Below are 72,089 nucleotides of genomic sequence, written 5' to 3'. Positions count from 1 at the left end.
TATGTACAAACACACACACACTCACTCACTCTACCACCACAGATTATTCCTACTCACGCTGAGTATGTGCGGGTGCGTTTGGTGGGCAGAGGGCTGGGCAGCTCGCCTGGCATCAGGGGGGGTTTCCTTTCCCTCTCCCACACCCGACTTCCCTCCCTGAGGAAGGGGAAGGACAGGGAGAGAGGGGTGCGTGGGGAGCTCAGCGGCCGTGGGGGATCGGAAGGGGACGAGGGGTCTGAATCAGCCATCTCTGTGGGGCTCCCCCTGGGGGTGTGGAGCTCTGTGGGAGAAGCTGCCTCAGCCTCGGGTGGGTCACAGCTGGGGAGACAGACCTAGACTGCCTGCATGATAAGGGTGATGGGTGGTGTGTCTGTGGTGGTGGTGGTTCAGGATGCGTCTGGAAGGCGGGATAATGGCGGAGCTTGGTGGTTTCCTGGAGAGAGCGAGAGAAGAAAGTAAGAAAGAAATAAACTCAGCAAAACAATAAAGTCCCTTTTTCAAGACCCTGTCTTTCAAAGATAATTTGTAAAAATGTCCCATGCTTGTTCAATGAACCATAAACAATTAATGAACATGCACCTGTGGAACGATCGTTAAGACACTAACAGCTTACAGACGGTAGGCAATTAAGGTCACAGTTATGAAAACTTAGGACACTAAAGAGGCCTTTCTACTGACTCTGAAAAACACCAAAAGAAAGATGCCCAGGGTCCCTGCTCATCTGCGTGAACGTGCCTTAGGCATGCTGCAAGGAGGCATGAGGACTGCAGATGTGGCCAGGGCAATAAATTGTTGTTGCCATCCTGTACCTGTCCGTACTGTGAGACGCCTAAGACAGCGCTACAGGGAGACAGGACGGACAGCTGATCGTCCTCGCAGTGGCAGACCACGTGTAACAACACCTGCACAGGATCGGTACATCCGAACATCACACCTGCGGGACAGGTACAGGATGGCAACAACAACTGCCCGAGTTACACCAGGAACGCACAATCCCTCCATCAGTGCTCAGACTGTCCGCAATAGACTGAGAGAGGCTGGACTGAGGGCTTGTAGGCCTGTTGTAAGGCAGGTCCTCACCAGACATCACCGGCAACAACGTTGCCTATGGGCACAAACCCACCGTCGCTGGACCAGACAGGACTGGCAAAAAGTGCTCTTCACCTGACGAGTCGCGGTTTTGTCTCACCAGGGGTGATGGTCGGATTCGCGTTTATCGTTGAAGGAATGAGCGTTACACCGAGGCCTGTACTCTGGAGCGGGATCGATTTGGAGGTGGAGGGTCCGTTATGGTCTGGGGCGGTGTGTCACAGCATCATTGGACTGAGCTTGTTGTCATTGCAGGCAATCTCAACGCTGTGCGTTACAGTGAAGACATCCTCCTCCCTCATGTGGTACCCTTCCTGCAGGCTCATCCTGACATGACCCTCCAGCATGACAATGCCACCAGCCATACTGCTCATTCTGTGTGTGATTTCCTGCAAGACAGGAATGTCAGTGTTCTGCCATGGCCAGCGAAGAGCCCGGATCCCAATCCCATTGAGCACGTCTGGGACCTGTTGGATCGGAGGGTGAAGGCTAGGGCCATTCCCCCCAGAAATTTCTGGGAACTTGCAGGTGCCTTGGTGAAAGAGTGGGGTAACATCTCACAGCAAGAACTTGCAAAACTGGTGCAGTCCACGAGGAGGAGATGCACTGCAGTACTTAATGCAGCTGGTGGCTACAGCAGATACTGACTGTTACTTTTGATTTTGACCCCCCCTTTGTTCAGGGACACATTATTCAATTTCTGTTAGTCACATGTCTGTGGAACTTGTTCAGTTTATGTCTCAGTTGTTGAATCCTGTTATGTTCATACAAATATTTACACATTAAGTTTGCTGAAAATAAACGCAGTTGACAGTGAGAGGACGTTTCTTTTTTTTCTCAGTTTAGAGAGAGAAATATATGAATAAATCCGAAAGACTGCAAAACAATAACAAGTGGGACAACAACACAATAAGACGCTCAGTGAAATAACAATAAGAAAGTCAGTGTTGGGGAGTAGTGAACTAGGCCACATGTAGTTCAACTAGTAATATAACTACATTTTGCAGAAGCTTGGTGGGAGTTGAAATACATTAAATCTTGGTATTGTTTTCAATAGTTAATTACTTTTCTGCCATGTACCGGTGTAGCTAACTACCACAGGAGGTTGGTGGCACCTTAATTGGGGAGGACGGGCTCATGGTAATGGCTGGAGCGGAATTAGTGGAATGGTATCAAATACATCAAAACACATGGTTTCCATGTGTTTGATGCCATTCCATTTACTCCGTTCCAACCATTATTATGAGCCGTCCTCCCCTCAGCAGCCTCCACTGTAATAGTAACTACTGGAACCAGTGGTGGAAAAAGTAGTCTATTGTCGTGCTTGAGTAAAAGTAAAGCTACCTTAATAGAAAATGACTCAAGTAAAAGTGAAAGTCACCCAGTAAAATACTTATTGAGTAAAGTCTATCTGGTTTTAAATATACTTAAGTACAGTGGTGGAAAAAGTACTCATACTTGACTAAAAGTAAAAAGTTTCATACTTGAGTAAAAAGTAAAAGCTATACATCAAATTCCTTATATTAAGCAAACCAGATGGCACAATTTTCTTTTTTCTTTACGGATAGACAGGGGCACACTCCAACACTCAGACATAATTTACAAAAACGCAGTATTTGTGTTTAGTGAGTCCGCCAGATCAGAGGCAGTAGGGATGACAACGCATTATATTGATATACAGTGCATTCAGAAAGTATTCAGACCCCTTCACTTTTTCCCAAAACATTTTACGTTACAGCCTTATTCTAAAATGGATAAAATTCATTTTTTTCCAATCAATCTACACACAATACCCCATAATTACAAAGCAAAAATAGTTTTTTTTGCCAATGTATTAAAAATAAAAAAACGAAATACCTTATTTACATATGTATTAAGACCCTTTGCTATGAGACTCGAAATTGAGCTCAGGTGCATCCTGTTTCCATTGATCATCCTTGAGATGTTTCTACAACTTGATTGGAGTCCACCTGTGGTAAATTCAATTGATTGGACATGATTTGGAAAGGCACACACCTGTCTATATAAGGTCCCACAGTTGACAGTTCATGTCAGAGGAATTGTCCGTAGAGCTCAGAGACAGGATTGTGTCAAGGCACAGATCTGGGGAAGGGTACCAAAACATTTCTGCAGCATTGAAGGTCCCCAAGAACACAGTGGCCTCCATCATTCTTAAATGGAAGAATATTGGAATCACTAAGACTCTTCCTAGAGCTGGCCGCCCGGCCAAACTGAGCAATCAGGGGAGAAGGGCCTTGGTCAGGGAGGTGACCAAGAACCCGATGGTCACGCTGACAGAGCTCCAGAGTTCCTCTGTGGAGATGGGAGAAACTTCCAGAAGGACAACCATCTCTGCAGCACTCCACCAGTCAGGCCTTTATGGTAGAGTGGCCAGACGGAAGCCACTCCTCAGTAAAAGGCACATGACAGCCCGCTTGGAGTTTGCCAAAAGGCACCTAAAGGAATCTCAGACCATGACAAACAAGATTCTCTGATTTGATGAAACGAAGATTGAACTCTTTGGCCTGAATGCCAAGCGTCACATCTGGAGGAAACCAGGCACTGCTCATTACATGGCCAATACCATCCCTGTGGGGATGTTTTTCAGCGGCAGGGACTGAGACTATTCAGGATCGAGGGAAAGATGAACGGAGCAAAGTACAAAGATCCTTGATGAAAACCTGCCCCAGAGCGCTCAGGACCTCAGACTGGGGCGAAGGTTCACCTTCCAACAGGACAACGACCCTGAGCATACAGCCAAGACATCGCAGGAGTGGCTTCGGGACAAGTCTCTGAATTTCCTTGAGTGGCCCAGCCAGAGCCCGGACTTGAACCCAATTTAACATCTCTGGAGAGACCTGAAAATAGCCGTACAGCGACGCTCCCCATCCAACCTGACAGAGCTTGAGAGGATCTGCAGAGAAGAATGGGAGAAACTCCACAAATACAGGTGTGCCAAGCTTGTAGTGTCATACCAAAGAAGACTCAAGGCTGTAATCGCTGCCAACGGTGCTTCAACGAAGTACTGAGTAAAGGGTCTGAATACTTATGTAAATGTGAATCCGTTTTTTTATTTCTTTTTTATACATTTTCAAAACAAATTCTAAACCTGTTTTTGCTTTGTCATTATGGGATATTGTGTGTAGATTGATGAGGGAAACAATGTAATCAATTTTAGAATAAGGCTGTAACTTAACAAAATTTGGAAAAAGTGAAGGGGTCTGAATACTTTATGAATGCACTGTATGCATGAATTGGACCATATTGCTGTCCTGCCTGAGCATATGAAACGTAACGAGCACTTTTGGGTGTCGGAAAAATGTATCAGAGTAAAAAGTACATAAAAGGTACATAAAAGACATACCCCAAGAGTGGAGTAAAAGTAAAAGTTGTCAAAAATGTAATAGTAAAGTACAGATACCCAAAAAAACTACTTACAGTGCCTTCAGAAAGTCAAGCCTAAATAAGTTCAGGAGTAGAAATGTGCTTAACAAGTCACATAATGAGTTGCATGGACTGTGTGCAATAATAGCATTTAACATGATTTTTTTTATGACTACCTCATCTCTCTACCCCACATACAGATAATTGTAAGGTCCCTCAGTCGAGGGATTCAACCACAAAGACCAGGGAGGTTTTCCAATGCCTGGCAAAGAAGGGAACATATTGGTAAATGGGTCAAAATAAAAAAGCAGACATTAAATATCCCTTTGAGCATGGTGAAGTTATTAATTACACCCAGTCACTACAAAGACACAGGCGTCCATCCTAACTCATTTGCAGGGAGGAAGGAAACCGCTCAGGGATTTCACCATGAGGCTAATCGTGACTTTAAAACAGTTAGAGTTTAATGGCTGTGATAGGAGAAAACTAAGGATGGATCAACAACATTGTAGTTACTCCACAATACTAACCTAATTGACAGAGTGAAAAGAAGGAAGCCTGTACAAAATAAAAAATATTCCAAAACATGCATCCTATTTGCAACAAGGCACTAAAGTAATACTGCAAAAAATGTGGCAAAGCAATTCACTTTTTGTCCTGAATACAAAGTGTTTGATGTTTGGGGCAAATCCAATAAAACAAATTACTCTCCATATTTTCAAACATAGTGGTGGCTGCATCATGTTATCATTAAGGACTGGGGAGTTTTTCAAGATAAAAAAAGAAAGTGAATGGAGGCTGGAGGTAAACACAGACAAAACCCTAGAGGAATACCTGGTCAGTCTGCTTTCCACCAGACACTGGGAGATGAATTCACCTTTCAGCAGGACAATAACCTAAAACAAGGCCAAATCTACATCGGAGTAGCTTACCAAGAAGACAGTGAATGTTCCTGAGTGGCCGAGTTACAGTTTTGACTTAAATCTACTTGAAAATCTGTGGCAAGACCTGAAAATGGTTGTCTTGCAATGATTAACAACCAATTTGACCGAGCTTGAAGAATTTTGAAAAGAACAATGGGCAAATGTTGCACAATCCAGGTGTGGAAAGCTCTTAGAGACTTACCCAGAAAGACTAACAGCTGTAATCGCTGCCAAAGGTGCTTCTACAAAGTATTGACTCAGGGGTGTGAATACTTATGTAAATTAAATAGTTCTGTATTTAATTTTCAATAAATGTGCTACAATTTCTAAAAACAAGTTTTCACTTTGTCATTATGGGGTATTGTGTGTAGATGGGCGAGGGAAAAAACTAAGACATTTTGGATTCAGGATGTAACAAAACAAAATGTTGAATAAGTCAAGAGTTATGAATACTTTCTGAAGGCACTGTAAGTAATAATTTCAAGTATGTTTTACTTAAGTACTTTACACCACTGACTGGAACTACACACAACTGTTTTTGCAAAAATAAAATAAAATATGGGTGAAATAGGCAAGAATTTCCTTTCTTTTTCTGCCTCAGACCTGCCTAATTTTCACTTGAATTATAGTTCTTTTTTAATAGACTAAATTACACATTCTGTCAACATCTGACTCCAGAGTGATATGTTCTTGCAATTTGTAGTCTTTGACATTTCAAATTTAGATATGATAATTTTGTACAAAGTAGTTTGGATGTAGTGAACTGTTTTTTTCAAAGTAACTTTAGTTAAGTAAACAATATTTTTCTTAAGTGTACCTTAACTTCTTCCAGTTTTGAAGTAATTGGTAGCTTGGTAAACTATATTTTCAGAGTAGCTTCCCCAACACTGAAGAAAGTGATTTGGTTTAAAGCACCAGCACTGATGTCACTGGCTTTGAAAACATCCCAAGACTGTCTATATAATCCAGCAATGCCGAGCAGAGCCTTAGCTCAGATATTTAATACATTATTATCATATTACACCCCCCCCACCCAAACTGAGGCAGTGCAACCAGCAGATAACTTTGACTGAAAAAGCCCTAGACAATATTCAATTATTTTGCCATTGAGAGAATCATTGTCATTTTGAGACCTATTACAATAGCCCTCCCCTCTTAGAGACTGCATACTGATGTATTTCTATGCAGTGTTGGGGAGTAGTGAACTACATGTGGTTCAACTAGTAATTAAACTACATTTTGCAGTAGCTTGGTGGTAGTTCAACTAAATTCAAATCTTGGTAGTGTTTTCAGTAGTTAATTATTTTTTTTGCCATGTAGCAGTAACTTAATACTGGAACTACCCCGTGTAGCTCAGTTGGTAGAGCATGGTGTTTGCAACGCCAGGGTTGTGGGTTTGATTCCCACGGGAGGCCAGTATGAAAAAATTTATGCACTCACTAACTGTAAGCCGCTCTGGATAAGAGCGTCTGCTAAATGACTCAAATGTAAAAAAAAAAACTACAGAATAAAATATGGTGAAGTAGGCAAGAATTTTCTTTTTTGGTATCAGACCTTAATTCTCATTTGAAACATATACAGTGCCTTGCAAAAGTATTAATCCCCCTTGGCGTTTTTCCTATTTTGTTGCATTACAACCTGGATTTCATGTAATGGACATACACAAAATAGTCCAAATTGGTGAAATGAAAAAGTGAAATGAAAAAAATAAACTTGTTTAAAAAAATTATACAAAATAAATAACGGAAAAGTGGTACGTGCATATGTATTCACCCCCTTTGCTACGAAGCCCCTAAATAAGATCTGGTGCAACCAATTACCTTCAGAAGTCACATAATTAGTTAAATAAAGTCCACCTGTGTGCAATCTAAGTGTCACATGATCTCAGTATATATACACCTGTTCTGAAAGGCCCCAGTCTGCAACACCACTAAGCAAGGGGCACCACCAAGCAAGCGGCACCACGAAGACCAAGGAGCTCTCCAAACAGGTCAGGGACAAAGTTGTGGAGAAGTACAGATCAGGGTTGGGTTATAAAAAAATATCTGAAAATTTGAACATCCCACGGAGCACCATTAAATCCATTATTAAAAAATGGAAAGAATATGGCACCACAACAAACCTGCCAAGAGAGGGCTGCCCACCAAAACTCGCGGACCAGGCAAGGAGGGCATTAATCAGAGAGGCAACAAAGAGAACAAAGATAACTCTGAAGGAGCTGCAAAGCTCCACAGCGGAGATTGGAGTATCTGTCCATAGGACCACTTTAAGCCAGACACTCCACAGAGCTTTACGGAAGAGTGAACAGAAAAAAGCCATTGCTTAAAGAAAAAAATAAGCAAACACATTCGGTGTTTGCAAAAAGGCGGGAGACTCCCCAAACATATGGAAGAAGGTACTCTGGTCAGATGAGACTAAAATTGATATTTCTGGCCATCAAGGAAAACGCTATGTCTGGCGCAAACCCAACACCTCTCATCACCCCGAGAACACCATCTGTTTTTCAATCGGTAAGGACTGGGAAACTGGTCAGAATTGAAGGAATGATGGATGGCGCTAAATACAGGTAAATTCTTGAGGGAAACCTGTTTCAGTCTTCCAGAGATTTGAGGTTCACCTTCCAGCAGAACAATGACCCTAAGCATACTGCTAAAGCAACACTTGTGTGGTTTAAGGGGAACATTTAAATGTCTTGGAATGGCCTAGTCAAAGCCAAGACCTCAATCCAATTGAGAATCTGTGGTATGACTTAAAGATTGCTCTACACCAGCGGAACCCATCCAACTTGAAGGAGCTGGAGCAGTTTTGCCTTGAAGAATGGGCAAAAATCCCAGTGGCTAGATGTGCCAAGCTTATAGAGACATACCCCAAGAGACTTGCAGCTGTAATTGCTGCAAAAGGTGGCTCTACAAAGTATTGACTTTGGGGGGGGAATAGTTATGCACGCTCAAGTTCAGTTTTTTTGTCTTATTTGTTGTTTGTTTCACACAAGGAAATATTTTGCATCTTCAAAGTGGTAGGCATGTTGTGTAAATCAAATGATACAAACCCCCAAAAAGTCCATTTTAATTCCAGGTTGTAAGGCAACAAAATAGGAAAAATGCCAAGGGGGTGAATACTTTCGCAAGCCACTGTATTTTTTGTGTTTTAATAGGCTTAATTGCACATTCTGTGAACATCTGACTCCAGAGTGATCTGTTCTTGCTAGTGCTGAGCGATTAACCGAAATTGTGTTAATTTTTTCCGACATCGGTTCAATTACTTGAATTCCATTTAGTTTGTTTTTTTGTGAGCCCAAAGCACTGTTTCTCTAGAAAAATTAAATAAATCACGAGAGAAATCAAGTCAAGAACTATGTGGGACGCTGGGCTGAAGGGAGTTGTAGTTTTCATTAAGCAAATATTCAACCTAGTTCAGCACAGAAACGTGGCAATTATCTACAATGCCCATAATCCGTTGTGCTGGTTCTTTCCGGCTCCGACAGAGATGGAAACACTTTTATGCTTGCTATGTTAGGTTAGATACACACCGACTGCATGAGAGAGGAATGTACACAACACAAGGAGGTGAGGGATAGAGACAGTTCGTGAAAGTAGGCCTATGCCTTATCTACTTTGAAGAACTAGTAAAATGACTGTCAGACAGCTCTGCAGCATACTTAGGCAGACTAGCCTAGCTAAATAGGATGATGTCTACCCAATGTGGACTTGACAGAGACAATGGAATATTTACAACATTTTGGCAATTGAATGTTCACTATTTTAGGCTTTGGAATTTATTTAAAAAGCATATTTTTTTACTTTTTCAAAGTAGCTTTGGTTAAGTAAACTATATTTTTATTAAGGGTAGCTTAACTTCTTTCAGTGTGAAATAATTGGTAGTTTGGTAAACTATGATATCAGAGTAGCTTCACCAACACTGTTTCTATGTAAAAGATAAATGAGTGAAATGTGTGGGACTGCATCCCTAGGGCTGCTCTCTCTCTATGTGACAATTGGCACCATCTAAATATAGCTGCCTGCATGGTGGAGTAGAGCAGAGTCTGCCCTTTATTGACTGGAGGGTCAGGGTGGAGACAGGGTGGCGACCAGGGTTTAGGGAGGAGGGTTCAGGGCGGTAGGGAACCGTAATGATCCAATAAAGAGGAATAGGCACTCTTTATTCTTTATTGGTAAGAGGCAGTGTAATCTCTTATCCCAAAACTAATTTAAGAGAAAGGGATTAATAAAATGTCCCCCATCCATGTGTCAAAGAAAGGTGGCAGGTTTTATCCTGATGACAACATCACAGAGGCTGGTGGAATGTTGACTTGATGGTGAGTACACCACAGGAGGTTGGTGGCACCTTAATTGGGGAGAACGGGCTCGAGCTCATGGCTGGAGCGGCATCAGTGGAATGGTATCAACTACATCAAACACATGGTTTCTATGTGTTTGATGCCATTCCATTCGCTCGGTTCCAGCCATTATTATGAGCCGTCCTCCCCTCAGCAGCCCCCACTGGTTTACACACATCTGTTGTCACAGAAAAAAATATGGTTTGAAAACTAGTATGAACTATTGGCTATTACATACATTGACAACAAGTCCTTTAATCTAACAATACAGTTAATCCATCTTATGTGTCTCATTTGATATATACCGCTTGTAAAAGTAGTGAGTGACTGTAAACCTATTAAAGAGATAATGGGATTATTATAGGCTGTAAAATTATATTTGCCTAGTTTTGGAGCAGTGTAAACACCAGGGCGGCCGGGCTCCTTCAACTAGACAAAGGCTGTCTCAACTCGCCCTGCACTTCCCAAAATCTGCAGGGCACTGTGGCTGCTTGTCCTCAGCATTATCAGCATGTGAGACACGTAAATATTCAGTAGGCTACACACAGACAGTCACACTCACGACGCTGCTCTTTTTTGGCGGCCTTTGTCTAATCCCTTTTAACTTTAAATACCCTTAGTTGTCTAATTGCGATTTAACATGTGGTGTCTTGACTCTCACTCACTCCCCAAATCAAACCTACTGGCATCTTGATTCCAGAACATTCTTATGTGAACCAGCTGAGACAACAGGAGAATACATCGATCGCTCAAAATAAGGTAGAAACTGCACGAGACTAAACAGTTTAAAGGCTAGGCTACTCATCACACAATACATATTTATCCAAATAAGTTTACATAGAATATAAAAATGTCACCTGGATGGTGGTAGCTAAGTTGTTCAAAAATAGCTCCTATAAGAAAATATTTATAGCCTAAAGCGCACTATCAAAATGTAGGCTAGCCGCTATTGATAAATCGAGCTCTTACCTTAAAATGTTAAGCTGTTTTCGGTCAAATGTGTTGATGTCTTGACTATTAACTGTTATATAACGATAATTATATAATGAAATATCAATAAAAATACACAGATGTGGAGAGAATACCTATCGGCTGTTATGTGGATTCGCTGCACAAGCTGGTCTATCTGGGGAAAGGGAAAAGAACAGAGAGAAGGGCGGGGGTACTAGTGATGCGAACGATTCGTTCTTTTTGAACGACTCTTTTTACTGACTCGAGAGTCATGATTCGTTTTTCCGTGGGACTCGTTCAGTTTAGTAGTTCGTTTGGAATGGTGGCAGCAATGTTTTCTATAGCAAGATTAATTCGCGCTCCTCCGGCTCAGCCAATTGTACACCGCAATTCGGGGCGTTTCTTGATATGGGCTTCCTTGATTATCAGGTAACGCCCCTTGATGCCCGCCATTTGTCAGTCCATTAATATCAAGAAACGCCCATTGGTGCCTGCCATTGGTCGGTCGATTGATACCTGCCATTGGTCAGTTCAATCTGTTTGTATCAAGGAGCCTTCCGTAAATCTTATGTGTCATGTGCTGAAAACAACTGGTGTAGACTTTACCTTGAAATGCTTGCTTATGAGCCCTTACATTTTAGTCATTTAGCAGAGGCTCTTATCCAGAGCGACTTACAGTTAGTGAGTGCATACCATCTTTTTTTGTTGTCATAATGGCCCCCCGTGGGAATCGAACCCACAACCCTGGCGTTGCAAACGCCATGCTCTACCAACTGAGCTACAGAGTTTAAAAATGATACAAATAAAATAGTAACACGAGAAATAAAATACAGAAGAATGGAGCTACAGTACATACAGGGAGTACCAGTACCAGATCACTGTGCAGAGGTATGAGGTATTTGAGGTAGATATGTACATGAAGGCAGGGTAAAGGGACTAGGCATCGGGATATATAATAACAAGGTGAACCTTTGCCCCAGTCTGAGGTGCTGTGCGCTCATCAAGGATCTCTCTGTACTTTGCTCTGTTCATATTTGCCTCGATCCTGACTACATTTACATTTACATCATTTAGCAGGCGCTCTTAACCAGAGTGACTTACAAATTGGTGCATTCAACTTATTATTTTTTGTGGGGGGGGGGGGGGGGGGTAGAATGATTACTTTATACTATTACAGGTATTCCTTAAAGAGGTAGAGTTTCAAGTGTCTCCGGAAGGTGGTCAGTGACTCCGCTGTCCTGGTGTCATGGGGGAGCTTGTTCCACCATTGGGGTGCCAGAGCAGCAAATAGCTTTGACTGGGCTGAGCGGGAACTGTGCTTTCGTAGAGATAGGGGAGCTAGCAGGCCAGAGGTGGATGAACGTAGTGCCCTCGTTTGGGTGTAGGGTCTGATCAGAGCCTGAATGTAAGGAGGTGCCGTTCCCCTCACAGCTCCGTAGGCAAGCACCATGGTCTTGTAGTAGATGCGAGCCTCAACTGGAAGCCAGTGGAGTGTGCGGAGGAGCGGGGTGACATGAGAGAACTTGGGAAGGTCGAACAACAGACGGGCTGCAGCGTTCTGGATAAATTGTAGGGGTTTAATGGCACAGGCAGGGAGCCCAGCCAACAGCGAGTTGCAGTAATCCAGACGGGAGATGACAAGTGCCTGGATTAGGACCTGTGCCGCTTTCTGTGTAAGGTACGGTCGTACTCTGCGAATGTTGTAGAGCATGAACCTGCAGGATCGGGTCACCGCTTTGATGTTAGCGGAGAACGACAGGGTGTTGTCCAGGGTCACGCCATGGTTCTTTGCACTCTGGGAGGAGGACACACTAGTCTCCCAGTCCCTGCCGCTGACCCACAGCATGATGCTACCACCACCATGCTTCACCGTAGGGATGGTGCCAGGTTTCCTCCAGACGTGACGCTTGGCATTCAGGCCGAAGAGTTCAATCTGGGTTTCATCAGACCAGAGAATCTTGTTTCTCGTGGTCTGAGAGTCTTTAGGTGTCTTTTGGCAAACTCCAAGCGGGCTGTCATGTGCCTTTTACTGAGGAGAGGCTTCCAACTGGCCACTCTACCATAAAGGCCTTATTGGTGGAGTGCTGCAGAGATGGTTGTCCTTCTGGAAGGTTCTCCCATCTCCACAGAGGAACTCTCAAGCTCCATCACGTTCTTGGTCACCTACCTGACCAAGGCCCTTCTCCCCCGATTGCTCAGTTTGGCAGGGCGTCCAACTCTAGGAAGAGTCTTAGTGATTCCAAACTTCTTCCATTTAAGAATGATGGAGGCCACTGTATTCTTGGGGACCATCAATGCTGCAGAAATGTTTTGGTACCCTTCCCCAGATATTCTTTAAATTTTTAAATAATGGATTTAATGGTGCTCCGTGGGATGTTCAAAGTTTCAGATATTTTTGTATAACCCAACCCTGATCTGTACTTCTCCACAACTTTGTCCCTGACCTGTTTGGAGAGCTCCTTGGTCTTCATGGTGCCACTTGCTTGGTGGTGCCCCTTGCTTAGTGGTGTTGCAGACTCTGGGGCCTTTCAGAACAGGTGTGTATATATACTGAGATCATGTGACAGATCATGTTACACTTAGATTGCACACAGGTGGACTTTATTTAAGTAATTATGTGACTTCTGAAGGTAATTGGTTGCACCAGATCTTATTTAGGGGCTTCATAGCAAAGGGGGTGAATACATATGCATGCACCACTTTTCCGTTATTTATTTTCTAGAATCTTTTGAAACAAGTTATTTTTTTCATTTCACTTCACCAATTTGGACTATTTTGTGTATGTCCATTACATGAAATCCAAATAAAAATCAATTTAAATTACAGGTTGTAATGCAACAAAATAGGAAAAACGCCAAAGGGGGATGAATACTTTTGCAAGGCACTGTAACTCTTCAGCTATCCCTAGCTACAAACCTCACAATCTTAAAACATGATCTCTACCAGTGATGTAGTGGTAAACTCTGATCGCCGTCCTGTGTGAATTAAGTAACTGTCCCTATACTTTTAATGCATATTGCCACAAAAGGTGGATAAACCCTCAAACAAACTGCGTTTACCCTCCACTACACCACTGATCTCTACTGTATAGAAATATAAATATACATATATAAAACACTACTTAAAAGCACTAGTTCTGAGATTCGTGGTGAAGCAGGAGCAGGAAAATGCACTCACCTACCTGGCATTAAATCAAATCAAATTTATTGGTCACATACACATGGTTATTGCGAGTGTAGCGAAATGCTTGTGCTACTAGTTCCGACAGTGCAGCAATATCTAGCAAGTAATATCTAACAGTTCCACAACAAAAACCAAATACTCACAAATCTAAGTAAAGGAATGGAATAAGAATATATAAATATATACAGTCGTGGTCAAATGTTTTGAGAATGACACAAATACTAATTTTCACAAAGTCTGCTGCCTCAGTTTTGATTATGGCAATTTGCATATACTCCAGAATGTCATGAAGAGTGATCAGATGAATTGCAATTAATTGCAAAGTCCCTCTTTGCCATGAAAATGAACTTAATCCCCAAAAAACATTTCCACTGCATTTCAGCCCTGCCACAAAAGGACCAACTGACATCATGTCAGTGATTCTCTCGTTAACACAGGTGAGAGTGTTGACGAGGACAAGGCTGGAGATCACTCTGTCATGCTGATTGAGTTAGAATAACAGACTGGAAGGTTTAAAAGGAGGGTGTTGCTTGAAATCATTGTTCTTCCTCTGTTAACCATGGTTACCTGCAAGGAAACACTTGCGTCATAATTTCTTTGCACAAAAAGGGCTTCACAGGCAAGGATATTGCTGCTAGTAAGATTGCACCTAAATCATCCATTTTTTGGATATACAAGAACTTCAAGGAGAGAGGTTCAATTGTTGTGAGGAAGGCGACAGGGCGCCCAAGAAAGTCCAGCAAGCACTAGGACCGTCTCCTAAAGTTGATTCAGCTGCGGGATTGGGGCACCACCAGTGCAGAGCTTGCTCAGGAATGGCAGCAGGCAAGCGTGAGTGCATCTGCACGCACAGTGAGGCGAATAATTTTGGAGGATGGCCTGGTGTCAAGAAGGGCAGCAAAGAAGCCACTTATCTCCAGGAAAAACATCAGGGACAGACTGATATTCTGCAAAAGGTACAGGGATTGGACTGCTGAGGACTGGGGTATAGTCATTTTCTCTGATGAATCCGCTTTCCGATTGTTTGGGGCATCCGGAAAACACCTTGTCCGGAGAAGACAAGGTGAGCGCTACCATCAGTCCTGTGTCATGCCAACAGTAAAGCATCCTGAGACCATTCATGTGTGGGGTTGCTTCTCAGCCAAGGGAGTTGCCTCACTCACAATTTTGCCTAAGAACAGAGCCATGAATAAAGAATGGTACCAACACATCCTCCGAGAGCAACTTCTCCCAACCATCCAAGAACAGTTTGGTGACGACCAATACCGTTTCCAGCATGATGGAGCACCTTGCCATAAGGCAAAAGTGATAACTAAGTGGCTCTGGGAACAAAACATTGAAATGTTGGGTCCATGGCCAGGAAACTCCCCAGACCTTAATCCCATTGAGAACTTGTGGTCGATCCTCAAGAGGCAGGTGGACAAACAAAAACCCACAAAATCTGACAAACTCCAAGCATTGATTATGCAAGAATGGGCTGCCATCAGTCAGGATGTGGCCCAGAAGTTAATTGACAGCATGCCAGGGCGGATTGCAGAAGTCTTGAAATAGAATGGTCAACACTGCAAATATTGACTCTTTGCATAAACTTAATGTAATTGTCAATAAAAGCCTTTGACACGTATGGAATGCTTGTAATGATACTTCAGTATACCATAGTAACATCTGACAAAAATATCTCATAACACTGAAGCAGCGAACTTTGTGAAGACCAATACTTTTGACCACGACTGTAGATGAGCAACGTCATTATCAAAGTGACATAGGCTAAGATGCAATAGATAGTATAGAATACAGTATATACAGTGAGGGAAAAAAAGTATTTGATCCCCAGCTGATTTTGTACGTTTGCCCACTGACAAAGAAATGATCAGTCTATAATTTTAATGGTAGGTTTATTTGAACAGTGAGAGACAGAATAACAACAACAAAATCCAGAAAAACGCATTTTAAAAATGTTATAAATTGATTTGCATTTTAATGAGGGAAATAAGTATTTGACCCCCTCTTAATCAGAAAGATTTCTGGCTCCCAGGTATCTTTTATACAGGTAACGAGCTGAGATTAGGAGCACACTCTTAAAGGGAGTGCTCCTAATCTCAGTTTGTTACCTGTATAAAAGACACCTGTCCACAGAAGCAATCAATCAATCACATTCCAAACTCTCCACCATGGCCAAGACCAAAAAGCTCTCCAAGGATGTCAGGGACAAGATTGTAGACCTACACAAGGCTGGAATGGGCTACAAGACCATCGCTAAGCAGCTTGGTGAGAAGGTGACAACAGTTGGTGCGATTATTCGCAAATGGAAAAACAAAAGAACTGTCAATTTCCCGTGGCCTGGGGCTCCATGCAAGATCTCACCTCGTGGAGTTGCAATGATCATGAGAACGGTGAGGAATCAGCCCAGAACTACACGGGAGGATCTTGTCAATGATCTCAAGGCAGCTGGGACCATAGTCACCAAGAAAACAATTGGTAACGCACTACGCCGTGAAGGACTGAAATCCTGCAGCGCCCGCAAGGTCCCCCTGCTCAAGAAAGCACATATACAGGCCCGTCTGAAGTTTGCCAATGAACATCTGAATTATTCAGAGGAGAACTTGGTGAAAGTGTTGTGGTCAGATGAGACCAAAATCGAGCTCTTTGGCATCAACTTAACTCGCCGTGTTTGGAGGAGGAGGAATGCTGCCTATGACCCCAAGAACACCATCCCCACCGTCAAACATGGAGGTGGAAACATTATGCTTTGGGGGTGTTTTTCTGCTAAGGGGACAGGACAACTTCACCGCATCAAAGGGACGATGGACGGGGCCATGTACCGTCAAATCTTGGGTGAGAACCTCCTTCCCTCAGCCAGGGCATTGAAAATGGGTCGTGGATGGGTATTCCAGCATAACAATGACCCAAAACACACGGCCAAGGCAACAAAGGAGTGGCTCAAGAAGAGGCACATTATGGTCCTGAAGTGGCCTAGCCAGTCTCCAGACCTTAATCCCATAGAAAATCTGTGGAGGGAGCTGAAGGTTCGAGTTGCCAAACGTCAGCCTCGAAACCTTAATGACTTGGAGAAGATCTGCAAAGAGGAGTGGGACAAAATCCATCCTGAGATGTGTGCAAACCTGGTGGCCAACTACAAGAAACGTCTGACCTCTGTGATTGCCCAAAGTGGGCAAGCCTATTCCCCCTCAGGAGACTGAAAAGATTTGGCATGGGTCCTCAGATCCTCAAATGTCAAATGTTTATTTAAATTAACCTGGAAAATTACTCAATATCACCCTCTTGTGGCGAAGAAATATAATACACCTATGATGTACCACATATTTTCCTATACTAACAAAACCAGGCTAATATGCTGGCTGGTGCTCATGAGTTTATCAAACATATACTTTATACATTTGTCATAAATTACCTGCAATGATGGGACACACACAGTATGGATGAATGATCAGTAGTCGACGGGATATAAATTGCACTCCTAAAAGAAGATGCATTTTCGAGTTAGCTACCAACTTGAAAGATGGAACTTTAGCTAGCATAAAACCCACATGGAAAACTGAGATTCGGCAAATAACATAGTGGCTTATCTGAAGCCAAACCAACAACAGTAGTTACTAATAACATAAATTGCTAATGTACGATGTAAAAGGTGGATTTTATGATGTCATGTCAAGTTTATACATTCATATTATTTTATTATTATTTATATTAATATCCCGGGACCATTCCATTTTCTACTCAACCACAGCAATTCTCCATAAATCTGCTGTGGATATTTATTCTTCTTTGATGAGGTTTAATGGCAGTTGGCATCCAATAAATGTTGCATTACCGCCACCTACTAGACTAGAGCATAACTCCCTTATACTTTGCTTTAAAAATAATAATAATAAAACATTCAGTAAAAAAATATATTATAATAACACTAAACTCACAAAACATTTTTTTTTTTTTAATAATACCATACTCCACTTTTTTAATCTATTTAGTCCTACTTCAGGCCAACAGCCTGAAAGGATGGGACACCGCAACTGAACACACCTTGTAACTCTTCTGATGTCAAGTCTCACACACCCAAATACCTCTGTGCAGCTGCCGCCACAACCTCAATTTTCTGCGACTTATGTTCCATCCCTGCAGTACAGTTGATAATCATTGCTATAAATGCCAAAAATCCAATCTTACTGAAACATATATTACTTGTTCTACTACTCACACCACTCCTCTCAGGATCACTCCCCCTTGACCCATCTTCCTCTATTTTCTTCACTGCCTCAGCATATGACAACTTCTGCACTACTCTAACCCTGGAAACCTCAACCTGCCTCTCTCGCATGGGACATTTCTGATCCCCAGCCCCATGGGAACCCCTACAATTAACACATACCACTACTTTTCCCAATGCTACACATTTCTTTGTCTCATGCCCTTCTGCACACTTCTCACACCTAGGAACCTCCCTCCTACACACTGCTGCCACATGCCCATAAGCTTGACACCTGTAACAACGTAATGTATTTGGCACAAAAGCTCATACAGGATAACTTATATATCCTAACATCACTTTGTCGGGCAAAGACTCAACATCAAAACTCAAAAGAACAGACAATGACTTTTCTGTTTCTCCACTCACACCACCCTGTCTGCGTCGCACGAAACAACGAGCATCACAAACACTGAGAATCTTCCCCTTCAGTTGGTCAGCTTTCACATTTACTGCTACCCCAGTAATCACTCCTTTCAATGGCGCCCTTTTCTTGAGAGCAAAACAATTAACATCTCTTTCCCCCATTCGTTTAACACGGAGCGCCTGCTCCATCTGACCAGCAGAAACACAAACAATTATCACACGACCACTTCTGGTTACCCTCACCGATTCCACAGCAGCCAACTCTGTTTTCACCCACCCTGAAACCACAAATGGATCAGCCAAAAGGCAAGGGTCCACTTTTTCCAAAAACTTCACTCCTACTGTCACAGACTCCTCTTTATCCTGACCCTCGGTACAAGCCCCGGGCTCCGAGAACTTCACCACACCTACCACCTTCGATACTTTGCCCTCATTCACTTCCATTTCTCCTCCTGTCTTCAGCTCACTCTGCTTACACTTTCTATCATTCTTCTTTAACAAACCATCTCCCTTTCCCCCACCATTTTTAACCGACTCAAGCTCACCCTCTTCCTCCCTCTCTCTCTTAGACCTCCTCTGCCTCTCTTTTTCCCTCCATTCCTCCTCCGTATTCCAAGTATAACTCTCCTTATTGTGAGAGATTTATTATTTGTATAATTGATGGGATGACTAACTTAGGAAGAATGCATTCTTGACTGGGCTAATGTAGGTTGTGACACCTGGCAAGCTGTGATTGATGTGAAGAGCTGTTTTAGGGGGTAAAGTGAGATAGGGATTTTGTCTCCAGATACTGGAATATACTGGTTCTTTGTGATCTGTGAACCTTCCTTGGACGTAGGAATGGTGTCTAAGGGAGCTGGCTCTTCTCACTATGACAGGTTGTTATGATATGGACATATGCCTGGCAACAGAGGTGCATCAACGGATTGGCTGAGTAAGTTTAAACCACGCTCAAGTCTTTACTCTAATTGGCCAGCAGAGAGGTGGGAAACTCTCTCTGTCAGAGTATTTGAGCAAGATCCTAGAACAATGGATTAGTTCTCTGGGGTGCCCTGCGAGGTATTTCAGAGAGCCCGTATATACGAAACATCATATTTACAATTGAAGGTTTTTGCATTAATTAAAATAACTAGTATATCTTAGAAGTCGTGTTGACCTCTTTTGTTCCTAATGCCAGATTTGAATTGACGCAACTTTGACATTATGATAATACTGCACTTATCCTGACATACATCTTGTTCTTGCCTTGTCAAGGGATGCCATTTAATCGGCTGTCACAATCTCCGTACAATCAGCACGAATCCCTCGGGATGTAGCGCTCAACAGCGCATCCCACTTGTAAATCAGCTGCTTCGTCTTGATGTTCTTCTTTATCAATATCTACCGCGACGCTTTTTCATTTCAAACAAGCGTGTTCTCTTTCTCCTGTATCTCTGAACAATATTGCTGCTGGACTGCAGCAATCAGCTACGGAGAATGACAGTTCCAGTCCCAATGAATGACAGTAAGAACAGTCGATGTTTAAGAATGCAAATGTCAATCGATTTGATGTTGCGTTTTCTTGTGTCTCATTTATTATATACAACCTTAATTAGTTGAGTCTTTGATCAAATTCCATTGATAAAGTGTATTAGACAATGTAACCACACTAATCTACCAAGAGGTGGCATAATACCCATTTTGTACAGGAATTTAACTTAATTACACCGTTATACAAACAACAAATGCCTTAGTATTCTATAAGTTTAACTTGTAGCAAATACAAAATACAGTCAGCACAAAACGCTTATAACAGTGTACAACTTAATCTAATTAGCTACAGTTGAAACCAGTTTAAAAGGTCTACCGTAGATCAACTGAGTGACTGGAGCTGGCTAGCAACTTCTACAGCCTAGTGGCATTTGTTATGCTAACTTGAAAGCTTGTGACTTGTACTCTTCGGGAACGTTAATTTCAATATCAAGTAGCTAGCTACAGCTTCCCAGTTATCTGTAGCTATCCGATTATGTCGCCTTCAAATAAAGAATGAATTGGTTAGGCAAAGTATCTAATTGAACACTTTGAGAAGTAACAAAGATATGGGTTGCTATGTGGAAGTATGTACCGACATTGTCGAAATCTAATGACTGCAGCGTTCTTCATCAGCGGAGCATCAATAGGTATAACTTGATACCAAGAAACGCCCATACCAGAAAACGCCCCGAATTGCGGTCTGCAATTACACCCTTCTCGGCTCAGCGGCCAAGTGTGACCAACTGTCTATCATGTGCATGCAGTAAAATAGATCATGCTGCAGGCAGCATAGAGAAGGAAAATACAACTGATAAATAATCGCATGGTGCAAAAATGAGTGCAATCAATTGATTGAATGTTATCGATAGACACAGCTTTGTAGAACCAAAACATACACAGCCTGCCTTTGCTCAACACTCGAACTGGAGAACGAATCGATTGGGTGGCTGCTGCAGTTTGCGAAAGATAGCCTATTAGGCAAATCTAGTCCGGTTGCGGTCGCAACTAGACCTCGTTTCAAAGGCATCAATAAATAATCTTATTTGTATACCTAGCAATCACAATTTACATTGTTTGAAGCACAGTTTAATACATTTCAGTCACAGATGACAGCTCAAATAAGGCCCCTATCGGGTGAACGAGAGGCTTGTAGAATAATGATTATTTTGAGTTCTATATCGTGGAGCTCTGCCCCATAGGGGAGCGCTGCTCCTAGTGGTTTACCCTCTGCCCTAAGGCAGCAACAGCCTGAGACAAAATTATGCACACACCTACAGCCAATAGGAGTACAGGTGTCCCTATAAGAGGGGATGCCTCCCCTCAATCAGCCTCCCTTTTTCTTCAGCGACTGGATGACTAGACTGAAGAGCCAAGAAGAGACGAAGCACAAGACTCAGGACGAAAACGCCGTTGATATTCCAGTCATCAACGTCGTCTAAATGAGCACACCGGGAGATTTTCCACCCCCAAAAGCTATTTTCAGAGCTCAGTGCAGATGCACTTCCATGGCGGCCGGTGACCACCACGACCTATGTTTCGTGTGTTTGGGATCCCAGCATGCCAAGGAAGGCGTCTGCAGTCCCCCGAATTGCGCCTCCTGCGCCCTCCTTTCTTTAAAGGAGAGGAAGCAGCGTTGGGCGTTTTTCAGGGAGGACATCCCCCTTGAGGATGTGCTGTCGATACTAGCCTCTGCTTCAGAGGCGTCGTCCGACAGCGCAGACTCGGGGGAAGATAGGGACTTTGAGGAGGGGTCTGGCATTCCAATGGAACAGTCGGACCCCATCCCTCATACCTTCAAGCCCCCCTTTCCTTTGGAGAGCGAGAGGGCTTGTAGTCCCTATAGCGAAGGGGATACGAGCTCTGAGAGATCAGAAGCTCTCTCTTTCGCTGCAGCCTCTCTGAGATCGGATTTTCCGGGTCTCATTGAGAGAGCTGCTCAACGGCTGGTAATAAGGCTGCCCCCTCTTCCCTCCGCACCGGAGGTTGATATGATGGAGGGCGGTCCTTATTCCAGGCCAAGGAAGGCGGCAGAGCCAGTGGCTCCTGCCATGCCTTCTTTGGCTAGGTACGTTGAGGGCTCGTGGGAGGCACCTTTAGCGGCGCGTTCGCCTGTAAAAGCGTATCTCCCATTCACGAGAGTGGAAGGAAGGTTTCAGGGTCAGGGAATCCCCAGGTTAGAGAGCGCCATGGCGGCGTATCTCGTACTGGGTTCGAGCCCTTGGCCCTCTTCCAAGAAGGCCACGTTGCCATCCCAGAAGGACCGACTCACAGCGTCGCTGTTAGAGAAGTCCTTTGGGTTGGGAGTCCAAGCTGTAGCAGCAGCTAACAACATTGCCCTCTTGGCGGCCTCTCTGTCCCGTTTAACCACGGGCAAGACAGAGCTGGCACCGGAGGAGGTGGAGGAGGCGTCCAGAATTTCTGGCGCCATACTCCACCTGACACAGGCGTCCGCAGTCTGCGCGGGGAGGTCCATGGCCACTTCGGTGGTCGGGGAACGACACCTCTGGTTGTCCTTGACATCCATGAAAGAGGCAGACAGGACGTCTCTCTTGAACGTCCCCCTCTCTGACGACGGCCTCTTTGGGGTCGCAGTCAAAGAGGCGACGGAGCGTTTCTCCAAGATACAGGAGGAGAAGAAGCAGCTGGCCAAGCACCTGCCGTTGGCAGGACGACTCGGCCCCCCTCCATCCCAAAGGCCATCTACCTCCGCCCCTCTAAGTAGACCGGGGTCTACGGCGAGGCGGCGTAATCGGCGTCATCCGGCGGTCACGAGCAGCAAGGGAACGGGCCCTGCCCTTCCAGCAGCTACGGTAGCCCCACTACAGCCAGCGAGGGAGGTGACGAGGACGCCGATCTGGCCCCCCAAGGGAGGCAAGAGGAGGCGTACGTGACGGGACGCGGGGGAGAGGATGGAGGACGCATCGATGGTGTCGAACGTGCCCACTGTTCCCCCCCACCCTTCGGTTGAAGGGATGGGTGTTGATGTAAATGCCTTTGTTGATGTATTTAATAAAGAGTTGGCTCCACCTGACTTTGTCAAAAAAGAGCCTCTTTTCCATAATACGTCCGAGAGCGTTCAAATCTCACCCTCTCTTCCTTACCATTCTAAGAGCCGTTCAGCCCACCGAGGGTGCGTTGCTGAACAGGCACTTAGAGTAGGTATCCGTAAGACCTCAATCAGGTCATCACATCACACTTCACGTATAAGAAGTGCTTTAAATAGAAGGCAGCAGTCCCGGTCAGATTCTGACATGAGGACCCAGCCGCTATTTGGGGATGGCGCACTAGCACAGACTAAGGTCTCCGCTAGTACGAGCCAGACCCATGCTGCGTTCACGGAGGGCCCGATTACCGCGGTCACGAAGGTGTCCAGAGTATCGGCGCCCCCAGGCATTGTAACACAGCAGCAATCTGGGGACGGCGCATTATCGCAGACCAAGGTCTCGGTTAATGCGATTCAGACCCATGCTACGTTCACGGAGGGCAGGATTACTAGGGTTATGGGTATAACCAAAGTATCAGCTCCCCTGACAGAACGAGCCAGTACTCACCACACTGAGCGTGAATCAACCCACCAGGGGTGCAGAGTTGAACACACACAGAAGGTGAAGATTAAGAAGGTATCAAGGCGCCGCCTTGTTTTACCTCATAGAGACCTCATACTACAGACTTCTAGGAGTACTGTAGTGAAGGGCTCTGATAGCGAATTGCAGTCACCTAAGATGACGCAATGGCTTGCTGGGGATGGTGCCCTGCCGCAGGCTATGACCTCGGTCAGCGCAATTCAGACCCGCGATGCGTTCAAGGAGGGCAGGAATACGACGGTTACGGGTTTAACCGACGTCCCTGCGCCTCTTTCTTTCTCAGAACGCATTGATGGTTCCTCTCCCTTTCACGGGAGGACCACCTTGGGCTGTTCCACCACTTCAATGTTGGGGAACAGTGGCGGTAAGGGCCATAGAGGAATACAGGTCCTTCCTACTGGATGCACCACAGCTTCGTGCTCAACCACTTTCTCTGCATTGCTGGCAGTGGCGAAGAAGCTGCACCCTCTCACGCTGGCTAGAACAGACGTTGCAGAAGGGTTATGCTCTCCAATTCCACCGGACCCCACCCCCGTTCAGGGGAGTGGTGGAGACGGTGATGAAAACGCCAGACAAAGTGGCCGCTCTGATGTCAGAGATTACGGAACTTTTGGCAAAGGAGGCGGTGACAGTAGTTCCCCGGGAGCAAAGGAACAAAGGGCTATATTCACCTTATTTTCTAGTGCCCAAAAAGACGGGGGGAGTGAGGCCGATTTTGGACTTACGCATTCTCAACGAGAGCATAACCAAACGGCCCTTCCGAATGCTAACGACAAAACGTCTGCTGGAATGTGTCCAGAGAGGGGACTTTTGTACGAGCATAGACCTAAAGGACGCGTACTTTCATGTGCCGGTTCAGCCGCGTCACAGGAAGTTTCTGCGGTTCGCCTTTCAAGGGGTGGCGTACGAATACACGAGGATACCATTTGGGTACGCCCTGGCACCTCGCACATTTTCCAAGTGTGTGGAGGCGGCATTGGAACCGTTGCGTCGTCAGGGAATACGGCTACTAGCCTACCTGGACGACCTACTGGTTCTCGCCCCGTCAGCAGAGCTGGCGATCACTCACACAACACAGACAGTGATGCATCTCACAAGTCTGGGGTTTGCTGTGAATTGGAAAAAGAGCGCGCCCTGGCCCACTCATCAGATTGTCTACCTGGGGATACAGCTAGACACTGTGAGGATGAGGGCTCGAATTTCGGACCCCCGAAGGGTAGCCTTGTTGCTAGCCCTGAGGAAGTGTCGTCCGAATCACACGGTGACGGCGCTGTCGATCATGTCACTTTTGGGTCTCATGTCGTCAGCCCACTCTGTGGTTCCGCTGGGACTCCTGCATATGCGCAGGATGCAGCGATGGTTCGCCCAACTAAGACTAGACCCATTGCGTCAACGTCATCGGTTGGTGGTGGTTCCACTCTCGCTCAGGGCAGATCTGAACTATTGGAGAAACCCGCGCGTTCTCACGCACGGAGTCCCGATAGGAAAGGTGTCCTCTCACATCCCAGTATTCACGGATGCGTCCCTGACGGGATGGGGAGGGACATGTCAGACCCAAGCGATAGGAGGTGTGTGGCCTCAATCAGGTCGTCATATCAACCTCTTGGAGTTGGAAACGGTTCGACTGGTTCTGACCCACTTCGCGTCTACCCTTCGGGGTCGCGATGTGCTGGTCTGGTCAGACAACCGGACCACAGTAGCTCACATAAATCGCCAGGGAGGAGTCAGGTCTCCTGCTCTCCATCGGGCGGCAGAGGAATTGTGGCTGTGGGCTCACGAGCACCTTCGCTCATTGAGAGCAGCACACATTCCGGGCTACTTGAACGTAGGAGCAGACCTCATGTCAAGAGGGGGTCCTCGAGACGACGAGTGGTGTCTGCATCCGGACATTGTTCTCCAGATTTGGGAACAATTCGGGAGAGCCGAGGTGGACCTATTCGCGTCACGTGTGAACGCGCAATGTCCTCTGTGGTTCTCTCTGAGGGAACAGGACAGACCGCCACTGGGAAGGGACGCCTTTGCGCACCAACCGTGGCCGAGAGTTCTCCTGTATGCATTCCCTCCGCTGTCCTGCATTCTCCCACTGCTAGCCAGGGTGAGGTCAGGGGGGCTGTCAGTGATACTGATAGCGCCCGATCGCCCAGGGGGCTCCTTGGTTTGCGGAGATGAGTCAGATGTTGATTGCGCCACCTTGGCCAATTCCACATCGACGGGGCGCGTTGTCTCAGGCGGGAGGCACGATAGGGAAATTGCCCATAATCGGCCAACCACTGAAGGCCTGGCTGCTGAGAGGGACAGGCTAGAGCGCCGTGGGTTATCTGATGCAGTGATCAGGACCATACAGGGTTCACGTGCCAGTTCCACTTCTAAGATGTATGCCAGTAGATGGAACGTGTTTTCACGATGGTGTGTCACACAAGGTGTAGACCCCATGAGCTGTCAGGTGAAGAGTATTCTCTCTTTTCTACAGCTCATGTTTGATAAGCAAAAATCGCGTGCCACTATTAAGGTGTTTGCAGCAGCGATTTCAGCTTGTCATGAGGGGTTTGGCAGAGACAATGTCTTTAGCCACCCTCTAGTGAAACGCTTCCTATTAGGAACGCGGCGACTTAGGCCAATACCTAGAGTCACGCTTCCTCAGTGGGATTTGGCTTTGGTACTCGAAGCGCTATGTAAGTCGCCGTTCGAGCCATTGAATCAAATACCCCTCAAGATGCTGTCTATTAAGAACAGCTAAGCGGGTTAGTGATTTGTGTGCTCTTTCGACGAGACCTGACTGCCTGGCCATCAATGGTGACCTGAGCAGAGCAGTGTTACGTCCTAACCCGGCATTTGTGCCGAAGGTTATTAAGAGTTCATATAGGTCACAGACCGTGGAGCTGTGGGCTTTTTCTCCTCCTCCTCATAGAGAGAGGAGTGAGGAAAAGCTCCATCGCCTGTGCCCGGTACGCGCTTTGGCGTATTACGTTGAGCGCACAGCAGCGATCAGGTCATCGCCTCAGTTGTTTGTGTGTCACGGTGCGGCTGCACTAGGTAGACCACTTTCAAAACAGCGGTTGTCTCACTGGCTTTGTGAAGGCATTGAGACAGCTTATGAGGCAGCAGGGCGGCAATTGCCTCAGGGTATCAGAGCTCACTCCACTCGTGGAGTAGCGGCTTCTACTTCCCTTTTCAGAGGAACAGGGGTAGAGGATATCTGTAGAGCAGCATCCTGGTCGACGCCGTCTCCATTTATCCGTTTCTATCTCTTAGATATGTCTTCTAACTCTCTGGCTCGATCTGTACTCAGCGTGGCTGAAGGGAGATCTAGAGCAAGATAGAGATGAGAAGCAGGACTGTGGACACAGGTTTCCATCAGGTCCGCTTTGGTTAGGAAGACGTGTTTTTTGATAGATGTGTTTTCTAACTCTTTGGCTCGGTCTGTACTCAGCATAGCTGAAGGGAGATCTTGAGCTAGGAAGAGAGGGAAAAGCAGGACTATGGACAAGGTTTCCATCAGGTCCGCTTTGGATAAGAAAACCTATTTTGTGGCATGAATCCTGACTGACAGGTTCAGTACAGTAGAGGCATGCGTTGATTGACAGAATGTGAGGTCATCTATCTGCTTGTTCAGTTTAGTATGACTCATGTTTTGTTCCTGCCCACTAATCTCTGGGATTCCATTGAGTGAGTGAGGCGGTCTACCGCGTTTACAATGTAGAGTGACACTTGGTGTCATTCCATTAGTGGTTGGTAGTGTTTTCACAGGATATTGAGGCACATCTATCTGCTAGTACAGATTAGTATGGCTTCTATTCTGGTGATCTGCCCACTAGTCATTGGCATTGCCATTGGACTAGGTGGGGCGGGTCTTTAACCGATGACGCGGTATATTGTGACGCCCGTAGGGGTTTTTAGTTGCAGTACTGCGGGACTCGGTTGCAGCCATTGCTAGGCCTGACCTTCTCGTTTCGATGGGAAGTGTTAGGCTCGGCAGGGAGTACATTTTGGAGCGCTACGCTCCGCCTTAAACCACTAGGAGCAGAGCTCCCCTATGGGGCGGAGCTCCACGATATAGAACGATTAGTTACCGGAGTGTAACTCCAGTTCTATGAGCGGAGCGGAGCCCCATAGGACTTAAGGCCCTGCCGACCCTTTCTAGTCTCGCTGAAGAAAAATATCTCGGGAGGCATCCCCTCTTATAGGGACACCTGTACTCCTATTGGCTGTAGGTGTGTGCATAATTTTGTCTCAGGCTGTTGCTGCCTTAGGGCAGAGGGTAAACCACTAGGAGCAGAGCTCCCCTATGGGGCTCCGCTCCACTCATAGAACTGGAGTTACACTCCGGTAACTAATCGTTTTTAGTTGATCGTTCGCCAATAGGGGTTCCTGCTTGCTCTGGGCATAACTTACTCAAATGAACGAAATGAGTCGAACGATTTGTTCATTTGACTAAACATGTGTTGTTTTGTGTTGTAATAGGCAGCTCTACATTCCTAGTAGTCCTAATCATAGAATAAGTAACCCAATGGGCACAGGCGTGAATTCAACGTCTATTCTACGTTGGTTCAACGTCATTTCATTGAAATTACGTGGAAACAATGTTGATTCAACCAGTGTGTGCCCAGTGGGAACATATCATATGTGCTGTGGTTCACTGAATGTGAACATCCATGAGCTCTGATCAGAAATATTGTTGAAAAACAACATATAAACTGAATGAGAGCGGTAAGATAAGATGCTGATCTATTCACTGCGAGTGAAAACATTTAAGAGAGCAGGGTTTCCCAAACTCTGTCCTGGGGCCGCCCCTGGGTGCACCTTTTGATTTTTGCCCTAGCACTACTCAGCTGATTCAAATAAGTTTGGGAAACCCTGTCCTAGAGGGTTGTCTCTCTCCCTCCCTGTCTCACACACACACACAGAGAGAAAAAATGCAAAATTCCAGCCATACAACTACCTTAACCAACAGAGGCAATTGTCTATATTCATTGAAATGTCTGTTTATTTTACAACCTATTTTGACTGAATAGCACTCATTTCTGCAATACAGAAGAAGAAAAAACACCATACATTTCCATACTGTAGACCGGAGGAGGGTAGTGATGATAGTATATTATATGAGTTATTGAGATTGTTTGGCTTGTGTGTGTGTATTCTGTCTACGGGGTTCATGGCTAGAAAGGATTCAGCTTTTGTCAAATTAACATCAAAAGTAGATTTCCCCCCCCTTAATTTTAACTAACCCTAACCCTTTTCCTAACCTTAACCTAATTCTCCTAACCTGCTGCATAAATTGTAACTTGCAACGAAAAGTCCAATCTGACAAAAGCTGGATCCCATCTAGCCCTGACCTGTCTGGGGGGGGGAGTATTATATCTAACAGACATGGGAGCGGGCTTTATATCTAACAGACATGGGAGTCCATGGCATAATGTCTCCCATTGCAAAGCAGAAAACACCACAACAGACTCAGAAAGCTGCTGCACTTTATCACTCAACTTTAATGCAGTTGGATTCGATGTTTCAATGTGGTCTATAAAAACAATTTAATTACAGAAAAATTCATAAAATGTGTAATTCCCTGCTCAAATGTTTCTAGGCAGAGTTAGCTAGTATGTTTGAGAGAGTTCCCATACACTGCTAAGCAATGGGTTTTAAGTGTCTATCTTTGACACATGGGTTCACTTCTGTGGTAAAGACACAATGAAAAACACAAGGGCTAGGATTTTAACATGTAAGATTACAAGAAAGGGCGCAAAAAAATACACAGGACAGTGCGAAAGAGTCTGGTAGTATAATCAACACTGTTCTCTATGAGGAGGCTGCAAAAAACATATTTTAATGCACATCCAAGCTTTCCGAGAGGAAAAATACAATCACTCAAATATTTTAAGCTTTGACCTGTGTAGTATTATTATTACTCGGTGGTGGTGGGATGTTGTTACAAAGAGGTACAGCACACACATATATATATATATATATATATAGACAAGTCAATTTGCCTTGTATTAACCAGCAAGTGTATTCTATTCTTTGTGTTTTTGAGAATCTACAACAAAATTAACAAAACATATGGTATGATGTGTGTGGATAGAGCAGAAAGGACAAAGCAGCCACTTGATCACACAATCACTAAAGCAGATAGCTTGTGCAGCATACAACAGATACAGTGCTAGACTAGTGCAACTCAGAGACAAGGTGAGTGACTACAGAACGGACTGACAGAGACTTCAAGCCTCACCAATCAGTTTGAACAGCTGTGATAACAGGAGGAGCTGCAGTTGGCAGTGTGTTAGGTTACCGTTCTGCTCAAAGTAGAGCATGTTGGTTTGTATGTGTGACACTCAACGGTAAGCTTCCCTTTGTATAAAGTATCTGTGAGCCAACATTCATGCCTGACTGACAGTTACTTATCGGTCTACCACAGCAGCTCACAGTACCATAAACAACTGTACAGTAGTACCCGTTTTGTGTGTATGCACTCCTGCTATCTGTACTGCAAGGTTTGACATGTGTTTCTTACATATGAAAAGTTATGTGGTTCGTGTTTGACTTGTCTATACAGTGCGGGGCAGTGGATGTCACATGCAGCGGTTGATGATTGTACTGGACCGGAATCATCATATTGGAGGGGTGTGGCTTTTATTCTTTACAACGGCTCAAAACTCTTTAAATGGCTTCCTCTCCTCTGCTCCTTTCCCTGATCACTGATTGGTTAAACGGAGTGGATAGAGTCATCATTAATTTACTTTCACCTTACAGATCAGTGGTAACAAACATAAGGAGCGGGAGGAAGCCATTCAAGACTATTGAGACATCCCATATCTTTAAAACACAGCAAACCTGCCCCCTCTCTGCCTGACCCATGTCCCCTTTCCTCTCAACCCCTCCCCCTGTATCCGTAGCTCTTCTTCCCTCTCTTTCTCAAGTTACTGGAGCTCCTTCATCCTGTTGAGGGCCGAGCCGGCCTGAAACCATTCGATCTGTGTCTCGTTGAAGGTGTGGTTCAGCTGGAACTCATCTTTGGTGCCGTCACTGTGCTTCACTACCGTAGACAGGGGCTGGAGGGACAGGGATTCACCGTTAGATATACATACATGGTGGATTAGTGAAAAACTATATGAACCTTAGCTATCTGGAAACTAAGTCCCAGCCCCTACACTGGAGGTGGGCGATTCTGATCCTGGACAGTCTTTCATTTAGACCATGATTAGTTAAATACGGTTTGTTCATGATGAGCTGGAACAAAAACCTACAGATTGGTTTAAGTGCCACTCACCTTTCCTGGGGCGAAGGTTGCAAGTCCTTTGATGGAGATCTTGTCGTCTGGGCGGATCTTGTCGTAGTCAGCAGGGTTCTGGAAGGTCAGGGGCAGCATTCCCTGTTTCTTCAGATTCGTCTCTGCAGTGAGGAGCAAAGAAAAAAGGTTAGTTGGGTGGATGTTGAAAATGAAGTTGGTGAGGGAAGCAACGCATGCGCATACACAATCTGTCACTTTTGGCCTGTACATAAGTTACCGTGGATCCTGGCGAAGCTCTTGACAATGATGCATCTTCCTCCCAGGTGTCTGGGCTCCAGGGCCGCATGCTCTCTGCTGGATCCCTCACCGTAGTTGTCATCTCCCACAACCACCCACGACAGACCGTTGGCCTGGGACAGAGGAGGAAGGTGAGGAGAGTAAAAGGAAACTTAAAATCCCTAATCAATTGCAGTTTCTTACACTGATGGCCAAATGCTTAAATCGATATCAAGCACTCTTAGAAAAATCTATAAAAAGGGCTGAATCTTAACTAGAGACACAAACAACAGACTTTCAAAGGGAAATTTGAGCAAAAAGTACCCTGGTTGATCTCAAGTGAGGATGTGGTTTGAGATAGGGGTCAAGGGTCATTTTCATCATCTGGGGCGCTTACCTTGTAATGGCGGGCGACATCAGGCACACCGCCGTACTCTCCCGTCAGCTGGTTCTTGATCTTGTTGACGCCGTCGTTCTCGATGTTGACTGCTCCAATTAGCATGTTGTTGGAGATGTTGTCAAGGTGACCACGGAACTTGAGCCAGGGACCAGCGGCGCTGATGTGGTCTGTGGTGCATTTCCCCTTTACCTGGAGAGAGAGCGCAAATTGTGGAATGGGAAAAGGAGAAGAGTAAGGTTGACTGGAAATGATCCTTCAATGAGTCTTCAGTTACAAAATACATTTCTATCTGAACGTTCTGTAACGTTGCACCCTCCTGAACAGACCCCAGTTTGTCCTTTGACCCCTGACCTTGATGAGGACTTGCAGGTCCTCCAGGTCACCTCCGGCCCACTTGTCGAAGGGCTCCAGCAGCTGCAGCCGGGTGCTGGTGGGGCTGACGTCCACCCTCAGCTTGGAGCCACCCTCGGCAGGGGGGTGCTGGTAGGTGTCCTGACCGGGGTCAAAATCCAACTTGGGAAGCTCGTCTGCACTGGGGGGCTCCAGCTTGAACTTCTCTCCGTTGGCGGCAGTGAGGTAATCAACCTCAGGGTTGAAATCCAGGGTTCCTGCAATGGCCAGGGCTGTGACGATCTGGAGGAGGAGAGGACAAGGGAGAGAGGTGTGTGTGTGTACCAGTGTGCAAGTGTATAATATTTCTATGCGAGTGAGAAAAGAGAGAAAGAGTCAGCAAAGCTGGGTGTATTCAGCGTCCTAACAGTACCTCAGGGGAGGCGACAAAGGCGTGTGTGGCTGGGTTGGCGTCGTTCCTGGCGGTGAAGTTCCTGTTGTAAGATGTGACGATGGTGTTCTTCTCTCCCTTCTTCACATCACGCCTGAACAGAAACATCAACTTAACACTTTGTCCCAAATGGCACCCTATTCCCTATATAGTGCACTACTTTTGACCAAAGCCCTATGGGCCATGGTCAAAAGCAGTGCACTACATAGGGAATAGGATGCCATTTGATACACAGACAGTATCTTCAGACATTTTGAATAGGAGATTTAAGCCCAAATGAATAACAGAATGAACATGAATAGGGCTGTGGCAGTCATGAAATGTGTCAGCTGGTTGTCATGCAAAAGACTGCCCGTCTCACGGTAATTGACGTTAATTAACATAAACACGTTTAGCATCGCCAGGCCTCCACACATAAAAGCTGCTGATGCGCGCCTTTGGAACATGTACATACAAAATTAAATAATAATAATAATAATCTTGGTCGACCGAGAGTAGTCTGTTCTTTTGACCAATCAATTGGTAAAAAAATTTAAAAGGTGTAATTTTCATAGACACATCCTATGTGTTTTAATCAAATCAGCTATATGCACTGAGCTTGTCTGATGCTTTAAGTGCACTGTTTGATGAAATAATTAAAAAGACACACGACTAGAGCTATTCCGACCGCAGTTGATTTGATTATGCTGGGCAGGCTCAGACTTGCTGCGCTGTGTCTAGCACCTGTTGTCTCTCCCCCTTGCTGCAGCGACCACCACAAAACATCAACAGTGTTTATTACGCTGTCCATGTAGCTGAACCAGCAAAATAATTACAGCCATTTCTGACTGAAAAGTTGTTACCGAAATCCCTCACTTGTTTAGGAAAAAAACATTCCCTACTCCCTCAACCCTTGCTCTCTTTACGTGACACATGTACAGTGAGGGAAAAAAGTATTTGATCCCCTGCTGATTTTGTACGTTTGCCCACTGACAAAGAAATGGTCAGTCTATAATTTTAATGGTAGGTTTATTTGAACAGTGAGAGACAGAATAACAACAACAAAATCCAGAAAAACGCATGTCAAAAATGTTATAAATTGATTTGCATTTTAATGAGGGAAATAAGTATTTGACCCCCTCTCAATCAGAAAGATTTCTGGCTCCCAGGTGTCTTTTATACAGGTAACGAGCTGAGATTAGGAGCACACTCTTAAAGGGAGTGCTCCTAATCTCAGTTTGTTACCTGTATAAAAGACACCTGTCCACAGAAGCAATCAATCAGATTCCAAACTCTCCACCATGGCCAAGACCAAAGAGCTCTCCAAGGATGTCAGGGACAAGATTGTAGACCTACACAAGGCTGGAATGGGATACAAGGCCATTGTCAAGCAGCTTGGTGAGAAGGTGACAACAGTTGGTGCGATTATTCGCAAATGGAATAAACACAAAATAACTGTTAATCTCCCTCGGCCTGCGGCTCCATGCAAGATCTCACCTCGTGGAGTTGCAATGATCATGAGAACGGTGAGGAATCAGCCCAGAACTACACGGGAGGATCTTGTCAATGATCTCAAGGCAGCTGGGACCATAGTCACCAAGAAAACAATTGGTAACATACTACGCCGTGAAGGACTTCAATCCTGCAGCGCCCGCAAGGTCCCCCTGCTCAAGAAAGCACATATACAGGCCCGTCTGAAGTTTGCCAATGAACATCTGAATGATTCAGAGGAGAACTGGGTGAAAGTGTTGTGGTCAGATGAGACCAAAATCAAGGTCTTTGGCATCAACTCATCTCGCCGTGTTTGGAGGAGAAGGAATGCTGCCTATGACCCCAAGAACACCATCCCCACCGTCAAACATGGAGGTGGAAACATTATGCTTTGGGGGTGTTTTTCTGCTAAGGGGACAGGACAACTTCACCGCATCAAAGGGACAATGGACAGGGCCATGTACTGTCAAATCTTGGGTGAGAACCTCCTTCCCTCAGCCAGGGCATTGAAAATGGGTCGTGGATGGGTATTCCAGCATGACAATGACCCAAAACACACGGCCAAGGCAACAAAGGAGTGGCTCAAGAAGAAGCACATTAAGGTCCTGGAGTGGCCTAGTCAGTCTCCAGAACTTAATCCCATAGAAAATCTGTGGAGGGAGCTGAAGGTTCGAGTTGCCAAAAGTCAGCCTCGAAACCTTAATGACTTGGAGAAGATCTGCAAAGAGGAGTGGGACAAAATCCCTCCTGAGATGTGTGCAAACCTGGTGGCCAACTACAAGAAACGTCTGACCTCTGTGATTGCCAACAAGGGTTTTGCCACCAAGTACTAAGTCATGTTTTGCAGAGGGGTCAAACACTTTTCCCCTCATTAAAATGCAAATCAATTTATAACATTTTTGACATGCGTTTTTCTGGATTTTTTTGTTGTTATTCTGTCTCTCACTGTTCAAATAAACCTACCATTAAAATTATAGACTGACCATTTCATTTCATTACATACACTTAGGTTGGAGTCATTAAAACTTGTTTTTCAACCACTCCACAAATTTCTTGTTAACAAACTATAGTTTTGGCAAGTTGGTTAAGACATCTACTTTGTGCATGACACAAGTAACCTTTCCAACAATTGTTTACAGACAGATTATTTCACTTATAATTCACTGTATCACAATTCCAGTGGGTCAGAAGTTTACATACAGTGGGGAAAAAAAGTATTTAGTCTGCCACCAATTGTGCAAGTTCTCCCACTTAAAAAGATGAGAGGCCCGTGGGGTCAAAATGATCACAAGAACGGTGAGCAAAAATCCCAGAACCACACTGGGGGACCTAGTGAATGACCTGCAGAGAGCTGGGACCAAAGTAACAAAGCCTACCATCAGTAACACACTACGCCGCCAGGGACTCAAATCCTGCAGTGCAAGACGTGTCCCCCTGCTTAAGCCAGTACATGTCCAGGCCCGTCTGAAGTTTGCTAGAGTGCATTTGGATGATCCAGAAGAGGATTGGGAGAATGTCATTTGGTCAGATGAAACCAAAATATAACTTTTTGGTAAAAACTCAACTCGTCGTGTTTGGAGGACAGAGAATGCTGAGTTGCATCCAAAGAACACCATACCTACTGTGAAGCATGGGGGTGGAAACATCATGCTTTGGGGCTGTTTTTCTTCAAAGGGACCAGGACGACTGATCCGTGTAAAGGAAAGAATGAATGGGGCCATGTATCGTGAAATTTTGAGTGAAAACCTCCTTCCATCAGCAAGGGCATTGAAGATTAAACGTGGCTGGGTCTTTCAGCATGACAATGATCCCAAACACACCGCCCGGGCAACGAAGGAGTGGCTTCGTAAGAAGCATTTCAAGGTCCTGGAGTGGCCTAGCCAATCTCCAGATCTCAACCCCATTGAAAATCTTTGGAGGAAGTTGAAAGTCTGTGTTGCCCAGCGACAGCCCCAAAACATCACTGCTCTAGAGGAGATCTGCATGGAGGAATGGGCCAAAATACCAGCAACAGTGTGTGAAAACCTTGTGAAGACTTACAGAAAACGTTTGACCTGTGTCATTGCCAACAAAGGGTATATAACAAAGTATTGAGAAACTTTTGTTATTGACCAAATACTTATTTTCCACCATAATTTGCAAATAAATTCATTAACAATCCTACAATGTGATTTTCTGGAAAAAAATTCTCACTGTCGTCTGTCATAGTTGACGTGTACCTATGATGAAAATTACAGGCCTCTCTCATCTTTTTAAGTGGGAGAACTTGCACAATTGGTGGCTGACTAAATACTTTTTTTCCCCACTGTACACTAAGTTGACTGTGCCTTTAAACAGCTTGGAAAATTCCAGAAAATTATGTCATGGCTTTAGAAGCTTCTGATAGGCTAATTGACATCATTTGAGTCAATTGGAGGTGTACACCTGTGGATGTATTTCAAGGCCTACCTTCAAACTCAGTGCCTCTTTGCTTGACATCATGGGAAAATCAAAAGATATGAGCCAAGACTTCAGAAAAAAATGTGTACACCTCAACAAGTCTGGTTCATCCTTGGAAGCAATATCCAAACGCCTGAAGGTACCACGTTCATCTGTACAAACAATAGTACGCAAGAATAAACGCCATGGGACCACGCAGCTGTCACACCGCTCAGGAAGGAGACGCGTTGTCTCCTAGAGATGAACGTACTTTGGTGCGAAAAGTGCAAATCAATCCCAGAACAACAGCGTCTATATCCACAGTAAAACGAGTCCTATGCGCTATTGCTCCAAAACCACCATAAAAAAGCCAGACTACAGTTTGCAACTGCACATGGGAACAAAGATCATACTTTTTGGAGAAATGTCCTCTGGTCTGATGAAACAAAAATAGAACTGTTTGGCCATAATGACCATGGTTATGTTTGGAGGAAAAAGGGGAACGCTTGCAAGCCGAAGAACACCATCCCAACGGTGAAGCACGGGGGTGGCAGCATCATGCTGTGGGGGTGCTTTGCTGCAGGAGGGACTGGTGCACTTCACAAAATAGATGGCATCATGAGGAAGGAAAATTATGTGGATATATTGAAGCAACATCTCAAGACATCAGTCAGGAAGTTAAAGCTTGGTCGCAAATGGGTCTTCCAAATGGACAATGACCCCAAGCACACTCCCAAAGTTGTGGCAAAATGGCTTAAGGACAACAAAGTCAAGGTATTGGAGTGGCCATCACAAAGCCCTAACCTCAATCCTATAGAACATTTTGGGCAGAACTGAAAAAGCGTGTGCGAGCAAGGAGGCCTACAAACCTGACTGAGTTACACCAGCTTTGTCAGGAGGAATGGGCCAAAATTCACCCAACTTATTGTGGGAAGCTTGTGGAAGGCTACCCGAAACATTTGACCCAAAGTTAAACAATTTAAAGGCAATGCTACCAAATACTTATTGAGTGCATGTAAACTTCTGACCCACTGGGAATGTGATGAAAGAAATAAAAGCTTAAATAAAATCACTCTACTATTATTCTGACATTTCACATTCTTAAAATAAAGTGGTGATACTAACTGACCTAAGACGGGGAATTTGTACTAGGATTAAAATGTCAGGAATTGTGAAAAACTGAGTTTAAATGTATTTGGCTAAGGTGTATGTACACTTCCGACTTCAATTGTATGTTTTTCTGCCAAGTATATTATGCGGTAGGCTATGTATTGTATAAAGATACAATCATTATTTTAATTCAGGTTTTTTATTTTTGGGGGTCTTGGGCTCATATATAGGCCTATGCTTATGCATAAGCTCTAATATGCATATGGCTGTTTTGAATTAATCATCACCTTAGAAAACACTGTCCATTTCATTGGGTTAGCCTTTGAAACATACACAACGACCGTGTTTTCCACTCAGTTTCAACCTGTTGAACTTCAAATTGATCAATCACAGTGAGGTGAGTTTTAAAAGTGTTTGATGTGATTTTCGATTTAATTTGCATTGATGTCAGAGTGGTTAGAGGGACAGTAGAGCCCTGAGTGCCAGGCCATTAGCAACCTGATGATAGTTAATGAGTTGGCTACTACTAACACATGTACAGACTGCATAAAAGGAGATTACAGTGACTCAGCGGTCACATTGAATTTTAATGCAGTCATGACTCATGATTGCTGGTAATACAGTCCCCCCAAAAGCCCTTAACATGAATGAGTATGTCAACTCAGTATTACCTGTCCCACTGTCCAATGCAGGGTCCACAGGCATTGGCCAGGACCATTCCACCAACGTCACCGAGGATCTTGGACTACAGAACAACATACAGCTTCAGTTAGGAGCAGCTAGTAGTAGTAGTTCCTGCTGAAGATATCAACATCCAGAGTTTAAATTCCAAATTGGCTACTTATGATGCCCTTAAAATAGAGCGCAGAGCCAATGTTAACATCCTTGATTCTTAGGAGGATGTCAACAATATTCTACAACAGTTATCCTGTTGCCCTGATTTGTTAGGGGAGTGACCAGCACCCCAGACATCCCTGGTCATATCCCCTTCCCCTATCCTAGACATCTGCCCGTGCCCAGGGACTCACATATCCATCTCGCTCGATTGTGGCGCGGATCTGTTCAGACCCGGGGGTGATGGTGAATGCAGCCTTGCACTTCAGCCCTTTGTCCAGGGCCTGTTTGGCCACAGAGGCAGAGCGGCCCATGTCCTCATAACTGGAGTTGGTGCAGCTGCCAATCAGACCTGAGGGGAGGGGACAGAGAGCTTAACGAGCCACCTGCTGTATGTCTTTCTCAATAGAAAATCTATAGTTCAGTATATAAGGCTAAAGCCAGATATGTATAGTTTATAGATATTCATAATATACACTGCTCAAAAAAATAAAGGGAACACTTAAACAACACAATGTAACTCCAAGTTAATCACACTTCTGTGAAATCAAACTGTCCACTTAGGAAGCAACACTGATTGACAATAAATTTCACATTCTGTTGTGCAAATGGAATAGACAACAGGTGGAAATTATAGGCAATTAGCAAGACACCCCCAATAAAGGACTGGTTTTGCAGGTGGTGACCACAGACCACTTCTCAGTTCCTATGCTTCCTGGCTGATGTTTTAGTCACTTTTGAATGCTGGCGGTGCTTTCACTCTAGTGGTAGCATGAGACGGAGTCTACAACCCACACAAGTGGCTCAGGTAGTGCAGCTCATCCAGGATGGCACATCAATGCGAGCTGTGGCAAGAAGGTTTGCTGTGTCTGTCAGCGTAGTGTCCAGAGCATGGAGGCGCTACCAGGAGACAGGCCAGTACATCAGGAGACGTGGAGGAGGCCGTAGGAGGGCAACAACCCAGCAGCAGGACTGCTAGCCCCGCCTTTGTGCAAGGAGGAGCAGGAGGAGCACTGCCAGAGCCCTGCAAAATGACCTCCAGCAGGCCACAAATGTGCATGTGTCTGCTCAAACGGTCAGAAACAGACTCCATGAGGGTGGTATGAGGGCCCGACGTCCACAGGTGGGGGTTGTGCTTAGAGCCCAACACCGTGCAGGACGTTTGGCATTTGCCAGAGAACACCAAGATTGGCAAATTCGCCACTGGCGCCCTGTGCTCTTCACAGATGAAAGCAGGTTCACACTGAGCACATGTGACAGAGTCTGGAGACACTGTGGAGAACGTTCTGCTGCCTGCAACATCCTCCAGCATGACCGGTTTGGCGGTGGGTCAGTCATGGTGTGGGGTGGCATTTCTTTGGGGGGCCGCACAGCCCTCCATGTGCTCGCCAGAGGTAGCCTGACTGCCATTAGGTACCGAGATGAGATCCTCAGACCCCTTGTGAGACCATATGCTGGTGCGGTTGGCCCTGGGTTCCAAGACAATGCTAGACCTCATGTGGCTGGAGTGTGTCAGCAGTTCCTGCAAGAGGAAGGCATTGACGCTATGGACTGGCCCGCCCGTTCCCCAGACCTGAATCCAATTGAGCACATCTGGGACATCATGTCTCGCTCCATCCACTAACGCCACGTTGCACCACAGACTGTCCAGGAGTTGGCGGATGCTTTAGTCCAGGTCTGGGAGGAGATCCTTCAGGAGACCATCCGCCACCTCATCAGGAGCATGCCCAGGCATTGTAGGGAGGTCATACAGGCACGTGGAGGCCATACACACTACTGAGCCTCATTTTGACTTGTTTTAAGGACATTACATCAAAGTTGGATCAGCCTGTAGTGTGGTTTTCCACTTTAATTTTGAGGGTGAAATCCAGACCTCCATGGGTTGATACATTTGATTTCCATTGATCATTTTTGTGTGATTTTGTTGTCAGCACATTCAACTATGTAAAGAAAAAAGTATTTAATAAGATTATTTCATTCATTCAGATATAGGATGTGTTATTTTAGTGTTCCCTTAAATAGCTATTTAAGGTCTAAACAGAGAGATGGCTGTGATGGCCAGCTGTGATGTCAAAAGGATCTGAAGGCTGCACTGACCCACTTTGACCTCCAGGGGCCAGCCATTTTTCACTGCAGTGGCCCCGATGTCTGCCATGGAGTGGGCCAGGTCGGGGGTGAAGGGCCCGTTGATGTGGGGCTTCAGCTAGGAGGGACAGAGAACGGTAGCATGTTTAGGTTGTGTGTGTGTGTGTGTGTGTGTGTGTGTGTGTGTGTGTGTGTGTGTGAGAGAGAGAGAAGAAAGAGCAGGGGAGGGCACTCACCTCATCTAGGTTGATCTCGACCATCGAGTCATACTCACAGCCCGTGTCAGGAACCAGCAGGTCAGCGTAATCGTCAGCCAGGGCAGCAATGTCTGAGATGAGAGGGAGGGCAACGGGTCGGATAAATGGATCAAACATCTCTTTGAAAGAAATGACAAACCTTCCAGGTGAGCGTCCAAAATGGCACCCTATTCCCTTTATAGTGTATTATATAGGGAATAGGGTGCCATTTGGGATGCAATCACAGAACTTCCAAACATATTCAGCACATAACCTGAGAGATCATTGCACATCACACACACACAGACGTGTTTGATGACATGAACTGACTGACCTCCACGACCAGTCTTCTCCAGGTAGGTCTTCATGCGGTGGTTGTAGGGGAACACAGAGGTAGTGGCTCCAATCTCAGCCCCCATGTTGCAGATAGTGGCCATTCCTAAAACACACAATAGGCTGTAGGTTACTACGGGCATTTCTACAACACAAAATGTACTACAATGTGGCTTGATAGTAAACACTTGATTGATGATTGTGCTCCTCACACCATACATAGAAAAACAGAAGTACAGTACATTAGACCAGAGATTAGCAGTGGTCAGCTGGTCACCATCCTAGATAGATTATGAACTGTCTTATTGACGGCATAACCCCTATGAAGTGTGCAGTAGTAAACAAGTCCTCCCTCTCTCTGACCTGTGCAGGAGATGGAGTCCACCCCAGGTCCATGGTACTCCACAATGGCTCCAGTACCTCCCTTCACTGTCAGAATCCCAGCTACCTTAAGGATCACATCCTTGGGGGATGTCCACCCTGACAGCTTGCCTGTCAGCTTCACCCCAATAACCTGACAGGGGACAGGAGGAGAACATGGTTAAGTGAAGTTTATGTAGTATCAGTTGTAGAAATGCATTATACCACTGTACTATATTACTGGGACTTCGGAAAAAGGTGTTTTAAATATAAACTGTGAATCACTTACCTTGGGACACTTGAGCTCCCAGGGGATGCCAGCCATGACATCAACAGCATCAGCCCCTCCCACTCCAATGCAGATGGAGCCCAGTCCGCCACCATTGGGTGTGTGAGAGTCTGTGCCAATCAGCAACACCCCTGGGTAGGCATAGTTCTCCAGGATGATCTGAATGGGTGAGATATAATAGTCAGATATGGTACTGCAAACAGATAGCTCTTCATTATAAATGTGCAATATCTTATGTGAACGTATAATGAAAATCTGGACATACATTCATACAATTTTTATAGGAATGTAATTCTATAAGGACATCTTGTCTATAATCAAGTGAGTGCATTACCAGCAACTTTTGTGCCTTCAAAAGTGTAATTTCAGAGTAGCCTTGTTACTGTACCTGATGGATTATGCCAGAGCCTGGTTTCCAGAAGCCCACTCCATATTTAGCTCCAGCACTGGCCAGAAAGTTATACACCTCCGCATTAATATCCTAAGGACCAAGAGAAAAGGACAAATATTATTACCGGTAGTTTATTCTCTAGTCCTGCCTCCATCCCCCAGGCCTGACGATTTTACATTTTAGTCATTTAGCAGACGCTCTTATCCAGAGTGACGTACATGAACAATTAGGGTTAAGTGCCTTGCTCAAGGGCACATCGGCAGATTGCTCACCTAGCCAGCTCTGGGATTTGAACCAGCGACCTTTCGGTTACTGGCCCAAAGCTCTTAACAGCTAGGCTACCTGCCTCCATCCCCCTGTCCAGGCCTTCCCTGATCAGGCCTGGAACTTCATGATTTTAGGGGCAAGGCCATTTGGCCTTCAAGGTGCCCAATCTGCTAGCGCACCAAGGTCATTAACCAAAATAGCCAATAAAATGCATTTGAAAACCAAAAAAACTCCAGCTATTCTGTTAAGAAAACATGTACATATATAATTTGCCTACATGTCAAAGTGTAGGTGATAGGCTATGTGTATTGGCTACAGCCTCTGTCCACACTGATGCTGACATGAGGGAGGCGCCAGAAAATGTAGCCAAACGTTAATGAGACTTTTAATGGAAAATATGTAGGATAATTCATATTAACGTCTAAAGGCTTGATTCTGTCAACATACGAGGCACTGTTCATTCAGATAGGAAAGGCCAGTGCCTGTTGCGCACCACAACATCACCCACCTTTCAATCTGAGCGGAGTCAGTCAGAATTTTGGAACCATAAACGTAATTGTTTAAAACCTGGACTTTTTATTTTATGAGGCATGTCTTACCTTACTTTAAAGTAGCCTAGTCAAATTCTGGCCATAGGAATGTTGAGGGAATTCTTTTATAAACCCTTCCTCATACCATTGAATCCAGTAGGCTATTTCTCTCATGTTCAACATTCTTTCATTGTCCAGCAGCCAAAGACACAATCCTAGTCATATTAACAGCCCATGCTCGTTGTTGCAGCTTTTGATCTTCCTTCTTTCTAAAGGATATTTTCATCTTCGTCACATTTTCCCGCTAATTGCATTTTGGAAGATTGGCACGTATAGCCTACTGCCGTTTGCACTTATACTGTGAGGAAATAGTTTATCACCATTTTAAAGCTAAACATTCTGATCTGTTGCATCAGCCAAACTGCTTTTAAACAGGTTTTTTATGTACAGTGGTTGTATGAATTTGGGATCCATCGTCCCACAACTGTCCCAGATACTGTTTGGAATATTTAAGCTGACCAATAGAGAAGGTATATTTTTGTACTATGGGGAATAGTAGATTGACATAGGCTAGTGTTGTCGCTGTTCGTTACTCATCTTGTTGACTGAGGAAAAGTAAACGTGGACAGTTCTAACTTATTCAATGTGCGCCTCGGAATTAGATAAGAATGATGCGCACCGTTGCATCCCCGATGTGTCGGTCTTCACTTGTAGCCTACTACAGAGCTGCGAGGCCTGTGATAAGGACCAGATCACGTGATGGACATTGGCCAATAAGAACTGAGATATCTGAGAGAGCCATGTGAGTGAAAGGTGCTTCGGAGCACAGCGATTGGCAGCTGGGAGATTATTATAGTCAGCCACTTTCACCGCAAGGCATGGATTTTATTAGGGGGCATTACGACCACACAAGGGGGCAGACGGCCATCGCTGTTGCCGGGAAATTCGAGGCCTGCCCCTGACTTCTCACCTTTGCCCTCGCCAGGTCCTTGGCTCCTCCGATCTGGGCCTCGATCAGATGATCGCAGTGGATGGTGGAGGGCACGGCCACCTGGGGCAGGCCACTGCTGATGAACTGCAGCATGGCCATCTGGGCTGTGGCGTCCTGCATGGCCACGCGGTCCGGATGCAGACGCAGGTACGTACGGCCCCTGGCGATGTCCTGCCCCACAGGGTCATCCAGATGGCCGTACACAATCTTTTCTGAGAGGGTGAGGGGACGGTTGAGTCTGAAAGGGAGGAGTGCAGAGTGTGCTGAGAGTGTAAATGGCTACAAATAGCTCTAATTGTACAGTTGACACTGAACATAAAAAGTCTGCGTTACAGTCCCATCATTGCCTTGGCAAGACATTGAAGTTGGCTAAGTCAGAAACAGACTGGCACCACACTAGAACAGGCCTTCCACCCTGTCCTGTAAGCTATCTCAATAAGCATGGCATGAAACAGGGACATGTTCTAGTGTAAACAGAGGGGCATACTGACCTCTTGCGCACGATGTTAACATTTTCATTGAGCTTCTCATAGTTCACGTAGTTGCTGGGCTCAAAGCGGCTCATTGACACTTTGGCCTTGGCATTGAAGGCTGCAGACACGTGCAAGCGCCGCACACCCTGGCCCAGGGCAAGCTGGGGACAGAGATAATTCAACATAAAAAGTGTACATCAAAATAATTTGGGCCTAGATTTAGATAGTACACCACCCAAAGAGCTATAATAATAATAATAATAATAATAATAATAATAATAATAATAATAAGCCATTTAGCAGACGCTTTTATCCAAAGCGACTTACAGTCATGTGCGCATACATTTTTACGTATGGGTGGTCCCAGGGATCGAACCCACTAACCTGGCGTTACAAGCGCCATGCTCTACCAATTGAGCTACAGAGGACCATGAGTAGTCAACTTGGATGAAAAAGAGTGCCTGCACCCGCAAATAAATAAATCATAAAAAGGGAAGGGTGGGTTTATTACAGAAAGTTATGCACAAGTGTGTATATAGAGAGCAGTATGTGGATGGGAGTGGCAAATAACCTCAACATTTTCTTGTTGAGCACATAGACTCATTCTAGCTCAAGGTGAAACAGCTCTTCCTGTGCCTCTAGATGGGAGCTGTGGAATTGTATGGAACCGGATGAGATCATATCATTGGCATAATGTGGGGTAAACAAGCATTTGAGAATGTATGCATGTGTGATTGCCAGCATACCAGTGTCAAATACGAGGACATCTGGAAAATTCTAATGTTTAGTCAATAATCAGCGCTAAATGAGTCCTTCAATGAAAATCCCTGAACCCTGTCATACAACTGACATCTACAACAGCTGAGACATACAGAAATCAACAGGTATTTTGTCTTTCCGTGTCACCAAATACGTACTGTCACTCAAAGGTATGGGGAGGAAACCAGATCTATGAACGTCAAACAGCTCTAAAAATGGCAAGATTTTTTTTTTTTAAACAAGACTTCAGCATAATGCCAATAAGTCAATTTTGACTTGAGATTTTTAAAAAACACAAAAGATCAGAAATAGTCAAGAATCGTATGACAAACTGCTTTCGAATGACACCTCTATTTAGGGACAGTATTCTGACCGTATTGTTTTCACTGGCCAGGCTGCGTCGTGCTTGCCAGCGCCCTGTGTGGTTGCTATGCGCCCTAACCTTGCGTTAACCTTGCAATCAATAAACGTGTCCTCGGTTGAAATGACATATAGAGCGCAATGACATCTTACAGTAGGCCACATTCTTCCAATTTTCAACATTACAAATGGCTTTAAAAAGCCATATATTTGTGTGGAAATGACAAACTTGAGTTCATGACGAAGCTTCGAGGCAACTGGACAAGATGACCTGAAAAGTCGGCAAGACTTTGATCGTACTCTCTCAGACAAACATCATATAAAGACATCAGGTCCACATCCAAAGTGCATTCACTTGTATTTGAGGGTGAATTCTCATACATCGATGGCACATAAATGCAATATAATGTGTGAAAAACTGTCACCTACCTGCAGCCGGGCAACGGTAAGACAGTAGGTCGCCATTTTGTTCACTGACAAAGATGTGTCGAGCAGATGTGACGTCAGATTTTGTAGCCATCAACGTCGCGTGTCTATGCAGGAAAATAGAAATAGAGGTTTTCTGGGTCCTACTCTAATTTTGAATTCAGAAATGTATATACAATATATTTTCTTAACTAATATAGGATATGGATGCCAAACATTAAACCCTGCTATTTTGTATTTAATATTTTGTATACGTAGCTGCAAGGACCCCGGAATTAATTATGTGGGGTTCATATTTAAAATTCTCCCTTTGAATTTAGCCAGATTAATTCACGAACATATCCATAGCCATAGTAATTTGAACTAACGTGAAATAATCTCAAATAATATGATCCGAAAAAGAAACTAAACGAAAATACGAAGTTGAAAGGTCACGTGTGTTTGTGGGTCAAAGTTCAAAGTTCAACATAGCTATCGCATGCCCTGCGTTCGCCGACAATGGCTAAACATCATCCAGATTTGATATTTTGTAGAAAACAAGCCGGTGTCGGTAAGCTGTTCATTTTATTTTCACTGCATAGGATTGTTTTAGTACTAACTTCTAGTCAGCAATTATCTGTGCTGTGAATGGTTATTGCTGTGCTCAAGCCTTTTGTTGATAGTGGCTAGCTAGCTAAGCTAGTACAGTAACTAGCATGCTAGTAGGAGCAGTTAGCAAATGTTGTTCATTCATTTAGCTAGTTAACTTTACCATAACTTGCTTCTTCATCAACCCTTTGACTTGCCTTCTAACGTTATAGTTAGCTATATTGTAGCTAAGTTGACTCAGAACTGTTATTGATTGCATACTCGCTTAGCCAGCTTTATGAAACAATTCTCTGTTGGGTACTTTGTAATCATGTTCAATCACTGATTTGTTCTGTTTACTTTTCAGCTATTGGAAGATTGTGCGAGAAATGTAAGTTTCAATATCAAACGTTTACAACTCTACATCTGTCTGTCTCACATAGGGTCCTGTCTCAAATGGGGGGTTGTTAAGAGCCGCGATGCTCGGTTTGAACATAAACACGCATTGCTTGCGGTACGGTTTTGAAAGTTTAAGGACCTTATCTTTCATAGTGGCAATAAATTATTTATATATATATATATATATATATATATATATATATATATATATATATATATATATATATATATATATATATATATATATATATATATACATACACTTCTCAAAAAAATAAAGGGAACACTTAAACAACACATCCTAGATCTGAATGAATGAAATAATCTTATTAAATACTTTTTTTTTTTTTTACATAGTTGAATGTGCTGACAACAAAATCACAAAAAAATTATCAATGGAAATCAAATGTATCAACCCATGGAGGTCTGGATTTGGAGTCACCCTCAAAATTAAAGTGGAAAACCACACTACAGGCTGATCCAACTTTGATGTAATGTCCTTAAAACAAGTCAACATGAGGCTCAGTAGTGTGTATGGCCTCCACGTGCCTGTATGACCTCACTACAATGCCAGGGCATGCTCCTGATGAGGTGGCGGATGGTCTCCTGAGGGATCTCCTCCCAGACCTGGACTAAAGAATCCGCCAACTCCTGGACAGTCTGTGGTGCAACGTGGCGTTGGTGGATGGAGCGAGACATGATGTCCCAGATGTGCTCAATTGGATTCAGGTCTGGGGAACGGGCGGGCCAGTCCATAGCATCAATGCCTTCCTCTTGCAGGAACTGCTGACACACTCCAGCCACATGAGGTCTAGCATTGTCTTGCATTAGGAGGAACCCAGGGCCAACCGCACCAGCATATGTTCTCACAAGGGGTCTGAGGATCTCATCTCGGTACCTAATGGCAGTCAGGCTACCTCTGGCGAGCACATGGAGGGCTGTGCGGCCCCCCAAAGAAATGCCACCCCACACCATGACTGACCCACCGCCAAACCGGTCATGCTGGAGGATGTTGCAGGCAGCAGAACGTTCTCCACGGCGTCTCCAGACTCTGTCACATGTGCTCAGTGTGAACCTGCTTTCATCTGTGAAGAGCACAGGGCGCCAGTGGCGAATTTGCCAATCTTGGTGTTCTCTGGCAAATGCCAAACGTCCTGCACGGTGTTGGGCTGTAAGCACAACCCCCACCTGTGGACGTCGGGCCCTCATACCACCCTCATGGAGTCTGTTTCTGACCGTTTGAGCAGACACATGCACATTTGTGGCCTGCTGGAGGTCATTTTGCAGGGCTCTGGCAGTGCTCCTCCTGCTCCTCCTTGCACAAAGGAGGTGGTAGCGGTCCTGCTGCTGGGTTGTTGCCCTCCTCCACGTCTCCTGATGTACTGGCCTGTCTCCTGGTAGCGCCTCCATGCTCTGAACACTACGCTGACAGACACAGCAAACCTTCTTGCCACAGCTCGCATTGATGTGCCATCCTGGATGAGCTGCACTACCTGAGCCACTTGTGTGGGTTGTAGACTCTGTCTCATGCTACCACTAGAGTGAAAGCACCGCCAGCATTAAAAAAGTGACCAAAACATCAGCCAGGAAGCATAGGAACTGAGAAATGGTCTGTGGTCACCACCTGCAGAACCACTTCTTTATTGGGGGTGTCTTGCTAATTGCCTATAATTTCCACCTGTTGTCTATTCCATTTGCACAACAGCATGTGAAATGTATTGTCAATCAGTGTTGCTTCCTAAGTGGACAGTTTGATTTCACAGAAGTGTGATTGACTTGGAGTTACATTGTGTTGTTTAAGTGTTCCCTTTATTTTTTTGAGCTGTGTGTGTGTGTATATATATATATATATATATATATATATATATATATACACACACACACTGTCTTCCATCTGTTTTCCGTAAACAAGCGCTGTAACATGGATATATATATATATAACAGATGGAAGACAGTGGACTACCTATGCTAACGTTAATTAGCTACCATTATCTGCATCTCCGAACACCTGTGTGTAAATGGAAAATAGACGCCACAAACGTTTTGTCACTGAAAAATAATGTAGGCTAACTGTTTTAAAACAGTAAGTATGTATTTTGCATTTGTGAAATTATTGATGTGATATGAAAGTAGAGGGATTTTTGTTTCTAGAACCGTATCACAATCGAAAATCGATTCACGTTTAGATGGAGTATTTGGCTGTTTTGGCTTCTAGAGCCAATTCGCCCTTTAAAAGGAACATGTAAGATCCTTGGACTAAGGAGTAACGTTAGGCTCATTTAGTCCAATATTGGGCAAAATGAAACCTTTCATACAATGCTTGCCCGAAGTGGTGAGAAGGTGACTTTATGGACCTGAATGCCAAAACATTCAGGAGATAGAGGTACTCAAAGTTGACCCCGTTTTGCCTACCCTACCTAGCTACAGTTTGTTACGCAAGATATGTGATAACTATGTTTTCATACTTGATGATACTTAGTTTATACAAAACGCTGCCATAGATTTTTAAACTAACCTGCTCTTGGTGATACTTTATTCGTTCTCAATTGAGGAAAGGTTAAATGTCCGTGTCCAGTTGCAGGTGGTTCTACAAAAACCAGAGAACTCAGGAAGATATTAAATGATGTTTTGTACAGCGCGAGGAGGTTCCTAGCCATCTTAATTGCTGCACATCTAGCATTTCCCAGCATCTTTGCAGGAACTAGATTTCTATGCGCCGCAGCCATGTGTAGATGTCAGTGCGACTAAAACAAAGATCTACACGCATGCAAAGGGCATTTCTCACTTGATACGAAACATGGATTTAATATCTTTCTGAGTTCTCTGGTTTTTGTAAAACCACCTGCAACTGGACATGGATATTTATACGATTTTTTTCCCAGAATCGAGATTGAAGAAAGTATCACCAAAAGCAGTTTACTAGAAAAATCAGCGTTTTGTATAAGCTAAGCTGTAACATTGAGTATGGAAACATAGTTATCACAGCTTGCGTAACAAACTGTAGCTGCATCCTATCATGAGACGTCCATGTCTTCATCACTGTAAAAGATAAACGGTTGAGTTTGATATCCACTCACTACTGTAAGTCGCTCTGGATAAGAGCGTCTGCTAATTGACTAAAATGTAAACATTTTAAATAACATTTGGAGGCTTACAAACAGGGTTGTCAAACTATTCTATGGTTTCTTGAGAAAAATATTTTCTGTTTTAACCTCAATTATCTAAAAGTATAAACACCGTATTTATTTATTTAATTTTCACAAATGTTGTAGCTCTTAGACCAATCAATCAAATTGTATTTATAAAGCCCTTTTTACATCAGCAGATGTCACAAAGTGCTATACAGAAACCCAGCCTAAAACCCCAAACGGCAAGCAATGCAGATGTAGAAGCATGGTGGCTAGGAAAAACTCCCTAGAAAGGCAGAAACCTAGAGAGGAACCAGGCTCTGAGGGGTGGCCAGTCCTCTTCTGGCTGTGCCGGGTGGAGATTGTAACAGTACATGGCCATTAAGGCCAGATTTTTCTCCAAGAGGTTCAAATGTTCATAGATGACCAGCAGGGTCAAATAATAATCACAGTGGTTGTAGAGACCCTCTACAAATATGGTTGTGCCTGTCATCGGTTGAGACACAGTATACTCTTGAATACAGGGTGGGTGTCATTTCAATCATAGAAATACAATTCATAGAATGGACCTATCCCTTCAGACAAGGGTTGAATGGCGGGAAACCGGTTACTGAGATTTACCGGGATAAATATCTGCGAGAAACCAGTAAATTATAAGATATTATTTTTATGAACAGCATGGCGTGAAAAGGAACTGTTAAATTATATGCAATGTCTAAATCTGGCTTCTCTACAGCCTCTGCATGATGAATCAACGCTCAGGGTGGGGACAGACCCATCTCAGTATGGAGCAGTTCACATTGCATGTAGTAGACCTATCATCTCATGGTCATTTTTTTTTCTTGTGACAGGTAGGTCTACATTTGCTGTAGCATGGCCTAAGCTACAGTAATATAAAGACCGACTGCGCGTCTAATTTACACATCTCCATCTGGCTTTCGGGGGTCACCTTATTTTTTTATTGTAAAGAAAAGGGAAAAAATGCAGCTGCAGAGTTTTAAAACAGCCTATCAATCGAATATCGTTGCTTTAAATCAGTGCACACGTGAGCTCTCTCACTCCAACTCCATTCAAATTGCATCCAAAATAGATAATCCTGTTCTAGATTGATATATAGCCCTATATATAGATGTCCTAGCCTACCTCTTTCAGGTAATAAATTCAATGCAGTATTAGCCTTATATTTAGCTCATTAATGATGGGTTATGCATAATAAGCTTCTAACTTATAGCCTCTGTCTCTTGCGCAATACGCAAGCACCTCTCCTTAATAATAATATGCCATTTAGCAGACGCTTTTATCCAAAGCGACTTACAGTCATGTGCGCATAAATTTTTAAGTATGGGTGGTCCCGGGGATCGAACTCACTACCCTGGCTTTACAAGCGCCATGCTCTACCAATTGAGCTACAGAGGACCACCTTAAAAATGCTCCTTAGCTCTTGGAGTCCCATGCAGGGAAAGCTAGACTAGAATAGCTTGCTGGACATTATTTTTTTTAGCATTACTTATACCAATAATCTATTCGAAGAGTGACGCAAGCTCTTTTTTTCTGAATGTTAAACACAGCAGGCCAATAGAACTCACGGGTAGTTTGAAAGAAGAGCGAACGCAGTAGGCTATAGCAGTTATTTATTCAGACCCATAACCACTCAATATTCGTGAAGAGAAGTGAAAGCCTTCTGCATCTAAATCTAGTCCTATATTATTCAAGGATGTCATTAGAATGATTAAGATAAGGACAGCAACTTATTTCATTTAACTGTTGAAAGCGAGGAAGGAATGAAGCAACAATAGAGAGAGAAAGAGGTAGGCTAATAACATTAGGGGAAATATTATGAAAGGTACAGTATATATGAGTCCGCCTACTAGTTATACAAAGAGGCCCTATTATATTTCAAAATTAAAATCAAATTCGCTAGCCTATACTTGTAACTTTGTAAGCCACATGTGCTGCACCAGAATCGCATGTTCTCTTCTGCTTTATCATGGTTGAAACGATGTGCGTAATTCCAGTCCATATAAAACAGTATAGTACAATACAGTACAGTAATACAGTTCACAGACTAGCCTACTGGAGCTAGTTTAATTTATTTACCCAGGAGAGCCTATAGCTAGTTACATCAATGGGCGTTTATGTTTTTCTGTCGTTTGTAATGTGCAATAGCCTATATCATATTTGTATTGTATAATGGCACAATCTTTTGGGCTCGGGCTCATTTAATGTCGTTAATGTAGGGCTCATAAAATGTATTTAATATATGGCTCAGGTAGCATCAGGTTTAAATTTTCATGATGCTCTAATCAAATCCAGACATTTTATGTGCTTTATAATGCTTTTGAATGACACTGCAGGTTTTGGAGGGAAATACCGGGTTACCCGGGAAAAATGTGATTTATTTTCGGGGTGGAACATATGTAAAATTCCGGGAAAATATTAAACTCTACTTAAGACACCTGTAATTTAGCTGGTACACCAATGACATTTAAACTGAATTGAAACTTTAACTTCCAAATATAGCTGCAAGCAGCAATGAAAGGGGTTCACATGATGACAGATAGGACACAAGATATGTGCAATCAGTGAAACCATTACCATGTTTATCTCTCAATACGCAAGTGAAGTTTAATCTGGTGATGTAGGTTGCAGTAGCAGTGCGTGGGTAAAATCACCAGAGATGCCAATCCAGAAAAAAAAAAAGCCATATTACAACCTGTGTGTTGTGATAATTGCGTTTGCTCTATAACCTGTTAGTTCATATGCCTTGACACCGAGACAATAAGACAATGGCAGAATAAATTAAACCACACATTTGTTTGATTACAAAACTGGAGAGCAATGTGTGTATGGTGAAGTCCACAAAACTTCTTGCATGTAACAAACAGTTACATGACCTAGAGCACGGTCAAGCAAGGTAATGTTTCCGAAATTTTTTGACAACTAAACAACTATTGATTTAGAACCACAGAGTTACTGCAAGTCGCAAAGAGAACAGGAGCTGCCTCCACTATTCCAGCACCATTTCAACTTCATCTAATCACTGATGCATAGTCTAATACCGTGATAACAAAAACGATATAGTCCAATCAACGTAAGCTAAATATGATGTGGCTGTCCATGGTACTGATTTCCGTGTGTGCATGCGTGCATGTAGAAATAAACATATGTTGACTCACCCTACTTGTAGAGAAACGCCAATGCCATCCTCCTCTTTCATTTTGCCTAAACGGTCTATGACTCTGTCATACAGTACACTCTTTTAGTTTTTGTTGTCCTAGGCTACCTGGCTAAAATACTTGATTGCTAGACTAACTTCCTTTCATGGGCAACAATACGCCAGGCCAGCTAGTTAACATTAGCATACTACATCTAGCTACATGTAGAACTTCCATCCTCTTAGGCCAGGGGCACAATGCATGAATGTATGGTTGGATCAGAATCGCCGTTATAATCATTGGCCAGTATGGAGAATTAAGTAAAACCACAAGTCCAAATCCCTATCTCCATCCATGGCTAATTTAGGAAAGGGCTGATTTTAGCTAGCTAGCCACCAGAGGACAACAACAAAATGAGATGCAACCATTCAAAAACAAAATCTGTCAAAAATTACATTTGGCTTGTGATGTGATTGGTCTGAAGCCAAATTCAAACTGGTTTCCCATTTTATTTTATTTTTTGTGCACCAGGACTACTCACATCATAGCTCACTCGGTTTCGCTCAACGCTGATTGGTTATTTATCTTTTTAATAAAAAAATGTTAAGGAAGGCCAAATGCTCGCTGGCTTCCCTAGCATTCAATGCTACGGGCGGCAACAATGTCATACTCTTTCTGACCTGACAGCGTCAGATAGATACGCTACACATACTGCAACTGAGGGTCGCTGTTTCGTTCGCTCGGATGCTTTAACCAGTGAGATACATTCAGCCTCTTGCGTATTGAAGGACATTTATGAAACAGAGAGGTTAAGTAAATTATTTAGTATCTTTATTTTTTTTTCTTGGTACATTTTTTTGGGAAGCCTGGCTTCCCTTGGCATCCATGAATACACGCCACTGGTAGGTTGATTATCTTTGAATGCAACAGGTAATCATTCTTAAAGTCATTACTTAATGTATTGAGTTTATATACAAATTCTGGGGTTAATTTGACCAATGGTTTATGTTAAGATTTATGAATGACAGTGCCTTCGGAAAGTATTCAGACCCCTTTACTTTTTCCACATTTTGTTACGTTACGGCCTTATTCTAAAATGTATTAAATTAAAGATTTTCCTCATCAATCTACACACAATACCCCATAATGACAAAGCGAAAACGGGTTTTTAGAAAAAACGGAAATACCTTATTTACATAAGTATTCAGACTTTGCTATGAGACTCGAAATTGAGCTCAGGTGGATCCTGTTTCCATTGATCATCCTTGAGATGTTTCTACAACTTGGAGTCCACCTGTGTTAAATTCAATTGATTGGACATGATTTGGAAAAGCTCACACCTGTTTATGTAAGGTCCCACAGTTGACAGTGCATGTCAGAGCAAAAACCAAGCCATGAGGTCGAAGGAATTGTCTGTAGAGCTCCGAGACAGGATTGTGTCAAGGCACAGATCTGGGGAAGGGTACATAAACATTTCTGCAGCATTGAAGGTCCCCAAAAACACAGTGGCCTCCATCATTCTTAAATGGAAGAAGTTTGGAACCACCAAGACTCTTCCTAGAACTGGCCTCCCAGCCAAACTGTGCAATCGGGGGAGACGGGCCTTGGTCAGACTTTGAATGCAGCAACTAATCATTCTCAAATTCATTAGAGGCTAATTCAATTCAAATCTGGAGTCTGACTCATGGGCCTCGGCTAACATGTATGGAAGGTTTCGTGCAGTCAGAAAGGGATTTAAATCATATGGAACGACCCAATACACAGGGTAGTTAATACTTATTTCTCCACTTCCTCAGATTTACCCCAAACATCCTGCACGTAATATGTATTATAATCAACACTTTGATGTCTTTATCTGCATATGTGCATGGCTCAGTTCAAAATGGAATTAACACACTCATCCCTCTCTCCCCACTCTCCTAGGTGATGGAAAGTGTGTGATTTGTGATTCGTATGTGAGGCCGTGCACGCTGGTGCGCATCTGTGACGAATGCAACTACGGGTCCTACCAGGGGCGCTGTGTCATCTGTGGAGGTCCTGGTGTGTCTGATGCTTACTACTGCAAGGAGTGCACCATCCAGGAGAAAGATGTAGGTGTCCTACTCTCTCACCTCTTTCTCACACTTGGATTATAAAAGGAGTAGAAATACCTGCACACCGTTGAATGCGCCTGTATAGTTTATTGCAATGTTTCCAATAAACAACATTGGAATAAACTATACGGGATAATTCAACAGTGTGTGCAGGTACATTAATGTTGTGAACAAATTATAGCAGTCTAAGCAGACAATTGAAATGAAAGTGGTTCTATAATCCAGTTTATACCCATTGTCTCACGTCAGATAGCGCAACGATTCTATCGGTTGAGGGACGAGTATCGCGTAGGAGTGACGCCACCTGTCAGAAGACAGAATATTATACCAGAAATATTAGAGAAAAGGAGATGACGCATATCCACATTTTCCCATTGAAAGAAATGGTCACGGTTCCGGTCTGTCAAAGTGGGCATTCCCCCTCTTGCCAGAGCATGCTTTCTCATAGTGTTGCACAGGTATACCGGTACTATCACGGTATCAAAACGTCATGGTACTTATGATACCAACATTTTAGAATACCGTAGTAATTTAATTTAATATGTCATACTGTTTCATATGATACTTTCTGGCCAACCGATCTAAAGAACCTGCTGGCTTCTGTTATACGATGTTTATAAAGTCAGTTTTGTTTATAAATTTAGTGGCGCAGCGGTCTAAGGCACTGCATCGCAGTGCTTGAGGCGTCACTACAGACCCGGTTTCGATCCCAGGCTGTGTCACAGCCGGCCGAGGCCCATGAGGCGGCCAACAATTGGCCCTGCCAACACTGTTTTGGTTACCACATGATTCCATATGTGTTATTTCATAGTTTTGATGTCTTCACTATTATTCATCAATGTAGAAAATAGTTATAAAAAATAAAGAAAAACCCTGGAATGAGTAGGTGTCCAAACTTTTGACTGGTACTGTGTGTGTGTGTGTGTGTATATATACAGTGGGGGAAAAAAGTATTTAGTCAGCCACCAATTGTGCAAGTTCTCCCACTTAAAAAGATGAGAGAGGCCTGTAATTTTCATCATAGGTACACGTCAACTATGACAGACAAATTGAGGGAAAAAAATCTAGAAAATCATATTGTAGGATTTTTAATGAATTTATTTGCAAATTATGGTGGAAAATAAGTATTTGGTCACCTACAAACAAGCAAGATTTCTGGCTCTCACAGACCTGTAACTTCTTCTCTAAGAGGCTCCTCTGTCCTCCACTCGTTACCTGTATTAATGGCACCTGTTTGAACTTATCAGTATAAAAGACACCTGTCCACAACCTCAAACAGTCACACTCCAAACTCCACTATGGACAAGACCAAAGAGCTGTCAAAGGACACCAGAAACAAAATTGTAGACCTGCACCAGGCTGGGAAGACTGAATCTGCAATAGGTAAGCAGCTTGGTTTGAAGAAATCAACTGTGGGAGCAATTATTAGGAAATGGAAGACATACAAGACCACTGATAATCTCCCTCAATCTGGGGCTCCACACAAGATCTCACCCCGTGGGGTCAAAATGATCACAAGAACGGTGAGCAAAAATCCCAGAACCACACGGGGGGACCTAGTGAATGACCTGCAGAGAGCGGGGACCAAAGTAACAAAGCCTACCATCAGTAACACACTACGCCGCCAGGGACTCAAATACTGCAGTGCCAGACGTGTCCCCCTGCTTAAGCCAGTACATGTCCAGGCCCGTCTGAAGTTTGCTAGAGTGCATTTGGATGATCCAGAAGATGATTGGGAGAATGTCATATGGTCAGATGAAACCAAAATAGAACTTTTTGGTAAAAACTCAAATCGTCGTGTTTGGAGGACAAAGAATGCTGAGTTGCATCCAAAGAACACCATACCTACTGTGAAGCATGGGGGTGGAAACATCATGCTTTGGGGCTGTTTTTCTGCAAAGGGACCAGGACGACTGAAGGAAAGAATGAATGGGGCCATGTATCGTGAGATTTTGAGTGAAAACCTCCTTCCATCAGCAAGGGCATTGAAGATGAAACGTGGCTGGGTCTTTCAGCATGACAATGATCCCAAACACACCGCCCAGGCAACAAAGGAGTGGCTTCGTAAGAAGCATTTCAAGGTTCTGGAGTGGCCTAGCCAGTCTCCAGATCTCAACCCCATAGAAAATCTTTGGAGGGAGTTGAAAGTCCGTGTTGCCCAGCGACAGCCCCAAAACATCACTGCTCTAGAGGAGATCTGCATGGAGGAATGGGCCAAAATACCAGCAACAGTGTGTGAAAACCTTGTGAAGACTTACAGAAAACGTTTGACCTGTGTCATTGCCAACAAAGGATATATAACAAAGTATTGAGAAACTTTTGTTATTGACCAAATACTTATTTTCCACCATAATTTGCAAATAAATTCATTAAAAATCCTACAATGTGATTTTCTGGAGAAAAAAAATCTCATTTTGTCTGTCATAGTTGACGTGTACCTATGATGAAAATTACAGGCCTCTCTCATCTTTTTAAGTGGGAGAACTTGCACAATTGTGGCTGACTAAATACTTTTTTCCCCCACTGTATATGTGTATACAGTTGGAAGTCGGAAGTTTACATACACCTTAGCCAAATACATTTAAACTCAGTTTTTCACAATTCCTGACATTTAATCCTAGTAAAAATTTGCTGTTTTAGGTCAGTTAGGATCACTACTTTATTTTAAGAATGTGAAATGTCAGAATAATAGTAGAGAGAATGATTTATTTCAGTTTTTATTTATTTCATCACATTCCCAGTGGGTCAGACGTTTACATACACTCAATTAGTATTTGGTAGCATTGCCTTTTAAATTGTTTAACTTGTGTCAAACGTTTTGGGTAGCATTCCACAAGCTTCCCACAATAAGTTGGGTGAATTTTGGCCCATTCCTACTGACAGAGCTGGTGTAACTGAGTCAGGTTTGTAGGCGTCCTTGCTCGCACACACTTTTTCAGTTCTGCCCACAAATGTTCTAAAGGAATGAGGTCAGGGCTTTGTGATGGCCACTCCAATACCTTGACTTTGTTGTCCTTAAGCCATTTTGCCACAACTTTGGAAGTATGCTTGGGGTCATTGTCCATTTGGAAGACCCATTTGCGACCAAGCTTTAACTTCCTGTCTGATGTCTTGAGATGTTGCTTCAATATATCCACATAATTTTCCTTCCTCATGATGCCAGCTATTTTGTGAAGTGCACCAGTCCCTCCTGCAGCAAAGCACCCCTACAGCATGATGCTGCCACCCCCGTGCTTCACGGTTGGGATGGTGTTCTTCGGCTTGCAAGCCACCCCCTTTTTCCTCCGAACATAACGATGGTCATTATGGCCAAACAGTTCTATTTTTGTTTCATCAGACCAGAGGACATTTCTCCAAAAAGTATGATCTTTGTCCCCATGTGCAGTTGCAAACCATAGTCTGGCTTTTTTATGGCGGTTTTGGAGCAGTGGCTTCTTCCTTGCTGAGCGGCCTTTCAGGTTATGTCGATATAGGACTCGTTTTACTGTGGATATACACTACCAGTCAAAAGTTTTAGAACACCTACTCATTCAAGGGTTTTTCTTGATTTTTACGTTGTAGAATAATAGTGAAGACATCAAAACTATGAAATAACACATGTGGAATCATGTAGTAACCAAAAAAGTGTTAAATAAATCAAAATATATTTGAGATTCTTCAAATAGCCACCCTTAGCCTTGATGACAGCTTTGCACATTCTTGGCATTCTCTCAACCAGCTTCATGAGGTAGTCACCTGGAATGCATTTAAATTAACAGGTGTGCCTTCTTAAAAGTTAATTTGTGGAATTTCTTTCCTTCTTAAAACGTTGTGTTGTGACAGGGTAGGGGTGGTATAGAGAAGATAGCCCTATTTGGTAAAAGACCAAGTCCATATTATGGCAAAGAGAAACGACAGTCCATCATTACTTTAAGACATGAAGGTCAGTCAATACGGAACATTTCAAGAACTTTGAATGTTTCTTCAAGTGCAGTCGCAAAAACCATCAAGCGTTATGATGAAACTGTCTCTCATGAGGACCGCCACAGGAATGGAAGACCCAGAGTTACCTCTGCTGCAGAGGATAAGTTCATTAGAGTTACCAGCCTCAGAAATCGCAGCCCAAATAAATGCTTCACAGAGTTCAAGTAACAGACACATCTCAACATCAACTGTTCAGAGGACACTGTGTGAATCAGGCCTTCATGGTCGAATTGCTGCAAAGAAACCACTACTAAAGGACACCAATAATAAGAAGAGACCTGCTTGGGCCAAGAAACACGAGCAATGGACATTAGACCGGTGGAAATGTGTTCTTTGGTCTGGAGTCCAAATTGGAGATTTTGGGTTCCAACCGCTGTGTCTTTGTGAGACGCGGTGTGGGTGAACGGATGATCTCTGCATGTGTTTTTACCACCGTAAAGCATGGAGGAGGAGGTGTTATGTGTTGGGGTGCTTTGCTGGTGACACTGTCTGTGATTTCCTTAGAATTCAAGGCACACTAAACCAGCATGACTACCACAGCATTCTTCAGCGATACGCCATCCCATCTGGTTTGGGCTTAGTGGGACTATAATTTGTTTTTCAACAGGACAATGACCCAACACACCTCCAGGCTGTGTAAGGGCTATTTGACCAAGAAGGAGAGTGATGGAGTGCTGCATCAGATGACCTGGCTTCCACAATCCCCCGACCTCAACCCAATTGAGATGGTTTGGGATGAGTTGGACCGCAGAGTGAAGGAAAAGCAGTTCCAAATGTGGGAACTCCTTCAAGACTGTTGGAAAAGCATTCCAGGTGAAGCTGGTTGAGAGAATGCCAAGAGTGTGCAAAGCTGTCATCAAGGCAAAGGGTGGCTATTTGAATAATATAAAATATATATTGATTTGTTTAACACTTTTATGGTTACTACATGATTCCATATGTGTTATTTCATAGTTTTGATGTCTGCACTATTATTCTACAATGTAGAAAATAGTCAAAATAAGAAAAACCCTGGAATGAGTAGGTGTTCTAAAAATGTTGACCGGTACTGCAGATACTTTTGTACCTGTTTCCTCCAGCATCTTCACAAGGTCCTTTGCTGTTGTTCTGGGATTGATTTGCACTTTTCGCACCAAAGTACATTCATCTCTAGGAGACAGAACGCGTCTCCTTCCTGAGCGGTATGACGGCTGCGTGGTCCCATGGTGTTTATACTTGTCCTGACCGACTTGCCAAAACTATAGTTTGTTAACAAGAAATGTGTGGAGTGGTTGAAAAACGAGTTTTAATGACTCCAACCTAAGTGTATGTAAACTTCCGACTTCAACTGTGTATGTATGTATGTATGATTTGTACATTTGTTACATTGGAGCAGCCCGCAAAGCTAGCAATGTTCATACATTGTAAAATGTAATCGCCTGTTATAACCAATAGCACAGACCAGTCTGGGTAGACTTTGTAAATTCACTGTCATGCAGCATCTGAGTGTCAGAGAGGGAAAATGGAGCACTGCTTCACGACAGGCATGCTTGCAGCTTTACAGCAAAGTAAATGGCTTGTCTCTAGTCTAAACGGTTCAAACAATATATTTATTTCTGGTGCTCCTTAAATTCTGTTTGGTGCCTAAAGTTTTAAAAGTTGGGAGCAGTGTGTTTGTGGGAGAGAGAGTGGTGTGTGTGTGTGTGTGTGTGTATTTATGAGAGTGAGGGAGACAGTGTGTGAGGAAGGGAGGGAGAGCGTGTGTGTGTGTGTGTGTGTGTGTATGTTAACTGAAGAGTTTAGAAGGTTTCATGCAGTGTTTTCTCCTTACTGACACAATGACATGCAGATCATTATGCATTTGGAAAGTATTCAGACCCCTTCCCCTTTTCCACATTTTGTTACGTTACAGCCTTATTCTAAAACATATTAAATAAATGTTTTTCCTCATCAATCTACACACAATACCCCATAATGACAAAGCAAAAACTGGTTTAGAAATGTTTTGAAAATAAATTTAAAAACAGAAATACCTTATTTACATAATTATTCAGACCCTTTGCTATGACACTCGAAATAGAGCTCAGGTGCATCCTGTTTCCATTGATCATTCTTGAGATGTTTCTACAACTTGATTGGAGTCCACCTGTGGTAAATTCAATTGATTGGACATGATTTGGAAAGGCACACACCTGTCTATTTAAGGTCCCACAGTTGACAATGCATGTCAGAGCAAAAACCAAGCCGTGAGGTCGAAGGAATTGTCTGTGGATGCCTGTATCTTTGTAGGTACGGGGTGTATTGATACACCAGCCAAAGTGTAATTAATAACTTCACCATGCTCAAGGGGATATTCAATGTCTGCTTTGTTTTTTTCTCTCTCTACCAATAACTGCCCTTTGCGGGGCTTTGGAAAACGTCCCTGGTCTTTGTGGTTGAATCTGTTTTTGAAAGATTCACTGCTCGACTAAGGAACCTTACAGATCATTGTGTGTGTGTGGGGGGTACAGAGATGAGGTAGTCATTAAAAAATCATGTTAAATACTATTATTGCACACAGAGTGAGTCCATGCAACTTATGTGACTTGTTAAGCACATTTTTACTCCTGAACTTATTTAGGCTTATTTGGGTAACAAAGGGGTTGAATACTGACTCAAGACATTTCAGCTTTTCATTTTATATTAATTTGTAAACATTTCAAAAAACATAATTCCACTGTGACAGTATGGGGTATTGTGTGTGTGTGTGTGTGTGTGTGTGTGTGTGTGTAGGCCAGTGACCAATAAATCTAAATTTCACTAAATCTTTCATTCCGGCTGTAACGCAACAAAATGTGGAAAAAGTCTAGGGGTGTGAATACTTTCTGAAGTCTCTGTACTTATTGGAAAGATGTCTGTTTGGGCTCAGAATGTTCAGAACACGTTCGGCTTGTCATAAAATCTTCCCAATATGTACTACCCGTTAGTATGAAAAAATGAGCGTATGAGGTGTCTTGATTTCTATACCGTCTCTTGTTTATACCTGCACTAACAAGTTGCTACTCTCTCTACACTTCTCGGTTTGACCCTACAGCGAGACGGATGCCCCAAGATTGTGAACCTGGGCAGCTCAAAGACTGACCTGTTTTATGAACGGAAGAAGTATGGGTTCAAGAAGAGGTGAAGACAGGACAGTCTAACATGCTTTGCTTCAGGTTTTTTTTTAACTTTTCTTTTTGTAAACATGTTTTGACAATACAATAAAGCCTTTTATATTACTGCCGTGTGTGTGTGTATTTTCCTCAAGTTTTAGGGTTAATGATCTAGTGTTCGTACTTCTGAATCGAGCATTACACATTGAAATTCTCATTTATTGATATCATGAAACTAGAACTGGGGAATGTCCTGCAGGAAAGATTGACTAACAACTCTCATTGCCTGACTCAACAGTGGATTTAAGCGCCCTCTACTGGTTTGAGAGGTGATTCAGTGTTTTGTGTTCCATCGCCACTTGCAAATGTAATCAACACCTCTACATTGAAATTTGATAAAAGAATTTGTGCATCCACAACACTGAGGTATTCACTATTTATGTAGTTACTGTTGGGTACAGCCCCTAACACACTCATCCATTGTTGGTCTTGGCCACTTCCTCTTTAAATTTCTTCCTCCAGATCTTCCCCACCAGATGGCATCTTTTCACGGTTTATCACAGTGGCTAATGCAACAGTGACTGTGTTACGCAACATCAGGGGTGTATTCACTAGGAACCAAATGAAACTGAGGGACCTACCTGACTTTCCAATAAACACATTTTTTGTGTTTTTCCGTTGCCATTTCAAAACGTTGTGGACTAATGATTAAACCCCAGGCATGGGCACATTTTTTTTTTAGAAGAACAAGTTAAATGCCAAAAAAAAGAGCCATTGGATAAACTGGACTAAGTTGAAAGCTCTTTGTCCTGAAAAGCTATTGGTGTGTTCCTTTCTCTGGGTGGTTTTTTCGACTGTCCTGTCAGTAATATTACACAGGCAGGTATTTCAGCAAAAAAACACCTTCACTGTGTACTGTGTCTTCAACAATGCTTTATTTAGATAGATATATATATATATATATATATATATGAGGACATACAGTAGCCACACGCAAAATGCCACAAAATATACAGTGAACTTCGGAAACTATTCAGACCCCTTGACTTTTTCCACATTTTGTTACGTTACAGCCTTATTCTAAAATGGATTAAATACATCAGCAATCTACACACAATACCACATAATGACAAAGCCAAAACAGGTTAGACATTTTTGCAAATGTATTAAAAATAAAAACATACCTTATTTACATACGTTTTCAGACCCTTTGCTATGAGACTCGAAGTTGAGCTCAGGTGCATCCTGTTTCCATTGATCATCCTTGATGTTTCTACAACTTTATTGGAGTCCACCTGTGGTAAATTCAATTGATTGGACATGATTTGGAAAGGCACACCTGTTTATATAAGGTCCCACAGTTGACAGTGCATGTCAGAGCAAAAACCAAACCATGAGGTCGAAGGAATTGTCCGTAGAGCTCAGAGACAGGATTGTGTCAAGGCACAGATCTTTGGAAGGGTACAAAAAAATTCTGCAGCATTGAAGGTCCCCAAGAACACAATGGCCTCCATCATTCTTAAATGGAAGAAGTTTGGAACCACCAAGACTCTTCCTAGAGCTGGCCGCCCGGCCAACCTGAGCAATCGGGGGAGAAGGGCCTTGGTCAGGGAGGTTACCAAGAACCCGATGGTCACTCTGACAGGGCTCCAGAGTTCCTCTGTGGAGATGGGAGAACCTTCCAGAAGGACAACCATCTCTGCAGCACTCCACCAATCAGGCCTTTATGGTAGAGTGGCCAGACGGAAGCCACTCTTCAGTAAAAGTCACATGACAGCCCACTTGGAGTTTGCCAAAAGGTACCTAAAGACTCTCAGACCATGAGAAACAAGATTGAACTCTTTGGCCTGAATGCCAAGCTTCACGTCTGGAGGAAACCTGCCACCATCCCTACGGTGAAGCATGGTGGTGGCAGCATCATGCTGTGGGATGTTTTTCAGTGGCAGGGACTGGGAGACTAGTCAGGATCGAGGGAAAGATGAACGGAGCAAAGTACAGAGAGATCCTTGATGAAAACCTGCTCCAGAGCGCTCAGGACCTCTGCCTGGGGCGACGATTCGCCTTCCAACAGGGCAACGACCCTAAGCACACAGCCAAGACAATGCAGGAGTGGCTTCGGGACAATGAATGTCCTTGAGTGGCCCAGCCAGAGACCGGACTTGAACCCGATCTAACATCTCTGGAGAGACCTGAAAACAGCTGTGCAGCAACGCTCCCCATCCAACCTGACAGAGCTTGAGAGGATCTGCAGAGAATGTGAGAAACTCACCAAATACAGGTGTGCCAAGCTTGTAGCGTCATACCCAAGAAGACTCAATGCTGTAATCGCTGCCAAAGGTGCTTCAACAAAGTACTGAGTAAAGGGTCTGAATACTTATGTAGATGTGATATTCCAGTTTTTTATTTTTATAAATTAGCAAAAATGTCTAAAAACCTGTTTTTGATTTGTCATTATGGGGTATTGCATGTAGATTGTTGAGGGTGGAAAAAACAATTTAATCAATTTTAGAATTGTACCTTTAACAGATGTTAACATTTTCTTAATGTTCTTGGTTGTAGCTTAAGAAAATGTACAAAATAAATTAAGGAAGTGTGCTAGTGTTTAGGAGGCACCCAATCAAGTCAGTGTTTTACCCTTACTGAAATTGTTCACTGGTTTATTAAATCAAGATATACACTTTATATTCCATAAAAAGTACATCGTCTACCAGTTTTCCCGAATCAAAATCTTAATTTGTCTGTTCTCGATCATCTACTTTTCAACATGTTACATCACTTTGCGCAGATATAAACTTTGAGCACTGATCTATTATTGAGTTATAGTATATTATTAAGGTCAAAGGAATCCATATAAGAAATAAGACTGGTTATGTAAGCCAGGATAACAATGACTTGAGTTGGAAACTGACCCTAGAGAAGTCAAAGGACTGGAAGAATTACATCACTACCACACAAAGGGTTGTCTCCAGATTTAGCAAACAACCAATAAATGAAGTTGTCAATTTGAATGAGGTTCTCATCTCAACGCACAAAACCAATCGCAAAACTTTCAAATATATTTTTTCAAGTAAAACAAATCCAAACTACTTTCCAAAGGTAATTCTTCAGATAAATTCCAAAACGAGCTAGAAGCACTGCAATCACTTATTTTCCTCTTATTACATCAGCAGGAATTAGGAAAGTGATAACAAGGAAACATGATGGACCAAAGGGCAAAACTCACGAGACAAACCCTGAAAGGAGGCTTGAATTTCAGTGTCTGATATGGTAATAGTGAACACATGGCATTGCCCTGTGAACAGACAGACTGGGCACTGCACTGAGTCAGCTGAAGACACTTGAAGGTCCTTGTTGAAACAGAGGCCCAGTTCAAACCACAATGACGAGTTAAGAAACGTCCTGATTTTGACAAGGAATTTAAACGGCAACATTTATCAAAAGTAATTTAAAAAACTGTAACAGAAACCTCACCATAGTTCTGATGTAACCTGTTTTCTGGTTTCATGAGGTAACTACAATGTATTGTACTCATTTCAGACAGAACACAAAATCTGTCACCTTTTTACATTGAGTGTGGTAACTGTCCATATAAGATCAAGGTCCCAGAGAAGTTGGAGAAACTACTTTCCAGAGTAGTAAACAGGAGAGAGGTTGGAGGTTTACATTTGGTTGAGAACACATAATTGCAGAACACTCGTAAATTGCACAGGAATATCATAGATAAGTCAACAGGTTTATGTTTTTGTATGGAGTTATTTGAAAATAAGGAAAAGGTCTAGAAAATAAAGCTCTGCTACTTTTTACATGCATTTAGTGTATTTCTATTTGCAATATGGCAAATAGAAATCAAAACTGGATAGTGTTCAGAGATGGGAGGGGTTGAGGGTCGCTGAAGGATGAGATTAAAAACAAACATAAGATAACTATTGTAAAATACACTGTCCGAAAAATGGATATAGTATGTTTAAGCTGGAAGTAGAAGCCCAAGTGTTGTTGTCCATTAGTTTACTCCAATTAGGGGATGCAGACAATAACATTGATGGAAGCTACAATCTATCTGCAATGTTAAAGCTGATCTACCCCATAATAAAATTACAATTAAAAGTCCAATAAAAACAATAAGCAGGGGTCAGTCATACAATTCCACAGTATCTACATGGCAACATCATTCACTCTCTTCCAGACTCCATCTTCTGATCCATCTATCCATTGTAATTGATTCATTTGTTTCGCCCACGCCACAAATATATCAATAGTCTACTGGTCTTCCAGCAACGCACTTGAAAGAGAAGAGAAAAAGTAGATTATTTACCAGGAAAGGAAGCGGGGGAGTTAACATAAGGTGATGAGGGGAGGTTAACATTTCATTATCACATTATTAATCAATTCTACCCATCAAACTTGTGTTATATAGGAGGTATTGTGTTATAAAGGATCGAAACACATAAGGTCATGTCTCACTGGTTATTTTGTATTTGAACATTTTGTAGTGTATTCAACGTGATGTCATTGTTTGATTTTCTTCATCTGTCTCACTGAGGAGCTCAAATTCACTGCATATCACTGTCTCTCATTGTTTGGTATGCAGCTAATGTGAGTAGCGCAACAGTGGATATTCACAATTGATTTATGACCACAAACAAAGGATGTTGCTACTTTGTGACCTGACCAAAATGAAGTGACTAGCTGATGCAATCTGTGTGCAACGGCCAGCCAGCGGTTGTCTGTGTTTGTCTGTGTCTTACAGCTCTCCGAATTTGGCTGCGTAGCGGGCCACAACATTCTTGCTGCGGGCAAAGTCCTTCCGTAGCTCGCCCACTTCCTGTCGTAGCGCCGTGTTCTCACGCTCCAGGAACGCTGCCCGCACCGTGATTTGGTTCTCCTTGAGTCGCCGCGCGTCCCGGGAACGCTTAGCCGCCACGTTGTTCTTCGTCCTCCTCTGCCAGTACTTCTCATCCTTGTGAGGAGAGAGAGGGGGAAAGAGAAAGAGCAGAGAGAGAACAAGGTGGTTTTTGAAAGCGACCTTGATGAGAGCATGCTTTCAATTCAATGTCGCTGCTCAGTTATTGAAAGCCTCGTTAAAAAGCAAAACCTAGTTTTCCCTCACTGGTGATAATTCATTTAAAGAGCCCTTCTGAATGACTGAATGCTCTGACAGTGGTCACCAACCTTTGAGTCAGGATCACTTTCACAGTCAAAAAGCAAGCAGAGATCTACTGCTCAGATTATTATTCTTTTTTAACATGACTTAAACAAATGTAACATTAACCTAATAAAAACCGTTCTGTAGGGAATGAGGTACATTATTATCACAGCATATTGGCTATTTGCCTGGCCTGACAATATTGTTCTTATCAGACCATATTATATACTGAACAAAAATATAAACACAACTTGTAAAGTGTTAGTCCAATGTTTCATGAGCTGAAATTAAAAGCTCACAGAAATTTTCCATACGCACAAAAAGCTTATTTCACAGAAATTTTCCATACGCACAAAAAGCTTATTTCTCGCCACTTTTGTGCACACATTTGTTTACATCCCTGTTAGTGAGCATTTCTCCTTTGCCAAGATAATCCATCCACCTGACAGGTGTGGCATATCAAGAAGCTGATTAAACAGCATGATCGTTACACAGGTGCACCTTGTGCTGGGGACAATAAAAGGCCACTATAAAATGTGCAGTTTTGTCACACAACACAATGCCACAGATGTCTCAAGTTTTGAGGGTGCGTGCAATTGTCATGCTGACTGCAGGAATGTCCACCAGAGCTGTTGCCAGATAATAGAATGTTAGTTTCTCTACCATAAGGTGCCTCCAATGTCATTTTAGAGAATTTGGCAGTACGTCCAACCGGCCTCACAACTGCAGACCACGTATAACCATACCAGCCCAGGACCTCCACATCCGGCTTCTTCGTGTGAGACCACCCACCCGGACAGCTGATGAAACGGAGGAGTATTTCTGTCTATAATAAAGCCCTTTTGTGGGGAAAAACTCATTCTGATTGGCTGGGCCATCCATGGCTGCGCCCCTGCCCAGTCATGTGAAATCCATAGATTAGGGTCTAATGAATTTATTTCAATTGACTGATTTCCTTATATGAACTGTAACTCAGTAAAATCGTTAATTGTTGCATGTTGCGTTTATATTTCTGTTCAGTATATTTCAACACTTGAGCTTTGATAATAAAATAGATCAGTTTGTGTAGCACTTAAATTGAAATAATTTGTACCTGCATCTGATGGTCATGGTGCTTTCAAGACAACTGGGAACAAAAAAATAAAAAAAGGTTAAATCATGAAGTCAGTGATCTTCAGGTCGGAGTGCTAGAAAGATGCCAGACTTGGAATTCAGAGTTGGATGACCGTTCAAAAATATTTTTCCCAGTCGGATCTAGTTTTTGTCAGAGTTCCCAGTTGTCTTGAACGCACTGAAGTCAGAAATGTCCAAGTTCTGAGTTTCCAGTTGTTTTAAACACGGCATTAGTCTCAGCGGAGGGAGGGAGAGAGCAGCAGAGGGTCCGCCTCTCACGGTCCCTCTCTCCCTTCCTTTCTTCCAGTGAGACTGACCAGAGAGAGGGGACACAGTCTTCCACCTGATGGCGAAACTCGAGTCGCACCGCATCAGCATCTGCCTCATGCACAAATTCACATTGTTCCTATGACCAGAGAAAGTGAAATATTTCTCAATATTAAAATAGACACGACGAGCTGCTAATAATACTAAAAACGCAGGGATATCGATTCACTTGGCTACTGATTCATAGCAGCTGGAGCGAATGGTAGTACGAAGAAGCGTGTTTTATAGTGTTGAATAAAAACAGTGTTGACAGTGCTGAATAAAAACTTAAACATGAACTCGCTCATAAAAACAGCAGCTCTTTTATGTATTCTTTGACTGTCTCTCTCTGGTCAAGTCTCATGTAGGCTAGTATCAAACTTTGCTGGAAGCTGTAGGCACGGTGACACTCGATTTAGCTACAGATCTCCCAACAGCGAAAATTTTTTTAATGGAGCAAGCCTTTATCTTTGGCTTTTCTACAGAAATGTTTGGTGATCGACTAGGAATGCCTTGAAGATCGACCAGTCGCGGTTGGTGACCACTGCTCTATGAACTATCTGGTGGTACTGTAATCCACAATTAAATAACATTTTTTTAAACATACAATTTCTCTTCTTGGAATTAGAATAAACATACACCCACCCACCCACCTACCCACACACCCACCTACCTACCCACCCACCCACCCACCTACCCACACACCCACCTACCTACCCACCCACCTACCTACCCACCCACCTACCTACCTACCCACCCACACACCCACCTACCCACACACACACCCACCTACCTACCCACCCACCCACCCACCTACCCACACACCCACCTACCCACACACCCACCTACCTACCCACCCACCTACCTACCCACCCACCTACCTACCTACCCACCCACACACCCACCTACCCACACACACACCCACCTACCTACCCACACACCCACCTACCTACCACACCCTTATCATGCTTTCCGACCTCCATGTCTCTGACTTACCTTAGAATCCTCAGGTACATACACCTTCTTGGCCTTCTTGATCATGGGCTGTGGTTTGAGTTCCTCCTCTGAGAACTTGTGTTTGCGTGGGTTGAACAGCTCTCCTCCAGGAACGCTGGACAGGACCAGGTCTGTAGGGTCTGGGTCAAAGTTCACGTTCACCTCAATCTCCTCTGGGTCGATGGTTTCAGGGGTCAGCCTGTCCTTGTCTGTCACCACCTCTGTGGGGGAGATACAGGTGACCAAGCATTAGGTTAAGGGTTCAAGTATCCCGTTTGGGTTTGTTGGGTTCTAACTTGAAATATACTTATTCCTGTCACTGTATAAGAACATATGGATTACGTTACATGTATGATAACTGTTTATGTTCTATGTCAATGAAGGGTGAATAAGGAATGTGTATTGAAAATTACTGTGCGTGGCGAAGGGCAACAGTTAATCTCTGATAAGGCAGGCCAGCTGCGGAACTAGGGTCAAGTCAACAGATGAAACGAGAAGAAACCACTGGAAGGGGGGCCAGAGGGGCCCACCACAACGACCCTCCTACTACAGTCCTATGTCACACACACATACACTTCCACGAAGGTTCTAGCATCAGGCAGGGCCATGACTACACCAGTAAGAGGAACCAATTTAGTTCCTGCCTAGCAACAGAGATGTACTGGCTGTCTAGATGTGTGTATGGAGTTTACCCCGCCTAGTAGGTTATAAATATATGTGCTTGTATCGTCATATCCTGTCTTTGCAGCTATATGACCCAATGGGATGAAATTGGCTTGAGCTTTTTCTAGTCGTCCTTTTGAGTTATTACAATTTTTTCAGAACCTTACAGGTAGATGGGCAAAAGCTACAATCAGTTTTAAGGGTAAATAAATGCTCCCAATGTAAATGGAATATTCTCTTCTGTGAGACTGCAAGTAATTTAATTCCTGTTCCAGAACCATACATTTGGCTCTACCCTCCTTAAATCCAGGCTTCTACATTTGATAAAGATGACCTCATGGAGCACAGCCCACGTCTGTTGGTCAGCTCTAGTAAACACCTCTGTTGTCTTGACCACTCAGCATAGCTAGGATCTATTTTTACCACCATTTACAGAAGCACACACAATGGTGCATACAGCCTTGAATGACATTCAAACAAACCAGTAAGTTTCCCTGTACATGTGCGCCCTTGGTGCTCAGACATGTCTGACTGTCTATGGCAGAACCAAGAAAAAATTATTTGATTTACTTTGATCTTAAATGCATTTGAGTCACGCTTTGTATTATTTACGCATTATACCATGTAACTACTAGGGTAAGTATCTATGTAATAACACTAACAGACCATTAAGACATAAGGCTCTAATGATTTCACAGGTGTATCCTACCGGTGTTGGCTGTGATATCAGCACTGTTGAGGGTGATGGTGACCACCTCCTCCTCACACTGGTCTAGTTCCAGGACGGGCAGCAGGGAGATGGGGGCTGTCGTGGTGCTGGTTGGCTTCTCTGTCTTCTTCTCTGCAATTTCCATGTTGAGAGCATCGTCCAGGGACGAGGATGAGGTGGGGATGCCGTTCTCCATGAGGAACTCCTCCAGGTCCATGTACTCCAGGTGGAAGGTCTCCCCGTCGTACGGGATGGTCTTGTCCCAGATGGCTGGGGTCAGGGCGGCCGACGGACCCATCCCGCTCCCTCTTTCAAGGTCCACATTGTCCCCCGTAAACAGCTTATCCTTGTCATTGTCTGTGGCAGCAAAACAGAAGAGCCTTACTTAATGTAATGGGTTATGGCAGGCAGGATAAAACAAGTCAAATCAAATGTTATTGGTCACATACACATATTTAGCAGATGTTATTGCGGGTGTAGCGAAATGCTTGTGTTCCTAGCTCCAACAGTGCAGTAGTATCTAACAATTCACAACAATAAACAAATCTAAAAGTCTAAAAGTAAAAGAGATAAGACGGGCATTGGAAAAGGGTTTATTTGACATGGTCATTCAGTAAATGGTTTTATCCTGAGCCATTTACACTCAGGACATATTTCATCTAAGTGGTCCATGTGAGAACCAAACCCACAACTCTGATCATGCAAGAACCATATTTCAACCAATGGAAGAGATATGTTGAAATATAAGGCCTACATCACTATTTGGTGGAAAGCGGACCTTGACACTAGTCAGACGAATACGTGACCTAGCCTACTAATTTATGCAGTGTTCAATACTGGGAACTCTTAAATAGCCTACTTCAATGCTTTCAAGACAACTGGGAACTAGGAAAGAAACGAGCTACGACTGGGAAAATCGTTTTGAATGGTCATCCAACTCAGAATTCGAAGTAGGTATGTTTCAATTAACTTGTCCATTGATTTTTTGTGACATTTATAAAGTTCGCATAGAAAATATATGCGAAAATTGCCTGCTAGGGTGCGTTTCCATGTAACTCGTGTGGATGAAAAAGACTGGACGTTTTCGCAAAAACCTACAGCGTCAAATAAAAATGTAGTGGTTGAAGTGTTTCCATTACCC

General features: G+C 43.6%; 4 protein-coding genes across 7 annotated transcripts in view; 1 reads left to right on the top strand and 3 right to left on the bottom strand.

The window, feature by feature from the left end:
* LOC311100368 (cold shock domain-containing protein C2-like) overlaps nt 1-10,871 on the bottom strand; it is a 12,479-nt gene extending 1,608 nt beyond the window's left edge. Inside the window, exons 1-2 of the mRNA XM_084141263.1 lie at nt 10,702-10,871; nt 58-433 (exon numbers count right to left, since the gene is read on the bottom strand). Coding sequence (XP_083997389.1) covers nt 58-248 — 191 coding nt within the window. The 5' untranslated portion in view covers nt 249-433; nt 10,702-10,871. The remainder of the gene's footprint in view (nt 1-57; nt 434-10,701) is intronic.
* Nucleotides 10,872-29,617: 18,746 nt separating this feature from the next.
* On the bottom strand, nt 29,618-45,660 carry LOC311100809 (aconitate hydratase, mitochondrial-like). Its single transcript, XM_084141777.1, has 17 exons — nt 45,607-45,660; nt 44,077-44,219; nt 43,565-43,823; nt 41,795-41,887; nt 41,407-41,565; nt 41,121-41,271; nt 40,759-40,863; nt 40,425-40,516; nt 40,201-40,306; nt 38,298-38,455; nt 37,941-38,014; nt 32,254-32,365; nt 31,842-32,123; nt 31,488-31,679; nt 31,092-31,224; nt 30,854-30,975; nt 29,618-30,635 (listed from the first exon to the last, which is right to left on the bottom strand). Exons 1-17 carry the CDS (start codon nt 45,640-45,642, stop codon nt 30,504-30,506), a joined length of 2,349 nt encoding a protein of 782 aa, XP_083997903.1. The 5' UTR covers nt 45,643-45,660; the 3' UTR covers nt 29,618-30,503.
* Nucleotides 45,661-46,063: 403 nt separating this feature from the next.
* Nucleotides 46,064-62,144, top strand: LOC311100486 (PHD finger-like domain-containing protein 5A). The gene is made up of 4 exons (XM_084141409.1): nt 46,064-46,153; nt 46,538-46,561; nt 54,776-54,942; nt 61,961-62,144. Exons 1-4 carry the CDS (start codon nt 46,102-46,104, stop codon nt 62,048-62,050), a joined length of 333 nt encoding a protein of 110 aa, XP_083997535.1. The 5' UTR covers nt 46,064-46,101; the 3' UTR covers nt 62,051-62,144.
* A 3,588-nt stretch (nt 62,145-65,732) lies between these two features.
* LOC311101066 (thyrotroph embryonic factor-like) overlaps nt 65,733-72,089 on the bottom strand; it is a 22,482-nt gene continuing 16,125 nt past the window's right edge. For all 4 annotated transcript variants that reach the window (XM_084142110.1, XM_084142108.1, XM_084142109.1 and 1 more), the window contains 4 exons: nt 70,949-71,305; nt 69,577-69,797; nt 66,764-66,975; nt 65,733-66,297 (listed from right to left, as the gene is read on the bottom strand). In XM_084142110.1, coding sequence (XP_083998236.1) covers nt 66,276-66,297; nt 66,764-66,975; nt 69,577-69,797; nt 70,949-71,305 — 812 coding nt within the window. In that variant the 3' untranslated portion in view covers nt 65,733-66,275. The remainder of the gene's footprint in view (nt 66,298-66,763; nt 66,976-69,576; nt 69,798-70,948; nt 71,306-72,089) is intronic.

Source organism: Coregonus lavaretus, assembly GCF_964263955.1.
Source record: "Coregonus lavaretus genome assembly, chromosome: 25".
In the NCBI taxonomy this organism is placed as follows: Eukaryota; Metazoa; Chordata; class Actinopteri; order Salmoniformes; family Salmonidae; genus Coregonus; species Coregonus lavaretus.
This window is presented reverse-complemented; position numbering and strand designations above follow the sequence as displayed.

Excerpts from the sequence above, each read along its gene's own strand:
- LOC311100809 (XM_084141777.1), bottom strand. The coding sequence starts at position 45,642 with ATGGCGACCTACTGTCTTACCGTTGCCCGGCTGCAG. Across the intron at positions 43,824-44,076 it reads GTTAACATCGTGCGCAAGAG|ACTCAACCGTCCCCTCACCC; the intron begins GTCAGTATGCCC and ends CCTCCCTTTCAG. Across the intron at positions 30,976-31,091 it reads GAGCTTCGCCAGGATCCACG|AGACGAATCTGAAGAAACAG; the intron begins GTAACTTATGTA and ends TCCTCACTGCAG.
- LOC311100486 (XM_084141409.1), top strand. The coding sequence starts at position 46,102 with ATGGCTAAACATCATCCAGATTTGATATTTTGTAGAAAACAAGCCGGT. Across the intron at positions 46,154-46,537 it reads TAGAAAACAAGCCGGTGTCG|CTATTGGAAGATTGTGCGAG; the intron begins GTAAGCTGTTCA and ends TTTACTTTTCAG. Across the intron at positions 46,562-54,775 it reads TGGAAGATTGTGCGAGAAAT|GTGATGGAAAGTGTGTGATT; the intron begins GTAAGTTTCAAT and ends CCACTCTCCTAG.